The following is a 71,442-nucleotide window of genomic DNA, read 5'->3' as shown; positions in this document are numbered from 1 at the left end:
TAGGATAGTTTAGGTTGCTTGTGCTGTTATTTATTGCATTTATTATTCTGACTGTATATATTTGCATAAATACTTGCATGCATCATACTATCATGTAGCCGTCCTCTGTGCAGGTGGTTCCTCTGTTTTGGGGTGGGTGTTCTGAGTGGGGCTAAAACCCAGGCCCGAGTATACACCTAGGATTAGTGTGGTCTCACGTTCCTCATTTGCTTTATCAGCATATTGTTGCAACGTGACATACCACAAGCCAGACGAGGTTCATTTGATAGTGCTCTTCCTTTGTGGGGTACTCCACTTTGGTTGTGTCACTTCATCTGAACTATTGACTCTGGTGACCGATCATTTCCCGGATCTTCGGTTTAGACGATCTCAGGAGAGCTACAATGGCACACCCGAAAGGGCAAACCCATTGAGTATCTCTGCCCGATTGTCGAGACTATTATCCGCCTTAGGATGACCTGATTAGAATTTACCTGTGAGGGGAGGGTGATTCTTTCAGATGCATGTTCAGATGGTGACTTTCGGTTCCGTGGATCAGAGTCCTATTTATAAGTCGGATTTATGGTCATTTATTTCTGAGAAGCTGAAGTGCTGTCCGAGTTATTTATCAGTGGGGATCCGTTTATTTCAGGATTCCCCGGGCCGATTCAGAGATTATTGGGGTTATCTAATCAGAGATTGTTTGGTGATGATGATGATGGTGTATCTGTCTTCCGTTTATTTCGGAACCCTTGAGTTGGATTTGTGGTTACATTTTCCTTCAGATGGTTGTGATCGGTTCAGAGATCAGGGCTGTGATTCAGAGCAACAGTTGATCAGATGACTTGGAGGATGGCAATGCATTGCATTCATTCATTAGCATCATTAACATTTGCATTTATCTGCATCTAACACATGTTTATCCATATGCAGGGACATTTTTGATCGAGATCCTGGTTGAGAGACCTTCTGCTCATATATGAGGCCCGGTTTGAAAGATGATGTTGCCTACAGTTTCTTCAACCCAGAGATTGACGAGTTGAGAGATATGATAGCATTGATTACACCCGACCATGTGGGGATGTTCAGAGAGGCATACGGTGGTATCCTGAAGATGGTTTTCAGACTCACTGACAGTGACAGAAGCGCCATTCATACTCTTCTCCAGTTCTACGACCCGGGGCTGAGATATTTTGTGTTCCCGGACTATTTGTTGGGACCTCTGATGGAGGATTATGCCAGCATCTTGGGTATTCCGATCCGCGGTCAGATTCCTTTCTGTGCTATTAGGAGAGAGCCTGACGTCCTTGGGATTTCCCGTGCTCTTTATTTGAGTCCGGAAGTGACCAAGGAGGGTTTGAAGGAGAAAGGAAAATTACCGGGTTTTCACTTGAGTTTCTTGGAAGCTAAGGCCAAGGAACATGCTGCTATGGGTAATTGGAAGACGGTTTGTGCTTTGATTGCTGTGAGCGTTTATGGGATCATTCTGTTTCCTAATCAGAAGAGCTTTGTCGACCATAATGCCATCAGATTGTTCATGCAGAGGAACCCTATTCCTACTCTGGTCGGAGACGTCTATTATTCGGTTCATAACAGGAATGAGAAGCGGCGTGGTGGTCTGATTCGATGTTGTGCTCAGATGCTGTTCAGATGGTTTATGGGGTATTTGCCTTCCCGAGGTGCTTTTGCTCATCTCGATCCTACGATCAAGTGGTCGGTCAGATTGATGGGTTTGCGGGCTGCTGATATAGCATGGACTCATAATGGTTTGGCTGGACGGAATTTTATATATAGCTGCGGGGATTTTCCCAATGTGCCTCTTATGGGAGTTCAGGGTTGCATTAATTACAACCCAACGCTTCTTAGGAGGCAGATGGGGTTCGCTATGGAAGTTCCTCCCCTTGAGTGTGAGACTCAGGAGTCCTTTTACTTCCCGGTTGAGGGCAATCAGGCCAAGTTGATGCAGGTGTCTGGGACATGGCGTAACATTCAGCGAAAGGGTAAGGTTCCGTTTGGCAAGGTCAACAGCCGGTATTTTCCTCTATTCGATGATTGGCTTCGAAAGAGGATCGAGCTCACACTTCTACCATTTCCGAGAGGTGATCCTGAGTGTCTTATGATTGAGGGTCCGAGTTCTTCTGTCAGTATGGGAGAATTCCTCGAAATGAAGAGAGCCAGAGATCAGTTGCTTGCAGAGAAAGCGGAATTGGAGATGACTGTTGCTCGGATTCAGACGGCTAATCAAGAAATCAGAGTGAAGATGGAAGATCAAGACAAGCGACATGCCCTGGAAGCAAAGCGCTTTGAGATGGATACTGCCTACTATGGGAAGGTTAGCCAAGCCTTAGTGTCGTCGACAAAAGGAGCACGACATCACTAAGGAGAGATTGGCTAGAGCTGCAGAAGTCATTGAAGATCATAAGAGGAGGCAAATCCTCGTGAGAGATCAGAGAGACGCCAAAGCCAGAGTCCTTGCTGCGGAGTGGGAAGCGGAGAAAGCAAAGATCATCGCCGAGAGAGATCATTATATGTCTGAGAGAGATCATTATTTCAGGCAGATGAAGATTCATCAGAAAGAGGTGGGGAGATTACAGCAGGAGAACACCGAGCTCAGGTTCGCCGCAGAGTTCGCGAAGATGGTCGATGAGATAGGGCCATCTGTGGGACCCTCATCAGGCTAGCTTTTCTTGTTTGTGTGGATTACCGTCAGGCTTGTTGACGGAATTCATTTTGCTTGTATTTCTTTCCCGATTCTGGAGATTTGTATCTGATTTGATGTATGACTATGGCACTTATTGTGCATTTTGCTATGTGATGATTACTTTCATTCCGTGATTGATCTTCAAGCTTTATTTGCTTTACTGTATGCACTCACACAGGCACACACATGGTTGGGGGTATTTTGCTAAATCATATATTTCTGATCTGTATGATGAAATCAAATGCTGAATATCAGAATATTGCTGCCGGGTTATTATTTTGTCTCGATGAAACCAGGATCAAGAGACAAAGTGTTCCTCATGTAGATAAACACTGCATTCATGCATAATCATAATAACTTGTGTTTTATTTTGCAGGTATCGGTTCTAACGTGCTTGATTGTTTCAGGAATCATTGCTCGTGCTCGCAGAACTGTACCTTTGCATTCAACACGTCCTCACAGATACTTCACCAGACGCAATACTCCCAGACTAATGGATCTCCCGAACACAGATATCCTCGAGCTGAAGGATAAGATGACTGAGCTGATCAACATTATGCAAGGGTTTGCAGTTGGTCAGAAAGCTCTAGCTGATAAGGTTGAGAAGCTCGAGCGGGCTTCAGGAGCAAACAGTGGTGTCAACCTGGATGGTGCCTCCAACCAGGGGCTGGGTGGTTCCAGAGATGGTGGCAAGAGGACAACTGTGGGTATAGTGAACAATGCCGCTGGTTTTGGTGCTGCTGGTGGTCAACCGGGGCAGAATATGAAAGACAGTCTGTTCCCGCCTTTCTTCGGGGTTGATGACGACAGAGAGGAGGACAGAGAGGCCGATCAATTCTCGATGCATAATGAACCTTTTGGTCAATACGGTGCCCCACCGTAGAATAAAGAGATTCAGCTGCTGGCTGAGAAAATCAGAGCCTTGGAAAGTTATGCCACTCCAGGTGTGGTAAATATGTCAAATATGGGGCTAGTAGAGGGGATTGTAATCCCGCAGAAGTTCAAAGCGCCCGCGTTTGATCGGTACAATGGGAGTTCCTGCCCCGAGACGCATTTGCAGGCATTTGTCCGTAAGATTTCTGCTTACACCATGGATCAAAAGTTGTGGATGTATTTTTTCCAGGACAGTCTGTCCGGAGGCTCACTGGAATGGTACACCAAGCTCAAATCCTCAGACATTAAGAAGTGGCAAGATCTTGGGGATGCATTCTTTAAACAGTATCAGTTCAATGCTGATATGGCCCCGAGTCGTACCCAGCTGCAGGGTATGTCTCAGAAAAATAATGAGGGGTTTAAAGAATATGCCCAAAGATGGAGGGAGTTGGCTGCCAGAGTGCAACCTCCTCTAGTTGACAGGGAGATGTCTGATCTCTTTATGGGGACCCTGCAGGGGGCTTATGCTGAGAGGATGGTTGGTTGTCCGGTGACCAACTTTTCTGATATAGTTGTGGCTGGAGAGAGGATTGAGAGCTGGCTGAAGCTCGGAAAGATACAGGGTAGCGCCTCTTCTTCAGGGTCGAAGAAGCCTTTCAGCAACGGTCAGAGGAAGAAAGAGGGAGATACCAGTGCTGTCTACGCACAGAGGGGACCCAGTAGGGATCGTTACTTTCAGCACACTGCTGCGGTAACTATTCCTGCTGAGCATCAGCCTGCACCGCAACAGCAACAACAACAACCTCAGCAATAGAGACAACCGTTTCAGCAGAGGCCTCGGAGGGCTGGTTACCAGGTGCGGGGAAGAGCGGTTGACAGGCAGTTCGACAGGCCACCGGTGACTTATTCCTTCCTATTCAAAAAGTTGATGAACTTGGGGCTAGTACAGATCAGAACGTTGGCACCTTTGAGACCTGATCAAAGGCCAGCTAATTATGATGAGAATGCTAAATGCAAATTCCATTCGCGTGCTCCCGGACACAACATAGAGAACTGTAAAGCTTTTAAGCACACGGTTCAAGACCTGGTGGATTCGAAAGCTATCAACTTCGCACCATCTCCCAACGTCAATGCTAATCCCATGCCTGCGCATGGTCAAAGGGGGGTGAATGCTATTTCTGAAGAGAATAAAGTTGGGTTGTCTACTGTTGATCAGTTGAAGACTCCTCTGGCTGAGGTTAAGAGGCAGTTGATGTTGAATGGAGTCTACCCGGGCTGCGGTGTTGATTGTGCTGAGTGCACTGTTGTTCAGAACGGGTGTGAATTATTGAGGAGGACTGTCCAGGGTCTGATGGACGAGGGGAGTATTCTGATTGAGAAGGCTGGTAAGGGGAAAGATGAGGTCTCCACCATAACAATATACTTTGATCTGGTGGATTTGTCTACTCTTGCTGAGGCGGCTCCAGTTACCATCACGGTACCTGGACCAATTCCGTATGACAAAGATGATGCCGTGCCATGGCATTATGGTGGAGAAGTGTACTGTAACGGTGAGAAAGTGGAAGATCAGCTTGCTAGTGAAACCACCGTGTCAAAGGTGGATAATGCCGGTCCCAGTGGTTTCACTCGCAGTGGAAGACTGTTTGCTCCAGATGCCTTGAGAGGAGGAGAAGGAGAAAGAGAGAAAAAAGAAAAGGCCGAGGCTTTAGCCAGGGCAAAAGGAAAAGCAGTGGTGAATAATGGTACTCCTGATGTGACACCGACGCCTGTGGGGTCGGAAGAAAAACTTGATGATGATGCAGAAGAGTTTCTTAGAATCATCAAAAAGTCTGAGTACAAGTTGGTGGACCATCTGCAGCAAACTCCCTCCAAAATATCCATTCTATCTTTGCTGTTAAGCTCTGAGGGGCATAGAGAGGCTCTGTTGAAAATCTTGAAGAAAGCCTATGTTCCTCAAGAGATTACAATTAACCAGTTGGAGACGGTCGTGTCTAATGTGCATGCCAGCCATGGGTTGGGTTTTACAGACATGGACCTGACTGTGGATGGGAGGAATCATAACCGGGCTCTACACATCGCGATGGAATGTAAAGGGGCTGTGCTTTCGCATGTGCTGGTTGATACCGGCTCTTCTTTAAATGTGTTGCCGAAGAAGGCTCTGGCGAAGTTGAATTGTGATGGGCTGATTCTGACTCCGACTGATTTGATTGTGCGGGCATTCGATGGGTCGAAGCGGGCCGTGTTCGGAGAGGTTGAGCTGCCAGTGAAGATAGGCCCAGAGGTGTTTAAGTCAACTTTCTATGTCATGGATATTCAGCCGGCATACAGTTGCTTGTTGGGTAGGCCATGGATTCATGTTGCTGGGGCAGTGACCTCGACTTTACACCAAAAGTTGAAGTATATCTGGGAGGGCCAAGTCGTCACTGTGTGCGGAGAAGAGGACATCTTTGTCAGCCACCTGTCCTCGTTTAAATATGTGGAGATGGACGGCGAAATCTGGAAGACGCCAAGTCAAGCTTTCGAAACCGTTAAGGTGGAGAATGCTCTGTTTGCCAAGGAAGAAGAGAAACCGTCCATTGCTTCATACAAACAGGCCGCCGAGGTGGTAAAGAATGGAGAGGCTCCTGGTTGGGGCAGAATGATGGACATCTCTGCGAAGAAAGATCGCTTCGGAGTGGGGTACCAGCCGAACAGAGGTCGGGACAAGGCAGAGGACGTCGTACGTCAGTGACCTTCACTAGTGCCGGAATGCTTGATCCGAATCACATCTGCATGATGAGTGATGAAGCTGATAGCGACTGTGACATGGACCGGTGGATAAAGCCGTGCGCACCAGGGATGGGAATCCAGAACTGGAAGGCTGAAAAGATCATCCGGGTCACTCTGCTGGAAGAGTAATATTTTTCCTGTTTTGATTTTCTATGCATGAAAGTCGTACGTGTTGCCCGACGCGTAATGGTCCATTGTAAGGGCCACCTCATGTTTAAATTTGCAAATTCGCATCATCAATAAAAGGATGTTTTTCAGTTAAAAGCGGTGTTCCCTGTTTTTCATTTATTTTTGCAGTTTAAAAATAAAAACAAAATAAAAATGGCAATGTTTTCATTTTTCTTTTTCAATTTGTCTCACACCGGTTCTAAAGCAATGCATGAATCAACATTCATGCAGATGCGATCATTCTCCGGATCTCATTGATAACAATCCTGTTACACCCTCGTATGACTTCGACAATCCAATCTATCTTGCTGAAGAAGAAGACGAAGAAGATTGTGAACTGCCAGGGGAATTAGCCAGGTTGTTAAAACAAGAGGAGAAGGTGATTCAGCCGCATGAAGAGCAGATTGAGGTTATGAATTTGGGTACTGACGAGGTCAAGAAAGAGGTGAAAATCGGGGTTGCTTTGGAGGAAAGTGTCAAGAGCAGATTGGTAGTATTGTTGAAAGAGTATGTCGATATCTTTGCCTGGTCTTATCAAGATATGCCAGGGTTGGATACCGATATTGTTGTGCACAAGCTACCGTTGAGAGCAGATTGTCCTCCAGTGAAGCAGAAATTGCGCAGAACTCGGCCAGACATGGCGATGAAGATTAAAGAAGAGGTGTAGAAGCAGTGGGATGCTGGTTTCCTTGTTGTCACTATTATCCGCCATGGGTTGCGAACATCGTGCCAGTCCCGAAGAAGGATGGGAAAGTAAGAATGTGTGTGGACTACCGAGATCTGAACAGAGCTAGTTCGAAGGATGATTTTCCATTACCTCACATTGATGTGTTGGTAGATAATACAGCTCAGTTCTCGGTGTTTTCCTTCATGGATGGCTTTTCTGGCTATAATCAAATCAAAATGTCGCCAGAGGATATGGAGAAAACAACGTTCATTACACCATGGGGCACCTTTTGTTACAAGGTGATGCCATTCGGTCTCAAGAACGCCGGTGCTACTTATCAGAGGGCCATGGTGACTTTGTTTCATGATATGATTCATCATGAAATTGAATGCTATGTTGATGACATGATAGCAAAGTCCCAGACAGAAGAGGGGCATTTGGTAGATTTGGCCAAGTTGTTCGACCGGCTGAGACAGTTCAGACTGAGGTTGAATCCGAACAAGTGCACGTTCGAAGTGCGGTCCGGTAAATTGCTGGGGTTCATTGTAAGTGAAAAAGGAATCGAGGTTGATCCTGCAAAAGTAAAAGCAATAAGAGAAATGCCTGAACCGAGAACGGAGAAGGAGGTTCGTGGTTTCTTAGGTAGATTGAACTACATTTCACGGTTCATATCTCATCTAACAGCCACGTGTGAACCAATATTTAAATTGTTGAGAAAAGATCAAACGGTCAGGTGGAATAATGATTGCCAAGCGGCATTTGAAAAGATAAAAGAGTATTTGCAGGAGCCTCCGATTCTGATGCCTCCTGTGGAGGGAAGACCGTTAATTCTGTACCTGACAGTCCTCGAGGGGTCTATGGGGTGTGTATCGGGGCAGCATGACGAGTCTGGTCGAAAAGAGCATGCCATATACTACCTTAGCAAAAAGTTTACCGACTGTGAAACAAGATATTCACTGCTCGAGAAAACTTGTTGTGCTTTGGTCTGGGCTGCTCGCCGACTAAGGCAGTATATGCTGGTTCATACCACTTTATTGATTTCCAAGATGGATCCAATCAAGTACATTTTTGAGAAGCCAACATTGACCGGACGGGTTGCGAGGTGGCAGATGATTTTGACAGAATATGATATACAGTATACCTCTCAGAAAGCAATCAAGGGGAGTGTATTGTTTGATTACCTCGCCCAGCAACCCATTGATGATTATCAACCGATGAAGTTTGAATTCCCTGATGAGGACATCATGTTTCTCAAATCGAAAGATTGTGAGGAACCAATCCCGGAGGAGGGGCCTGACCCTGAATCCGAATGGATTTTGATGTTTGATGGGGCCGTTAACGTGAATGGTAGCGGTGTTGGTGCTGTTTTGGTTACGCCGAAAGGATCCCACATTCCTTTTGCTGCCTGGCTAACATTTGAGTGCACCAACAACGTGGCTGAATACGAAGCTTGTATATTGGGGATTGAAGAGGCGATTGATTTGAGAATCAAGAACCTTGTCATATATGGAGATTCAGCTCTGGTTGTGAATCAAGTTAACGGAAAATGGTATACGCATCAATCTCATTTAGTTTCGTATCGGGATTATACGAGGAGATTGTTGACGTTTTTCACCAAGGTGAAGTTGCATCATGTGCCTAGAGAGGAGAATCCTTTGGCAGATGCTTTGGCTACTCTAGCCGCCTTGATTAAGGTGCAATGGTGGAATCAGTTCCCCAGTGTGGAAGTAGGTCGTCTGGATAGACCGGCTTATGTGTTTGTTGTTGATACAGCGCCTGATGATGAGAAACCGTGGTATTACGATATCAAGCGCTATTTAGAGACTCAAGAGTATCCTGAGGGAGCATCGGAAAAGGACTGAAAGACTCTGCGGAGGTTGGCCATGGTGTTTTACCTGAATAAGGATGGGGTTCTGTACAAGAGGAATTTTGATTGGGTCTTGCTCAGATGTGTTGATGACAGAGAAGCAAGCCAATTGATGAAAGAGGTTCATGAAGGCTCGTTCGGTACCCATGTCAGTGGGAATGCGATGGTAAAGAAGCTGCTGAGGGCAGGTTATTATTGGATGACAATGGAGGCCCAATGTTTCAATTTCGTGCGGAAGTGTCATAAATGCCAGATTTATGCTGACAAGGTGCACGTGCCTCCAAATCCGTTGAGCTTAATGTCGTCTCCGTGGCCGTTTGCTATGTGGGGCATTGATATGATCGGAAAGATTGAGCCTACGGCTTCGAATGGGCACAGGTTCATATTAGTGGCTATCGACTACTTCACCAAGTGGGTTGAAGCAGCCTCTTATACGAACGTGACGAAACAGGTCGTTGCCAGGTTTCTCAAGAGAGACATCATTTGCAGATATGGGGTTCCCGAGAGAATCATTACTGATAATGGTTCTAATTTGAACAATAAGATAATGGCAGAGCTGTGCCGGGAATTCAAGATTGAGCATCACAATTCTTCTCCTTATCGTCCGAAGATGAATGGGGCGGTTGAGGCAGCCAACAAGAATATCAAGAAGATTGTGCAGAAAATGTTGGTGACCTACAAAGACTGGCATGAGATGTTGCCGTTTGCATTGCAAGGGTATCGGACGTCGGTGCGCACATCTACTGGGGCAACTCCTTTCTCATTGGTATATGGGATGGAGGCCGTGTTACCGGTTGAGGTTCAGATTCCCTCTTTGAGAGTCCTGATGGACGTGAAATTGCAAGAGGCTGAATGGGTAAGGACCCGGTACGAAGAATTGAGCCTGATTGAAGAGAAGAGGCTGGCAGCCATCTGTCATGGGCAGTTGTACCAACAGAGGATGAAGCGTGCTTTTGACAAGAAGGTACGACCTCGGGTATATCACGTAGGTGATATGGTGTTGAAAAGGATCCTTCCTCCTCAAAACGATCGAAGGGGCAAATGGACACCCAATTATGAAGGTCCATTCGTGGTTAAGAAGGTTTTCTCTGGCGGAGCCTTGTTGTTAACGACCATGGATGGTGAGGATTTTCCATCCCCTGTGAATACGGACGTAGTTAAAAAATACTTCGTATAAAGAGACCCGCTGGACGAAAAGAACAAAATAGTCCAGGCAAAAAGGGGCATCCCGGCGAACCAAAAACAGAAAGAAGGTTCGGGCAAAAATTAGGGATAAAATGAAAAATTGTACACCCGGCAAGTCGAAAACCTGAAAAGGCGACTTGGGCAAAAAAGGGTATCCCGGTGGACTGAAAACCCGAAAGGGCGGTCCAGGCAAAAGAGGGATTGAAACGAGCAACTGCGTCTGGCATGATCGTTTGCTTTGGTTAAGGCACATGGATAATACCCGGTAGGGATCAATCGGAATCGTCTTGTTCAGAAGGCAGAAAGCACGGAGAGTCTGAGGACATATGGGGTGTAACCGAGTTGGAACTCGATGAGATCACGGGTTTCACATTGCCATTAGGATAGATTTTTCCTTTTGTGCGCAATTACCTCTTTTCAGGAATTGCTTCCTTTGTATTGCTCATTCATGAGCCACACAATTTTCAATCAATAAAATGCATATTCAGTCAAATAATTTTGTTTTTGTTTTTCATTACCGCTTTGATTGCAAAAACATCCAATTATTGTGATAAAGAATCTTGCATTTTAAGACATACAGGTCCCTTCCAATGCATGTTTATAAGATTGAAAACTGGAAATCTTATTCGGAAGGTTGGGTGACCCAAGTGTTGAAATCTTGACACGCCTGGGGCATGGTTTTATCTAACGATCTGTTTTGCAGGAACTGTTAGGTATTTTCACTCACTTGTAGGTCGTGATGTGGAAGCTGTTGACAAAACAAATCCCCATGGAGTCCAATCAGGGACGAATGAACAGAGGAATGACGAGAAGACGACGAAGGACGTACGACGATCCTTGGAATTAATCAAGAAGACTCTTCAAAGTCAGAAAATTGAAAAGTCTGTATGGTCCCCAGAAGTTCGCTTTCCGTTGAGCGCGGAGCGGTTGGGAGTACAAGATGATGGAGCAGAAAAGGTCCAGACGAGTCGGGATGTATATCCCCAAGCAGAGTCAGGAGGACCAAATCCCCAGCAGATCCAAGGTCTGTGGTTACCCTAGCGGGGTCGGGATCGTTATCCCCAGCAGGTGTCAGATCGATGCTTCCCCAGTCGCCAGGCCTGGAGGTTGCTGCTTCCCCAGCAGAGCTATCTGTGAGCATTTCCCCAGTGAAGTCGCCAGGTATTTGTGAGGGTTCTCCAAGCAGAGTCGGGATTGATATCCCCAGCAAGTCGAAGACTGTTGTATCCCCACAGAGTGTTGGTGGTTCTTATCCCCAGCAGTATCCCAAGCGGATCGGGTGCAAAGGAGGTTTTTCCCCAGCAAGGGTTACCTTTTCCCAGCAGCAGCAGTGCTATTCCCCAGCGGGGTGGAGATCGGAGAATTGACGAGTTCCTCAACGGAGTGTCTCGTGCTCCCCAGCGGAATCCCTTGAGGGGGACGCTTTTTATGCATTCATCATGTAGAATAAACATAGCATGTTGCATAGAAAAATAAATCGCGTAGCATTTCCATAGTTATGGAGCATTACGCAGAAAAATCAATCATGCATCATTACAAGCATAAGCTAGTCTCAAGCCGTGGTTATCGTTTGGGAAGTGGTTTTGCCCGAAGGTGAGGATGTTATTCTGAGGAATTTAGCATCATGATGTTAGATCAGCAATATTCCCCAGTAGTGCGATACTGGAGGAGGTTTCTGTCGTGCGAGACAGTAGTTGGTAGGTGTTACTCCGAGGAGTTTAGCCTCATGATTTAATCAAAGGTATTTCCCAGTAGTGCGATACTGGAGGAATTTGGTTCTGTTGGACAGAGATGGAAATATTATGCGAGCAGTGCAATTCAAGCCGTGGTTACCGCTTGAAGTTTTTGTTTCGCCGGATGGTGAGGGGGTTATTCTGAGGAATTTAGCATCCTGATGTCAGATTAGCAATGTTCTCCAGTAGTGCGATACTGGATGAAATTTTTTCCGTCGGACGGAGATGGAAATGAAATCAAAGGATATTACGCGATTAGCGCGATTTTGGGGTTCAACTGGAGAAGAGGAAATGCTGATGCATTTTCTGGAGAACGGGGTTCAAATGGAGAGAAGGAAGTGTTGAGGCATTTTCTGGAGAGCGGGGTTCAAATGGAGATTGGAGTTGAAGATTATATCCGGGATGAGGTCCTTAGGATTATCTTCTGTTCATGTGTCACCTTAGACTTTGGCGGATGCCAATGGAGGTCGTTATAGGTGTCTTCGGATGAAGAGATGCACATGTTACCTTCCTTTTGTGAAGGTTTACCCTCTGATATGTCGCCCTCAGAGTGGTTTGGTGTTATTTCCGGTATTGCCAGCGGAATTAGCACAAGAGATGGGAGATTGGGGTTCAACTGGGAAAGAGGAAATGTTGCGACATTTTCTGGAGATCGGGGTTCACACGGAGAAAGGGAAGTGTTGAGGCATTTTCTGGAGATTGGAGTTCAAATGGAGAAAAGGAGACACGAGGTGTTTTCTGGAGAACGGGGTTCACAATGACGATCGCGAGTTATCGTCAGGCGACTGGGGTTCAAACTGGAGAATGGGGTTCATTATTTTGGCAAACAGGAGAACGGGGTTCAAATGCAGTGATCTGGGATCATTTGCGCGAAAGAAAATTTCGGGGTTCAAGAAAATGAAAAGAGAGAAAAAGATTAGAAAATTTCGGGGTTCAAGAAAAGCATAAAGAGAAGTAATAATAATCCCCAGCGGATGTGTGGTGTTCAGGCCATGGCTATCCCTGTGTTACCATTTATTTTGGTATACAGGTTGACGGTTCTGTTTCGATATTCAGGCCGGCTTTCTCCGTTCCAGACGGATTTTTCTTTCGAGATTGTGTTTCTTTGCCGATTTTGACAGGCATTGTTAATTATTTTCCCATCAGAGTGCAAATTGTTCGTCTGTTCTTGGTATTCAATCACTCTTCATCCTGCTCATCTGAAAGCCGAGGCTATTCATATCGACAGGTTCACAGTGGATTGAATAGGGGCAACTGTAACACCTCAAAATTTGCCCTCCTCTCTTGGGACTAGTTTAACATTTTGCATTGCATTTCTTAGGGCATTAGGCATGGCATATTGCATATCATGTGGTTACATTGTGCAAGTCATCCCTCAAAAGTCCTGGTCAGAAGATAAGAGGTTGAGATTCAAGCCAGGGTTTCATTGGACTGATCACTAACTATCTGAGGATGTGGTGATTCAAATTAGGGTTTTGATTCTCAAGGAGATTGATCTTCATCTTGGTTGAAGTGATACATCATCATCATGGTCTTGATATCATCCAGGAGATTCAGAAGATTGATCAGACACTTTGATATTAGGGTTTTGACCACTGGTCAACCCTAATCAGTAATCATCTACATTGGGCCAATCAGGGCATGGCAAGGAGATGGGGTCTACAATGGATATGGGGATCATCACATGATTATATTGAGCTTATGGAAGCTAGGGGCTCATCCTTGAGCCATTTCATCAGAGAATTGGGGCTCAACTTGATCAGTGCACAGCCAAATTCATCTATCAATCAGAAAAGTCAACTGTGGTCAACTGTGCTTGATTTTATGGATTTGGAGGTAGGAGAGAGTTGGATACACTTCATTCATGTTGAAACAAGCTTCATTTGACATTTCAAACCTCAAGAATGAAGAAAATAAAGTCAGACAAAAAGTTGCCAAAAATAGAAAGTGACTTGTAATGAAAGTTTCCAAAAATGGAAAGTTTTTCACCACAAAATTACATATCCAAAACTGCTTCAGATGAAATTTTGTTCAACATGAAAGTTGTAGATCTTGCTCTCATCTTTCCAAAAAGTCCAAGAACTTGAAATTCCCATGTATGGTTGACAAGATATGGTCCATTCATTTTCCAAAAATGCCTAAAATCAAAGTGGCATAACTTTCACATGGAATGTCCAATTTGGGTGATCTTTCTTTGAGAAAACCCCATTTCACATGTACTTTCATGATGTATGGTCAAAATTCATCAAAAATGGTCAAGGCAAAAAGTCAAATTTCAAGTGGATTCTTTTGAATTTTTGGTGTGAACATGTGATTTCGAGAAATACAAGGCCAATGCACATGAAACCACTTCCAACACTTCACAAATGCTAAATAGAACTTGTGTGAACTGTCATTTTTCTGTTACATTGCCAATTTGAAAAGGTCATTTTTGGACTTTCACTTAAAGTGGCATTAACACTAATCCAATCAAATTTGGTAATTGAGATTAACAAAGTGGATTAAGGAGATGGTATATATTACTAATTGTAACAGAATTGTAAATCACAATTCCATATTCCAAGATCTGTAACTGAATTTCCCTCCAAAACCACAAATTCTCTCCAAAACTTCATCACATTTTTTCATCAAATCTTCATCAATTTGCTTCGTTCTTGCTTGATCCATGCTCTACATGTGGTATTGATGATCTGTTCCAGCAAATCCGTGCCAAAATATTCAGGAATCACGACTGTTCAAAGTTTGCTCATCAATGGAGTTTTCATCATTCTTGCAATTGGAGCGTCCTTGAGCTGAAGAACTTCTTCCAATCAACTTACAGGACCTTAAGCTTCATCTGTTTTTGGCTTTTGCACCTGGAAAAACACAAATTCGTGTCTGCCATCTCCAAGAGGTAGAGTTTCGAAAATCTCCATTTCTTGAATTATGATATGCGTTTTGTAGTTCATTCATTGTAGATTAGCATGATGCTTATAGTTTTGAATTTGGTTGAGAATTGTGAGAGAAATCTGGATCTAAAGTTTGATGCGCATTTCTTTTTTTTTGTTCGATTTGCTTTGTATGTTAGGAATTAGGTTAAGCCAGTTATATATCCATGATGTACATGATCATACGGTTCCAATGATGTATAGTTTGTTGATTATGGTTGAGATTCGTTGTTCTTCAATTTCTGGATTTTCTGGCCTTGTTCTTGCTGAAGAACAAGATGAAACTCGTGTTTGATCCGTGTAATGCCTTGCCTGAGTTCAAATTGTGTTTGGCGCCATCTTTGGACCAATGAGCGCGCGCCAGGCAATTTAGTGATACGACTGCGTTTTGGCTTCCGTTCCAGAAATTACCAGAATGCCATTTTCAGCATTATTTCTTATTTCATTTCATTTCTTTTTCATTTCAATTTCATTTTTGATTACATGATCTTTAGAAATTCATATCTAATTCATTTCTTGTCCAATTTTTGTGAGATTTTTTGCATTGTTCTCCTTATAATGTGTAGAATTTAATCATGATTTTTGTGCACGTGTAAAAAATTAAAATGCCTAGGGTTTGCTTGGTAGTGTCACATTTGTACATGCTTTGCCATATCTCTCATAAAATGATGATGCTTCCAAATAAATTCATGAAATTTTTTGTACTTATTCTGGACTCTTTGATGGTGATTTTGATATGTGGTTTGCACTTTTTGGATCCCTGGTTGTTGAGATATGAATTTTTGAATTGAGGTGTGACAATTTGTGTCACACCAAGCTTGATGAACTTCATGATTTTATTTGCCATGCCTAGGGATGTTGGATTGAGCTAATTTTTTGCATGAATGAACATATGTATGTTGAGATGACATGTGAATTTTTCTGGATTTATTAATGGCATTTCTTGTTTGATTGGAATTTTTCCCTCTGTTTGGTCATTTTGTTGATTGTTTGTGACACATGTTGGTATTTGCTTTGTGAAATTCTGGTCATTGATTGTATGAGTATGAAATTTGGTATGAGCATTGTAGACACATTATAGGTCATTGTGGTTTTGATCCCATTCATTTATCTTGTTGTGACACTGTTTTATGATTTTTGGAAGTTGATGTTTGTTTGGATACCATGTGTTGGCTTGCTTGAACTTGTCTGAACTTTATGAATTTAAATTCCATACTTACATTGATCCAAATGAGCTGAAATTTTATGTGCTATTCATTGGATAGGTTCTGTTTAGACTGGAATTTTTGTGAAATTTATTGAGCTGTTTTGATAGGGATTTGATTGAGATCTTTCTATTTGGTCTTTTGGTGTTGCAAATAGCATGCTTTGTGATATTTTGTGCATAAAATGATAATGGTGATTGATATGAGCATGGGATCAATTGGATTGGTTTCTAAATTGTTTGATTGTGATTTTGGATAAATTTCACTTGCTGTTTTGGATTTTTCATCTCCTTTGGACCCTAGGCTTGGCCTAGTGGTCTTGTTTCTCACCTTTGGAATTGTGTTTCAGGTTTGAGCTGCAAATGCCTTAAGGAGAACAATGCAAGTTGTAAATTGAGTTTGTTTGATGTTGTAAACTAACATTAACTTTGTGTTGTAAGGTTTGATGCTTGAGTTTGAGCTCATGGCTTGCACTTGTGTGCATTAACTTGTGTTTGGCTGTACAGATTAACATTTGCTGTTTACTGTTGGTTTGTCTGAGTACTGATGATACTTGATTGATTTCAGGTACATTAAGTCACTTTAGTTCTTTAAGAACTTGTTGTGCTGCTGCTTGGTTGTATAAACCAGTTGAGGTAGACTCTCTTGTCTCCATGTAGTCTGGAAGACCTGGCTTGTTATTTAGCCAGGCAACTGTCTGAAGTCCTCCTTAAGAGGCGGTGTTTGTGATTGTTTACTTTTGTCCCCAAGCAGGTAAAGACCTCTATGAGGCAATTGGCGGAATCCAAGGGATATGCAATCTATCCCCCGCTATTCTGTTGAGTCGTCCCTCTGCTCACACCACTGTGTTGATGCATTGGGACATTAACCCAAGATCTTGTGCTGTTGCACAGTCGAGTCAGAGTCTTGAGCGTAGAAGGGTCCCTCCATTCTGGACCCACACTCCTTTGTCTGAAGCTCTCCCTGGCCCGGGATAAGAGCTGTGAAGTCTAATCGTCACTCACATTTCATCTGCTTCACCCTGACTCTCAATGTCAGGGTTAAGAGCGAACACTACCTTGTACAGATGACTTGCTTCGGCAGTCCACCCTTGTTTGAGCCTCACTTGACTGGATATAGTGTGTGCTATGTGAAATGTTTGTTTTATTTTGATTGATGCTTGCATGCTTGTTTTCCTGGTTAGGATTAGCTTGCTGTTGAGCAAGTTAGGATAGAAACCATAACATAGGGCAATGATGCATGATAACACTAGGCTCGAGTGCAGCTCCCTAGTAGTGTGTCTCCCCTTGGTTTCTGGCTAGAATTTCTTTCCCGTTCAGGGGAACTACGTCGCCCTGATCCTAATACCAGATGAGGTACGTAGGCAGGAGACCGTGCGAGGTCTCTCCGGGCACTTTTTTTTTCTTTTTGTGTGTGTGCTTGACGGTTATAGGCTCGAGTTCCCGACTCCCTATTAACTTGTTTGGTTGTTGTGTGCTCGGAAGCTGATGTAAGTCCATCGAGTGGCACTCGGGTTCCAGTGTGCGTGTGTTTGGTTCGGATGCCGATGTAAGTCCAGTGATTGGCGTTCGGGCTCCACGTTTGCCTTTTTGTGTGTGTTTTGGTTCGGATGCTGATGTAAGTCCAGTGGTTGGCATTCAGGCTTCATGTTTGCCTGTGTTTGTGTGTGTCTTGTTTGGCGTGCGTGAGCCGAACTACGGCAGCTCTGATTCTCGTTCCAGACGAGATACGTAGGCATAGGATGCGATATCCTAGCGAGCCCTCTCCTCTTTTCCCCACCTGCGTTGTCTTTATTGTGTGTGTGATGTTTGTTTTAGCAACCTATTCTTTCTTTAGAGCGTGGATCCCGTCGAGTACGACGGACATGAGGGGTGCTAATACCTTCCCCTTGCGTAACCGACTCCCGTACCCTTTCTCTTTGGTCGCGAGACCATGCTTTTCCCAGGTTTACTTCGAGCGTTTCCTTTCCCTCTTTGGGATAAATAACGCACGGTGGCGGCTCTGTGTTGTTTTTGTTTCAGCCCGCCGGTTGTTTTTCGCGGATGCGACAATAGGCACAAGACCGAAGGTCTTGTCAAACACAAAAATATAATCAATGAATTCTTTTCTCATCCCCCCATCCTATTTGTTTGTAAACATCACTTTATACCAAGTACATATGCACACAAAAAGGGCTCCCTAGGAGTACCTAGGACACTTTGGGTGCTAACATCTTCCTTCTGTGTAACCAACCCCCTTACCTATAATCTTTGAAATTTTATTAGTTTTGATTTGAAAACTTCTTACTTTTTGGGTTTTGTTCATAGTTTTTCCCTTTTCCTTTGGAAACAATAAAAGCGTGGTGGCGACTCTTGTTATTTGATGTCTAGCTTATCAATAGCTTGATGATCATGAATTTACCGCTACAATAACCAACATTTATGTATGTCATCAGAAGTGTGAAAGAAGTTATTATGCCTTCGGGTAATAGAATTCTAGGCCCAAAAAGAGAGTGTTAGGCTTAGTTGAACATGTAGTGGATCTCCCTATTGAAGATCCGATTGAATCCTTTTCTCATCCATTTTTCTTTGGCATTCTGAAGAAACAAAAGGCTAGGTGTCGGTCTTCTTCTGTGTTGCATAATTCCTCCGGTTGTGGTTGCTCGGAAGGAGCTAATAACTACTATGCAGGGACTATTTTATGTTGTGAACCTACGTCAGATTCTGATGTTAGGCACTGCAACTTTAGATTCTGAGAGAACTTGGATTCTAATGTAGGAGACAAGGTATGGAAGGCGATCTCTAATCTTGGAGTGGTTGCAACGAATAAAAAGAAGGATTATTCGAAGAAAATATCATACATGAGGGGGGGGCTAAGGATAAGGTTAGAAATCAGGGCAAGAAGACGCTTATAAAAATGTACCATGATTATTGGATCGTTAAACATTAGAGGAAGGGCTAATTTATCCAAGAGAAAGAGAATCAATAATATTATTTCTTAAGGTGATGTTGAGATGTTCTTTATTTAAGAATTTAAATTCAAATCAGTGGATCCTGTTTCTATTAGCAGCTTGTGGATGAATCAGGATGTTGGGTGGTCTAGCAAAATGTGATTGGTCAGTCATGAGGATCATCACTTTGTGGAACATGAATTTTTTAGAGTCTATTTTCTCTTTCAAAGGGGAGTTTTTTTTGGGATTGAAGAATATGTGGAAGAACAACTTGTATTATGTTGTTAATGTTTATTCGGCCTGTAATATCTCTTTAAAGAGGAAAATATGGAGGGGGATCTTGGATCTTAAAAAGAAGTTGGTTGGTGGATTATGAGTTATTAGGGGAGATTTCAACTCTATAACTAAGTCTTGCGAAAGAAAGGGAAATCTGTTTATTAATAGAAGTCTTGGACAAAGGGATTTTAAGGCTTTCATTGAAGATTTGGATTTGGTGAATTTATCTTGTATTGAAAATTCCTTTACTTGGTATAGTGGATATGGGAAATGAATGAGTAGGATTTGCAGGTTTTTAATTTCTAAATCTCTTATGGATATGTGGGTAGTGGTGGGTCAATTTATAGGGAATATGTAAATTGCTGATCATTTCCCTATTTGGTTGAAAATTAATAAGGTCGATTGGGATGTTAAGCCTTTCAAAATCAACAATTGTTGGTTCGATAATAAATATTTCTTGAATTTTATGGAAAAAGAGTAGAATACTATCAAAGTGGAAGGAATGGGTGATTTTGTTATTAAAGAGAAACTCAAGATCCTGAAAGTCAGCCTTAAAAGATGGAACAAAGAGGTGTTTGGGTGGTATAATTTAAAAGTCGATGAGGGAGTGGGAGAGATCAATGTGTTGGATAAACTACTATTTAGCTGTGTGGATGTAGAGGTGAAGGAGCTAGTCGATAGAAGGAGTAAGGTCATTAGTTCTACGTGGAGGAATTTATCCATTAGAGACAATATGTTAATCCAAAAGTCTAGGGCGAAGTGGAAAGATGGGTATTTAAACTCTCAGTATTTTCATAATTTGATTAAGGGAAGGGCGAGGATGAAGTTTATAGGGGATGTCAATATAGTTAGTGGAGTGGTAGATTCGGTTGAAGAGGTCAAGGATGTTATTTGGAACTTCTTCAACCAGAAGTTCAGGAAACCCGACCATGTTAGACATGTTTTAGAAGGTATTTCAACTAGAACTCTCAGTCAGGCCGATGTCCATTGTTTGGAAGCTCATTTTTCATACGAAGAGATCAAATAATTTATTTGGTGTTGTGTTGGAAGATTATGAAGGATGGTATCCTTAATTTCGTGAAGGGTTTTCACAGCAAGGTTGTTCTCTCAAAGGTTATTACATCCTCTTTTCTCACATTAATACCTAAGATCCCTCATCCTCTTAATCTTGAAGACGACATGTCAATTTGTTTAGTTGGATGTCTTTACAAGATTGTGGATAAACTTTTGGCATCGAGGTTAAAGAATTTTCTTGGTGGATTGATTTCGCAATGTCAATCGGCTTTTGTTTTTGGAAGGCAAATCTTAGATGGGGTTTTAGTTGCGAATGAGGTTGTGGATCATGCTACTAGGGAGAAGAAGGAATGTGTTATGTTCAAATTGGGTTTCAAAAAGGCCTACAATTGTGTTATTGGGATTTTTTTAAAGATTTATGATGAAAAGAATGGGTTTTGGTAGTATTTGGATGGGATGGATGGAAGCTTGCATTTTGAATAGCCATTTGTCGATTTTGGTAGACGGGAGTCCGACGAAGGATTTTAAGGCGAAGATAAGCTTAAGGCAGGGAAATACTCTATCTCCCTTCCTATTTGTGATAGTTGTTAAAGGGCTCTCAGAGTTATTCATAATTGCTTCATATATAAGAGATTTTGAAGGATATAATATGCAAGATGGTTTATCGATTGATTTAGTCCAATTTTTGGACGATACTCTTATTATGGGTGCAGGTTGCTGGAAGAATTTATGGAGTATCAAAATCATCTTAATGGGTTTCAAACTAGTTTCAGGACTGGGTGTTAATTATCACAAGAGTAGGTTGATAGGGGTCAATGTCAGTGATCAGTTTATTTTTATTGCTTCCAATTTTTTAGCTTGTAAGGTGGATGATTCAGCTTTTAACTTCCTTGGGATTCCGATTGGCTCAAATCCGAGGAGGATGAAAATGTGGGCTTATGTTATTGAAAAGTTTAAATCTAAGTTAGCTTTGTGGAGAGGGAGATTCCTTTCTTTTGGAGGGAGGATTACTCTTTTCAATGCGGTTTTGAGTAGTCTGTCTATTTTCATTTTCTTTTTTTATAAAGCTCTGGTGAAAGTTTGGAAAGAAATCGATAAAATCCAACAAAGATTTCTTTGGGGAGGAACGAAGGAGAAACCAATGATTCATTGGGTTAATTGGGAACTCGTGTGTAAAGTGAAATAATTTGGAATTCTTGGTATTAAGTGCATTGAGGAGTTCGACTTGGCTCTTTTGTCTAAATGGAAGTGGAGGATTTTAGTTGAGAAGGAGGCCGTGTGGAAGAAGATTATTAAACTGAGATACGGTGATTGCGAACACCAAATTCTATCAAATAATTATTGCAACTGCAAAGTTCCCTCGTCTACTTGGTGGAAGGATGTGACAAAACTAGCAACTTTATCTACTAACTTGGGTTTTAATTTTGCAGGTTCTGTTTTTTACAAAATTGGCGACCAATCCCAAACCCATTTCAGGTCTGCTAATTGGTGTGGTAATACTCCACTGGCATACTTGTTTCTGGATCTGTTTGCTCTCAACAATGTGAAAGGGGCTTTTGTGATTAAAATGGGAAGTTGCTGCAATGTTTTTTGGTGTTGGGGGGATGTGGGATTTAGCATTAGGATATTGACACGACAGGGAGCAGATTGTATCAGTTGCAGGATTTTTTTTAGCACTTATTGTTCCTATTGCATGCACATAGGATGCAACAGTTTCGGGAAAGGTTGATTCCACCCATTATTCTACTTGCCTCGACTATAAATGCTTCATGGAGTCTAAGGTGCAAGTTATCATGGAGGAGGATATGAGTATGGCCTTTCGTACTCTTTGGAATTGGATGGTTCTCGCAAAAATAAAAGCTTTTGGTTGGAGAGTTTTCTTGAATCGCTTGGCCACTAAAGATCAATTGATTAAAAGAGGTTTATGCCTTGTGAATCGTGAAGGTCTTTGTGTTTTGTGCCTCCAATCGGAGGAAGATCTTAACCATCATTTCTTTGATTGTTCGGTGTTGAAAAAAGTTTGGGAGCTTATAGGATTTTGGATTGGTTACTCTTTGAGTTTGATTGGTCCTCCTTGGAAGCAATTCTTATCTTGGAGCAGGTTCTTAAAAACTTTTTTTAATAAGGGTAAATTCGAAATCATTTGGTTAGCGGATGCAGTTTGGAGATGGTAGGTGCTAAGAGATATTTCTTATTCCAAAGTTAATTTTCAAGATATTTGTGTGGCTTCTTTGAATTGCTTATCTTAGTGTTTGTTGGCGGGGAATCTCTCATTGTCTCTTTTGACTTGTAATGGGTTAGAGTACCCCTAGTACTCTATATCAATGAACTTGTTGTTAGAAAAAAATCTAAAGGTTAGTTCGAAACGGAGATATTATCACTCCTTCACCAAATTTAATGGTCATTAGGACAATTGTAACATCTAATCCCTAATTTATATCCAGATTTAAAGATGTTCAAATTCACAATCGAAAGAAACTTAAAATGAGTGGTTTGTGTTAAGGAAAGAAAGTACAAATCCCAGCCCAATGTTAATTCTTCAACAAACTCATAATGGATCTTAAAGTATTCCTTTTGTCTCCTAAAAAATGTTTTATTTGAACAATTCATGGTTCTTAAGGAAATGATTGGATGTGTTAGTTTTGATGATAAAACTAATGCCAATTACTAAAATGCCCCTATTAATTATAGCCAAAAGAATGGTTGAATAAAGTGAAAGTTAATAAACAGAGATATGATTGTGAAAAAATAATAATAAATATTGCAATGATATCGTAAAAGAACAATTATTTTGAAAAAAATAAATACAAATGTAATATTTTTTATGAGACGGAAAAAATAATAAATATAACAATATTTATGGATGACAAACACACATATCTAGACTTTTTTCCCATATGCCCCAAAGTTGAAAATAAATTCCCACTTTGCCCCACTATGAATTTTTTTTTCCCAATCTGCCCCCTTTTTCTTATTGGGCTCGTCCATCCATTGGACGAGGGCATGAACGCCCATTGCGCCTTGTGTGGGCTCGGCCAATCAATGGCCGATGGTATGAAGAACTTTTTTTTTTATAATTTTTTAATATTTTTAATATTTTATTAAATAGTTTTCGAATTATTATTAAATAGTTTTTTAATTAATTCTATATTTAAATAATATAACTGATTTTTTAAAAAATAATAATAATTTTTTTATAAAAATATTTAAAATAAAATGTAAATAATAATAGTTTTTTATGATAATAATTTTTTTTTGATATTATTATTTTTAAAATATTAATAATAAAAATGATTATTTTTTAGAATACTAATAATAGAAATAATAATTTTTTTTAATTCGTAAAAAATATTCCAAATATAGGTTAAAATCTTTTATAATTTAAGACGGATAAAATATTATTTATCAATTTTTTTAAATTATTTGGGACAAAAAAATGTCATTTATTAAAAATATTTGAAAATAATACTTTAGATAAATGAATATACAAGAGACAGAAAAGAAAAGACCATTCGAATTCGAATTCGAATAATAAAAATATCTGATATGAAATAATACGAATATTATTGTCATTATTATAAGTAATAATTTTTTTTAGATATAATAAATAATTAAAATATTTGATATTTGATAATGATTAAATATATTATTTATTCAATAATTTTTTTTAAAAAAAATTCTTATTTATAATAATGACAATTATTTGTTATTTCTAACATTATCTATAATAATTAATAAGTTATGTTTTTAATAATTTGTCATCAATGTCCTAATAATTATTTTTATCACAATTCAATAAATAATAATATGACATTAAAAATAGCATTAAAAGCAAATGAATTGTTCTTTTATATAATATACTTTCTCTTTCCTTAATAATAATAACAATAAATCAACTTTAAAAAAAAATTAATATCATTAATTACGTATCTTTTAATTCGTATGAAATATTCCAAATATAAATGAAAAAAGACTCAAAATCTTTTTTAATTTAAGACGGAGAAAGTATTATTTATTAAAAATATCTTTTATAATTTGAGACATTTCAAATAATTGTCATTATTATAAATAAGGTTTTTTTTTTAAAAAAAATTATTGAATAAATAATGAGATTAATTACTATACACTGTCAGTGTAAAAAGTTTTACACCGTCGGTTCATCACCATCACCCGTTTGTATTACTTTATAGATTTTTAAAATAAAAGTCAAACTGTTTTTAATATCCAACGTCTATAATTAAGTGATGGTGTAAAACTCTTTTACAGTGACAGTGTATTTCAATTAATCTCATAAATAATATATCTAATCATTATTAAATATCAAATACTTTAATTATTTATTATATCTAAAAAAAAGTTATTACTTATAATAATGACAATAATATTCGTATTATTTCATATCAGATATTTTTATTATTCGAATTCGAATGGTCTTTTATTTTCTGTCTCTTGTATACTCATTTATGTAAAGTATTATTTTTAAATATTTTTAATAAATGACATTTTTTTGTCCCAAATAATTTAAAAAAATTGATAAATAATATTTTATCCCTCTTAAATTATAAAAGATTTTGGAATATTTTTTACGAATTAAAAAAAAAATTTATTTCTATTATTAATATTCTAAAAAATAATCATTTTTATTATTAATATTTTAAAAATAATAATATCAAAAAATTATTATTATCATAAAAAACTATTATTATTTACATTTTATTTTAAATATTTTTATAAAAAAATTATTATTATTTTAAAAAAAATCAATTATATTAATTAAGTATAGAATTAATTAAAAAATTATTTAATAATAATTAAAAAACTACTTAATAAAATATTTAAAATATTAAAAAATTAAAAAAAGAAGTTCTTCATACCCTCGGCCATTGATTGGCCGAGCCCATACAAGACGCAATGGGCCTTCATGCACTCGTCCAATAAAAAAAGGATAGATTGGAAAAAAAAATTCAAAATGGGACAAAGTGAGAATTTATTTTTATCTTTGGGACATATGGGAAAAAAGTCCACATATCTACCGCATATCGGTTTCTTAAAAAAAAATCCTCTAAAAACGTGAAAATGGAAGGGAAAAATCATCGTATTAATTAATGTAAAAATAATAATATTTTTAAGAGAATGATAAAATTGGTATTAAAAAAAAAGTAGATGATGCGAAAGTAAGGAAGGAATGAAAAGATAAAAGGACGAGCGGTTGAAATTGAAACTCGATAGAAAGGTGAAACCATAGCGAAACCTTGCTTCTTTGTGCGGTGTGAGATTCAAGAAGAAAAATGGAGATTACAACGCAGCAACTCAGCGCATACAACGGCGCAGATCCATCGAAGCCCATATACGTTGCAGTGAAGGGTCGCGTGTTCGACGTCACCACCGGCAAATCGTTCTACGGTCCCGGCGGAGCCTACGCTATGTTCGCCGGCAGAGACGCGAGCAGAGCACTGGCGAAGATGAGCAAAAACGAAGAAGACATCACCTCGTCACTGGATGGGCTCACCGAGAAAGAGATCGGAGTTCTCAATGATTGGGAAACCAAGTTCGTCGCTAAGTACCCTGTTGTTGCAACCCTAGTTAATTAATTAATTCAACTCTATAATCTCTATCATGAATCATCTTATTCTGGAGTGTGTTTGTATGAATATGTTGTTGAATCCCCTTTGTTTCGATAATAATTAGAACTTTTACTTTCTAGAAAGGGGTTTTGTGTTAATTTAATGCTTCAGGTAATGTAAAATGATGTTATACTTATCGTTTGAATCATTCAATAAATTAACATTGGTGTGATTGATTAGGGTTTATGTATTCAAATATATCGAATTATGCCTTTGGTGTAGTTATTGAATTTGTGCAGGGATGTGAAATTGAGGAATGAAATATTGCTGTGTTTTTGCATCCTTTTGTCATACCTCTCCTTTGATAACAAGTGATAGTGCTCTGAACTGGAACTAGAAAAAGGTGAAGATAGGATAGAGTTCTATAAAATAAGCTTCTGATATTTTTTTTTTGGATAATCAATTTGCACGGATTCAAATATGAGATCTTGAGAGACACTCTCCGAGATCCAAATCTTCACCACTAGGTTGCACACATGCAACCCAATATGATAAAATCTTCACCACTAGGTCGCGCACATGCACCCCAATACGATATTATTAACGGTGGAAAATGTACCGGAGCTAGGAATTACCCGTATGGTGCTTGTTGGGTCTTTTATCGCGGGTTTTGCGACCAGCCCAAATAGAAAATATGTGTTATAATCGAGATTTTTAGAATTCACTAAAAGTTCATACATTTTTAAAAAATTTCACATTGCCACGCGTTTTCTGTGCGATGTTTGTTGGGTCTTTTATCGTGGATTTTGCGATCAGCGCATATAATTCTTGAGAATATATTAAGTGTGAGTAGGGTGAATAATAGTTTTATATTGGTCGTAAATGTGGAGATAAGTAATGTGAGCAATAGTCTTATATTGATTGAAAATGTGGAGACATGAGCATTTCTAATTGAGAGAACTCATCCACCTATCACTTTAAAGTTTAAGGTTTTGCGTGAATATGTAGTGTGTCTCTCACAAAAGTGTTGCTCTAAAATCGAGATTTTTAGAATCCGATAAAAATTCATATATTTTCAAAATTTTAATATATTAAACTAGATTGCTTATGACTAAGATGTGAAGGCCAATTCCATTGAGCATGATGGCCTTATTAGATACGGGCCATGTTTTGCCAACTAATAATGCTGACATGACTCTTGAGTATCTTCAATGCCAACTAAAAAAAATAGAGATGGTGGTATTACATGTGAATCAGTAGCATCCTTGTACACATCAATGTGATCTTCACTGTCACATGATGCAATTTTAAAGATCAAATTGACTTTGTATGAAAATGAATTTGGTGCAGTAAAAAACATGGTTTTATCTCAGCAATTGAATCAACTTATATTAGTATAAGACAATGGTATGACAACTATAGTTTATATCATCTAATAAATATCTCTCTTCTTTCTTTTCTCTTGTATAATGGTCAATGCTTAAAATTAAAGCTATAAATTTTAGCTTTAGCTAGACGCACATCTGTGGCATATTCTGCCATGGAAACAAACATGCAGTAAATTTTCTCCTTATAAAGAAAAGAGATAGATATACTACATATTTTGAAAGAAAGGATCAAAGAAAGACGATGATTAAGGCTATGTTTGGATTGGCTTCTTGAAGCCCCAAACTCACGTTTTATTCCTTTAAATTTAAAAGTGGTCTTATTTTCTTGTTTGGATTTTTTCTCCAAAATCAATTCTACTCTCCTAGAAGCAATTCCAATAGAAGCTACAATTCCTAGCTTTTGAGGTTAGCAAGAATCAATTCTGCATTTATGATATTTTGGTTCTTACAATTTTCCTTCATTGCCCTCTTTAATTTCTTTTCAACTGTTTCTTCTATTTTCAAGCTAAAAACTTAATATTGTTAAAAATTAGTACTATATTTCAATTTAAATTAGTATTGTAATAATATTTTAGTGCTATGTTGCATTTCAAATTTTATTATATATTTGTAATTTTTATTATGTTTAAATATTATTAATTTTGTCTTTTTTATTTATGTGTTTAACCATGTCCATTTTGGTAATTATACATTCAAAATCAATTTTGATAAAAATCATCCAAACAACATTAATTGATAACAATCACTTTTACATAAATGTATCCAAACATAAATCAATTCTGTTAAAATCAATTCTAACAAACTCAATTCTATCAAAATCAATTTTGTTCACCGCCAATCCAAATACACACTAAGCTTTTTTACCTCTTCTTTGTGACTATTTCCTCTCTCTCCCTTCTCCTTCTTTCACATTATATTTCTTTTTATAAATATTGATTTGATCTCATATCTTTATTTTCAAAATATTAAGACATTAATATATGAGTTGTTTGGTTATATGTTGCTAAATATGTTTTTGTTAATTTAATGTAAAATTTCAAATTTACACTAGAATTTTTTTTATTCAATTGAATTTATCTATTTATCTGAATAATATTTTCCTACAAATAAAAGTTATTTTACCACATAACTTGAAATATAGTTGTTGCTTTATCAAATAGATATGTCAGTTTGTTCATCATTGTTAAGAGAACTTTTGACATAAGAGTCTGATACCATACAAGTTATTTTGAAGGCGAATAAAACTGACTATCCCAAAAAACTATATGATAATTAAATATTTGTTAGATAAAATCTCATAAATGTTTATAGCATATAAATTTGGTTAAATATGTCATACATTTATTTTGTTATACCTAAACCCTGATCAATCTAACATATAGTCTACAAAAATTAGAAAAAGTTTTGAATATCATAAAGGAGTTTAAAAACAAGATCATCATCCTATTTTTGAGAAAAAAAATAATCATAGAAAATAACATGTCTTTATCTAAAAACTTTAAGAAATACTAACATGTCTTTATCTAAAACTTTAAGAAATTTAGCGTATGAATAATAATAACATTTATATAATGCTCAACATCTATTTTTTTTATATTTAAAACCTAAAACTTTTAATTGACAATGAACACCTACTTTCTTTCTACTAATGGTAAATCTCTATCATTAATATCCCACCGCTACTATGCCCTGTCCATTGTCACCAAATCTTATTATGAAGTCTCCTCCATGTTCTTCATATTGATTCGATGATGAGTAACAATAATAAACAATCTTTATTTCTGTAAAAAAAACATAATCTTTATAAATTATCAGGATTTTTTAAAATAAAATGGAAAAAAAATATTAAATTGATCATCAAATATATGAGGCTTGAGCTCATTTTACAATAGATTCTGATTATTATATATAAAAAGTTGTAAATACTCCCTCCGTTCCTTTTTAAGTGTCACATTTTGACTTTTTACACATACCAAGAAAGTTAATTATTATTGTTACTTTTTAAACAATAATTCTCATTTTACCTATAATACCCTTAATTATATTCTACATTCATTTTACTTTTTTTTCTCTCTATAATAATTACATAGGGGTAATTTTGACAAAAATGCATTTAATACTACCTTGAATTTTACAAGTGACAATTAAAAAGAAACACAAATTTATCAAGAAAGTGACACTTAAAAAGGAACGGAGGGAGTATTTATAAGAAATCCATACATAACTTTTGAATTTGACTCCATAAGAACGGTACATTCCGGGTAAATTTCCTTTTTTAGAGTAAAAATAGTTATGATCAGACACAAAGTGACATGACATGATATAACTGAATTAACTTTATCAACACACGTTACATAAATAAAATATAAAATCGTATCAAATCTAATCTAATCTAATCTCCTAGAGCTGTACGCACGATACGCTTCAAGATATCACCATCAAATTAATCATGATTAATAACCGAACGAGAATCAATAAATAGATAAGAACAACAGAATCAAAGAGAGAGAGAAAAAAAGAAAGAATTACTAGTACAATTTTGATTTTACAGTCTCTAAAAAGTCATCACATCACCATCTTCTTCTTCTTCAATTTCTCTCTGCTCAGGTACGCATGCTTATTTTGCTTCTTCAATTTCTGTTTTCAGAAACTAGTTGATTATTCTTTTTACCTTGTAGAAATGGGGGTATATCTCAGTACTCCCAAAACTGAGAAATTTTCTGAAGATGGAGAAAGTCACAATCTTAGATATGGTTTATCGTCCATGCAAGGCTGGCGTGCAACAATGGAAGATGCTGTTAGTTGCTAATTTTATCAATTCGTTTTCGTTTTCTTCTATTTCTTCACAAATCTTGAGAAATGTTAATCGTGAGGATTCTAGTGTATTTATTGATTTAGGGCACTGTCTAGTTATCTTTTGTTTCATTGTGATTTCAGGAATGAATGTCATGTTGTTGATTATGTTTTTTAAGTTTGTGTGTTGCAATTCATTCAGTTCATTTTGGCTTGTTTGTTAGTAATATGCTGATGTTTTTCACTCTGTTTTCTTTTGTTAGCATGCTGCATATACTGATCTGGATGGTTCTACTTCGTTTTTTGGTGTTTATGATGGTCATGGAGGTAAGATTTGAAAATATTTGGCTACTTCAATTATGATTCAATAGGTTCTTCTATTAAGTTTTAATTGGGGTTAAGTCATGATGAGAATCCGAACCTGAGAATGACTGTTATTAAATTTAAACCGTCGTGCATATTATTTTTTTATAAAATCATAGTTTGTTAAGGAGAAAATCCAAAAGAAATTGTCTTATTCGTAATCAAAGCTGTGTTATGTATGCTCACTTAATCCCGAAAATTTCAGGTAAGGTGGTTGCAAAGTTTTGTGCTAAGTTTCTTCATCAACAGATGCTCAAAAGTGAAGCATACTTAGTTGGAGATATTGGGACTTCTCTTCAAGAATCATTTTTAAGGTTAGATGAAAACAGGGTCCTATTTATGCTTAATGGAAGTTTCTCTGTATTCTATAACTGAGTGACAAATTGGGTTCGTGCTTGCCCGAGTTTGAGCTGTTATACTATTCAAGACCTTCCATTTGAATCATCAGCTAAAATCTTTGTTTGGTATTTCTTATTATACATCATTTTTTTCTTTAACATAGAGAGACACACTGTTGATAATGGTCTCAATTATATTTACATAGGTGTGTTTCATGCATGGACTAATTGAAGGAAGTATGAAGAAACAATGTATCTTTTTTCATTGACCAGTTGTAGCCCGCATGTTAGTTACTAATCATGGCATTGCATTGCATTGCATCGCATAGTCTTCAACTTATTCTGTTCCATAACTTACATTATAGAGTAGACATGATGTGCGACATTATATCTTACGTCTCTCCTGTTGTGATTTATATAGCAGAAAAAGTTCCACTGGTTCCTAGTGTGTAATTCTCTGTCTCCCCCCTCTAAACTAAAATATGAACTGGTATTTTCATGACTATGCAGAATGGATGAGATGATGCGTGGTCAAAGAGGATGGAGGGAGCTATCAATCTTGGGAGATAAGATAAACAAATTTAGTGGGATGATAGAAGGGTTGATTTGGTCTCCACGAAGCAGCAATGGTATTAGCAGAGCTGATGATTGGGCTTTTGAGGAGGTAGGTCTGACATTTGAGGATAGTTTAATACACATCAGCACAGATTAATTGGATATACTTGGTAGTTGCTGATTCGCCTATAGCTTTAACTTTGAGCAAGGAACTATCATGTTCTTGGATAATAGTATTATGTTTCTCTCGACATGCTTGTTTTATGTGAGCCTGTTATGTTATGTCACACATTCTATGGATCTCCCTGATTTAAATTTATTTATTGGAATCAGGGGCCTCATTCTGATTTTGCTGGACCAACTTCAGGAAGCACAGCGTGTGTTGCAGTTATCAGAAACAACCAGCTTCTTGTTGGAAATGCTGGTGATTCACGTTGTGTGATATCTCGAAAGGGACAGGTAACTCTAGAATGGAAGTTCTTTAATGTTTATTATGCTTACTGCTAACATTGATGTATACAGACAAGTAGTACACAAATGCATATACAGATAAATATAAAATGCTGTTTTCATATGCTTTGAGTCTGCACATTGGAAAAATTGTGTACCTCTCAATTTTATGAGTCAAATTGGTTTGGGGACTGTTTTCTAGCTATTGAAAACGGTTTGTCTCTCTGGCAGACTGCATTTCTCAGTTCTATCGAAGTTATAGATCTCGCGCATGATTACACACATTGTATAACTACTGATCTTTTCTACAGGCATACAATTTGTCCAGAGACCACAAACCTGATCTTGAGATTGAGAAGGAAAGAATTTCGAAAGCTGGTGGTTTTATTCATGCAGGAAGAGTCAATGGCAGTTTAAACCTTACAAGAGCTATTGGTAACTTACCTATGTGATTGTTGTTAACTTTTTTGAAGATTAGTTTAAGCTTCCTTTTTGTTCCCCCTCTTTTTCCAATTTTAACCCAAGTGAACAACCTGGGCCGGGCCTTTGTGTCTTTAGTTCAAGATAATCCATAACTTCTACGAATAGAATGAACAGCTCTGTACTCCTTTTTCTTTATATCTTGTATGCTATATTTTGGTTCTTCACAAGACATGAGGAGTGGTTTCAAAACACATTTGAATTTATGTAGCTGTCTGTTCTTAACAATGATTTTTTCATAAACATTTTTTATGGGATTTTGAGGGGTGAGATTGGGTTTAATCTTTCCATTCTTTAATAAATTTCAATTTACTGCAGGTGACATGGAATTTAAACAGAACAAATTTCTTCCTGCTGAAAAACAAGTTGTAACTGCCAATCCAGATATAAACACCGTAAGTTTGTCAATGTGATGCAATTCAACTAACAGCCTCAGTTATACACATACATGCCATATTTCCCATTTTCTCTATGGTATGTATAACCCATAATTAATTTCATATGTTATGACTTATGATTGATATATTATTTTTGCTTTGATATTATAGGTTGAGCTTTGTGATGAAGATGAATTTATGGTTCTAGCTTGTGATGGCATATGGTACTCTTCTTATGCTTTCATATGTCCATTTTATTCTGAACATTATGATCCATTTGAGAGAGATATCAATAATTTGCTCAATAAAATGTAAAAGTTGATGGTATTTTCAATTTTTAATCACAGATAGAATTTTCATTCTAGGCACACTTTTTAGGCATACAATGTTGTGTTTATACTTTATCATGGGAAAAGTGCATTGTTTCGTGCATGTATACTAGGAAATTACACTCATCTGTTTTAAAGTTTAAACACTGATGTAAACACTCTGGTTTTGGAAATCACTTAGAACTATCCCGTTCTCATATTTCAATAAACTAATACCTTATGTTTGATTTTAGCATATCCAGGTGTTATCTGCTAAAATATTGTGAACACTTGGTTTGATTTTGAAATAGTGTAGGTTGCACATGCCCCTACGTACATCCTATTTTAAAATAATCGTTGATTTCATCTGATTATTTCAGGGACTGCTTGTCAAGTCAACAATTGGTAGATTTTGTTCATGAACAATTGTGTTCGGTGAGATCTAAGTTTTAATTTATTTCCTATTGTTGATCATAGCTGTCATAATTATTCAAAGATTGGGTATACTGATAAATGATATTGAATGCAGTACCTGGTACTTTCATGGACCATCATTCTGCTATTTTTCCTAGCATTTAGTTTGAGAGAATAAATAAATCATTCTGCTAGTGCTCAGTAACATATCATGTTTCTTTGCCATGGACAGCTTACACTAATATTTAATGAACATTTTCTTTTACCGAACCTCAAGTATATCACTTAATGCATTAGAATTTATGGTAAAATCTGCATGGTCGGTAAAAGAGTATTTGAATGATCTAACTATAATTATCTTTCAGGAAACAAAACTTTCCACTGTGTGCGAAAGAGTATTTGACCGGTGTTTGGCTCCATCAACTGCTGGTGGCGAAGGATGTGATAACATGACCATGATCTTGGTTCAGTTCAAAAAACCTGCTCAGTCCAGTGCACCAGCAGAAGAGCAATCTTCATCAAACGAACTAGCTGATTCACAAGTTGAACTGAAGCTTGAAAGAAGTGATGTTTAGTACTGTATTCCATAGCAACTGTTCAAATATGCATTCTATATAATACCTAATAGACACAGTTCAAATTTGCATTCTACATATATAATAGGCACACACACTCACCCCCTATGTATAGTAGTAGTGTACACAAGTGCATATTTTGTTTTCTGAATGTCCATTCCCATTTCATCTGAAATTATATGCAGTAGTTATTTTGATCACTATAAATAATATCAGAGTTGTTCTAGTTTCACTCCATAAATCTGTTCTGCTTGATCTACCATGTGGCTTCAAATAAGAAGCTGATTGTCTGTTATGCCTATTATGTTGTTAGTGAAGTCTGGAGGAAAAAGAACAAATATATAAGAGCAGATATTATTTGAAAGAGTGCCTCAAGAAAGTTTAACCGACCCCATTTAATGGGATTTCCTGGGATTGGTTATGTTGTAGTGTCTCAAGAAAAGTTATAAAACTGTTATAAATAAGTTCCTTTCCTTTACCTAAACATATCTCAACTTTGGTCGAACAATCAAATAAATTGTAATGTATCGCAGTTTATTGGCATCTAAGCAACAACATTCTATCATTTTACATAAACTGATATAATGAATTATATAAAGATTGAATTTATATAAAAAAATCAAAACAGAATTTTTAACATTTCCGTTTTAAGATAATCTTAGTAAAATAATATTTTATCAGTTAAGCTATTTTTTGACGGTAAATTTTTAGAGCCCTTTTTATACAAAACTTAGTATGATAGATATACATAGCCAGTGACAGTGTTATGAACTTATGGACAGGGTTGGTCCTCAAAATATTATACAATTGGCACCATTTATCAGCAAGGAAATCTTGGTTGAAGTGCATAATTTGCACAAAACCACATACTAGATACATGCCATTGAAATTGTTTAGGCAAACAAAACAAAGTATATCCTTGAACAAAAAACCAATGATCAAAAGTCAATATAAGAATATACTATCTAATAGTAAAAAATTTACAATAATTACCTCTATACCACCCTTTTGAGATCAATAACTTACACAACAAAATGGTTAAATATGCACTTGCATGAGGTAACAACAAAATCAACATTTATTAGGGAGTTGAGCGAATGTTCCCGCGTTAGGGCTACACCCGACAACCATCATCTTCTTGAAGATGGAGAAGGCTTGATCTTTATTTCCCGACAAACTATGACCGCGGATGAGAGCATTATACGTGAAAACACTCGGTTCTAGACCCACAAGTTGAAGTTCCTCATACATCTTTACAGCTATGTCTACCTTTCCAGCAATTCCAAGATGTAAAATCAATGCATTGTAAGTGTAAAGATCAGGAGAAACTCCTCTATTCTTCATTTCACTAAAAAGAGAAAGAGCTCCTTCAAATCTATGCGATCTTGCGAGCCCGTTGATAATAAAGTTGTACGAAACTGTATCAGGATCAAGGCCAGTCAACTTTAGTTCCTCAAAGTACTGGAAAGCTTCCTCAACCCTACCACTCATGCACAAACTTTCTACAAGAATGGAGTAAGATTTCAAGTCTGGCCTTATTCCTTCTTTAACCATCTTTTTGAACAAGTCACAAGCAATATCGATTTCGCCTGATTTCCCAAATCCGTTGATAAGAATATTGTAGATAACGCTGTTGGGCTTGCATTGATAATCTAACATCTCCTCGAAAATCTTCATTGCTTGCTCGGGTCTTCCAACTTTTAAAAGACCATCTATAAGAGGACCATATGTACTAGGAGTCGGAGAGAAATTACCACTCACGAGTTCATAGTATAAATCCAAAGCCTTATTCAAGTTGTTAGATTTCACAAGCGCGGAGATGATAATATTATGAGTTATCACATTAGGCCCGCATCCCTTACAACGCATCTCATTGTACAGATCATAGAGTTCACTGATCCTCTTAGATTTACCGTGAATATCAAGAAACAAATTGTAAGTGAAATTATTCGGGTGACAACCTGCGTTCTTCATCTCTTCGAAAAGTTCTAGAGCTTTTTCAGTGAGATTAGAGCCAAGAAGCCCATCTATCAAACAATTATACGATTCTAGGGTTGGCTGAATTCCCAACTTTTTGGTGAATTTGTCGAACAAATTTTGAGCATCAAGGGCCTTCTTCCGCTTACACAGAATTCTAATTAGAGGTAGCATTACATGATCATCTTGGCAAACAGAATTGCAAACCAATATTTCAGCAAATGAAATGGCGTCCTCTATTTCCGTTTCGGTTAAAATGCACTCCATTAGTTCTCCCCAGAATTGTGAATTTGTCTGTAAACCTTCCTGGTGTACAAATTCCACTACAACCTTGATTGCATCGTCAACCCTTCCATGGCGCACAACACCGGGAAGGAAGGTGCATAAAGTTACATAATCAGGGGAAATAAATTTCTTCATCTGATGGAAAAACCAAAATGCGTAATCGGTTCTGCCTTCTCTGATCAAGCCATAGATGATAGAATTGTATGTGAAAACATCAGGTTTACAGTTCATTGTTGTCATTCTACAGAACATCTTCAATGCCAAATCAACTGCATCATTCTTTGAAAGACAATCAAGGAGTGAGTTAAAAGATATCGTGTTTGGAGGGCATCCAGACTCGGTCATACTCCTGAACAATTCAAGGGCATTTACGATATTTCCCTCTCTACCAAGACCGCTAAGTAAAATGTTGTACGTCACAACTGTAGGAGCTAGCCTCAAACTCTTCAGCCTCCCGAACATCTTCCACGCCTCATCAACACGGCCAGCCTTGTAAAGTGTGTCGATTAAAGAATTAATTATCATTACATCTGGTTCACACCCTTTGCTTATCATCTCAGACAAAATATTTGTGGCTTTGTCTACTTTCCCTGCTTTGCTATAGCACTTCATCATCATATTATATGTTACTGAATCCGGTGAAAGCCCGCAGTTGTGAAGTTCGTTGAATATATCTTCTGCCTCTTTGATCCGACCCGTCTCTGCAAGAGTATATAAGGAGGCATTGCACGCTGCTATGCTTGGCATAATGCCTCTCTCTTTCATCTTTTCAAATGTGTCGAGAGCTTTTCCAGGATCTCCTGATTTTCCATAATAATCAATGAAAAGAACATAAGAAAAAGCAGTTGGTTTAAAACCCAAAGATTCCATATTTTCAAAAAGTTCTAATGCCTCGTCTAATCTTCTAGCCTTCAAAAATCCGCATATCAATGTGTTGTAAGTATGAAGATTTGGTAAAATTCCTTTCATTGTCATCACATCTAACATAGAAAATGCCCGATCAACATCCCCAGATTTGCATAAAGCCTCAATAAGTATAGTGTAGGTGACCACATCAGGGGCATAATCATTAGCCTCCATCTCATTCCAGAATCTTTTCACTTTTTCCAAGTCACCAACATTACCAAACTTGTCCATCAGTGTAATGTATGTTACCCGATCCGGACTATGATTGTTCGCTCTCATCTTCATATATAACTCTTCAGCCTTGTCAAGTTTCCCTGCGGCACAAAGAGCATCAATAAGAACCGTATACGTGACAACATCAGGCCCACATCCTTCATCGTCCATTACTTTAAAAATTCCCCATGCATCATCGATCCTCCCCGCCCTCCCAAGAGCTCTAATGCATATCGTATACGTGTATATATTCGGCCTCAAACCTATACTTTTCATTTCTTCCAACAAATTCATAATGCTTCCTGTGTCCCTTCTCCTCCCCAACGCAACCATCAACACCGAATATGTCTTCATGCTAGGCTTCATCCCTTCTGAGATCATTCTCTTGTAAACCTTCAAAGCCTCTTTACAAAAATGAGGCAACATTAAATAAATCAAACCATTATACGAATACGCATTCAAGATAAACCCAGCTTGCTTCATCTTACGAAGTGCAAAATTCGCTCTTCCAATCCCACCTTTAACCAAAAGAGCCTTGAAAATAGTCATGTAAGTATCCAAACTCCTGTAAATAACTTGCTTTTGCATCAAATTAAATACAAAAACCATATCCTCAATCCTCCCTTGTTCTCTCAAAAACTCAAGCATGTAATTGCAAGCATCAGTGGTATGCACAAAATTCGGTAACTGAGAAACTAACTTAAAGTATGAAAAAACAGAATTTGGATCAGAAATAGACTTCAAAACTGTCATAACTTCTTCAGAAGACACTTTAGTTTTCTTCTTCTTACGATTTACCACAACTAAATCACTATCATGAGTACATCTAGTTCTAAATGCACGATGACCCACATATCTCCTTCCATTTTTGTTCCAATTTAACAAAGACCCATTGGAAAAAGTTTTCATTTTGACGAAATTGGTTCCACCTCTGAATAGCCCATGATTGGTGAGAACATAGAAAGTAGCATCCGTTAAAGTATAGCAAAACGACATACTGTTAGAACATGTGGTTGTTGAGGAACAGAGAAGTAAGCCAGTCATGGAAACTCAAAAAATGTGTATGATATAAAGGATTGAAATTCAGAATAACGACATTGAAGGAGAAATTGGAAGTGATTAACCTGTGTTCCTGAAATTGAGGTATGAAAAAGAGGGTGGAACTGGAAAATCTGGAGGTGCTAATAGTTAACAAAAGACGCGGTCAGAGACAGTGGAGAGATTTTGAAGTTTTGGGTTCGGATATTTTTGATAGAGCTTTGAACGATGGAAGTGGCACTATCACGTTATCAATAACTTCTTTGCTCTTTTTTTTTTCCTCTTCAGTAGTAACACCGAAATTATTTCTTAAATTAATATATCAAAATAACCGCATTTAATATTGTATTTTAAATAAAATTTGTTTATTTAATTATTATTATTATTATTATTATTATTATTATTATTATTATTATTATTATTGTTATTATTTTTTTATTATTATTATTATTATTATATTATTATTATTATTATTATTATTATTATTAACGTATCTCGAAAAATTCGATCTTTCGTGGGACGTTCGCAGAAAAAATTATTCGAACAGAGTCTTAATCGAAATTTATTTATTCAAAAAGAGGAAAGAAAAAATATCGATAAAATTCTTAAAGAAAAAAAAATGATCTTTGCAACCAAATTTAGGTTCGGGTGTCGATTATGTAAGGGAAAAGTATTAACACCATTCACGTCTATTGTATTCAACGGGAATCTTTTAGCAAAACTTGTGATTGAATGTTAACTTATGTTAATTGTTTTTTTTCAAGTAATCAAAAGTGAAAAAGGAAAAAGAAAAAGATCGTAAAAGTTTTTATTATGGTGATTGACAAGATTGTGAGTCTTGCTCATATGTATCCTCAGGTATAATGAGGAATTCAAAGTTTTGTAGTTCAGGACAAAACAAAAAATATTTTTTGTGTTTTTGGTTACAGTACTTGACGAGACGATGAATCTCGCTCCTACGTATCTCCATGTGCGATAGAGAATTCAAAGTTACGTAGTTCTTGGTGAAGACTATTGTTTTTTGGTTTGTTTTATTAAACAAGTGTTTAGATCGCATCGGGGGCTTAAGCGCTAGTTTGTATACGCGTTAAGAAGGACTAAGTAATGTCCTTTTGTAAAAGAGTTGTTGATCACACGGGGGGCGAGAAGTTAGGTTTGATGTATTTGAGTGTGTTTATGATTGAAAGACGAGTATTTATGACTTACGAGAGAGTACCACTTGAGCCTAATACTCGGGACTATGACTGGACATTTCACCAAAGTAGTCTTTTTCTTTCAATTATTGCGGAAAAGTTTGAATAGTTATAAGTGTTTTTATGCGAAAAACAAATATTTGAGCTTATTACAAACTTAGGCTTAGTGTTCGGGACTATGACTGGACCTTTCACACAGGTAGTCTTTTTCTTTCGATTTATTGCAAAAAGGAGACGCATTTGTATTTTAGCGAAAGACGAGTATTTATGGCTTACAAGAGATTACCACTTAGGCCTAACACTCGGGACTATGACTGGACATTTCACCTAAGTAGAGGTTGATGTTGGATCAAACGTTTAATTTGTGTTTGTGGAATGAATTGGGAAAATGATTTTGAAATGATTATGAAACGACACTGAAAATGATTTGAAGTGTATTAAGTTTAAGAATTCACTTGACATTTGACCAATGTTTTTGAAAAACACACTTGACGTTGAATTAAAGGTCTTTACTATTGAAAAGTTCAATTACATTATCAATTACTCACTCACTTTAATTATTATTTAAGAAAATAAACAAAATAATAATAAAACAAATATGATTCTAAGCAAGCAAAAGATGTGATGTATGGTTATGAGAAATATATGGTGAAGCAAATGATGTAACCAATTTATCTTAATTAATTAATCTTTATTTCAATTAGTTAATTAGGTTTGTTAGAATTAAATATGTTAATTAATTCATTGAGTGAACTACTCCAATTATTAATTAATATTTAGTAAATCCAATTAACCTAAGTAATTTAATTAAGATAAATTTTAATTAATCAATTGTAATAATAATAAAAGATGGTAGAGAAGTAATAAAAGATGAGAAAAAAATAAAAAATAAAAATAAAGATGGGTTGCAAAACAATGGGCTCAAAGGGGAAACCCAACAGGCTGAGGGTGTGAAGCTTATGGAGGTGCAGTAAGGCTGAAGAAAGAAAAAAAAGGTGTACAGTCAGGTTGGGCCCAACAAGAGGGAACTCGAAGCCGGTCACACTTCAGAAACCCTAATAATGGGAAGCCAGTTGCCCCATTATTCCCTCTCTGACACGCGTGGCCGCCCATCATCTCATGGGGCACATTAAAGAACACATGTTCTTTATTGGACTTAATGGGGAAAAGAAAAAGGAAAGACAGGTTGACACATCTTTTCCTTATGATTCACGCTGACTTATCCCTCTCCCACATGGCAACAATTAAAGTTTTTTAAAAAGTGACATTAAATGAAAACAAATATAAAAAAAGGCATCTACAATGAAGAGAACAAACATTGCATACTCTCTCGTAATCGGATGTGTCTCTTTCCTCTATACCTCTCTCTCTCCCACTTGCTTTCATTGTTTAAACAACATGAACAAAAGATATATCACCAGACAAATATTTACATGATGTTTCATGCAACAACCCTAATGAACAATCAACATGTTCATCCGGGCAAAAACCCAAATGCTCAAAAATAACCTCAAACATCCAAACTTCAAACATACACCCCTTAGATTATGCTCTTAAACCCAAATTCATCATCAAAAGCAAAAAAATAATACACCCAACATCCAGATTAAAACCTACAGAAGTAAAAAGAAACAAAGGTTCACACCCAACAATTCAAGCCTAAATCGAAGAAATTAACAAGGGGAAATGGGTAAACACGTGTTGTGAAGCTTAAATGCGAACGAAAACAACGTAAAGAGGGTTGGAATATACTAAATTGGACCTCCTCCAATGGGTCTTTCTCTGGCGAGCCTTGAATCTCCCATGTAATGCTTTCTCTATTTTCCTGTTTCTTCTTATTCTCTTTTCGTTCCCTTTTTTTGAACCATTTCTTCTACTTCTTCTTGTGTTGTTTCTGATTGTTGACTTCTTGAGTAAAGTTGAAGGTCTGAGCTCTAAGCAAAACTCAGGTTCTGATATTGAACTTGAGTAACTCTTTCTGTGAACGAGCTATGAGTGTGGGATGGACAAGTGATTTCAGCATCAATTTCTTTGTATTCATTTTTCTTCCTTCTTAAGAGTGTAATGAGAGTGTTACTTATAGGAAAAGATTGAGGGTTGAGGTGCGTGTGATGGTGAGATATTCCTGAGTTTGTGAATAAAAAATTCTATTAGCAATTTGATTGTAATCCCTGAATTCATGGTATTTTTAGAATGGTTCTATGAATTTTGTTTTTGCAAATCAAGCGTGTATTGGTGAGCTAGTGTGACTGTGGCGTGATTTCATTGTTGTCCTAAAAAATAGGATGTATGGATATATGTGTGTATTATCATGTATGTATATTGCAGAGTAAATTTTTTGTTGCTTTCATCTTGTATGTGATTAGTCTATTTGATGCTCAATCCTCATGATATGTCCGTTTGTTGATTTTGATATATGATTTCATCATGTTTGCAGAGTGTTGATGATGTCCATGAGGAGGTAGTGATGGTCATGAAGCAGATGATGTGAAGTTGTGTGATCCTTGTTGTAGAAAGATAACCTTTTTTTTCATTCCTTTTTTCTTATATTTTATATGCAATCAAAATAAACTTTTTATTGTTGTACTTTTCTCCTCTTTTCTTTCTTTCTTTCTTTCTTTCTGTATTACTATTATTATTAATGTAAAGCATAATATAGGTGTCAATGAACAAACTTTTATTTCTAATCTATTATTATTATTTTACTATTTTTTATTATGTAAAATATAATATTAATAAAAAAAATCTCTTTCTAAAATCTCTTTTTATTATCTAATGAAAATGCAACAAAACTAATTGTAGCAAAAAAGTGATTAAGTGTAAAAAAAAATAAAAACCAACTTCTAATTTTTTTTACGCACTAAGAGAAATATAAAACTAATATGATTAAAAATAACTCTTTTTTTTTATCATGGATGCAACATGTATAAATGTGAAAGCAATTTTAGATTTAAAAAGAAATGGTTATCATGGATGTATTTAAAATAAAGCTAAAAATCAAGTAAAGTAACCTAATTTGCTTAAAGTGACAAAATGCTATATGTTCTTAAAATGCTAAAAGATTAAATAAAAATAAATGGAAAAACCACATACATATATGAAATATGAAGTAATACTTACATGAATAAAGTCAAAAGTCAAACATTGACTTTGACCTTTCTTCAGATGCAAGTCAATGGTCAATACATGATGCAGATGAAAATAGTGAACTAGTGTAGACAAACATGAAAATGGGTAAACAAAGTCAACAACTCAAACTTATGCAAATGAATGATTTTTGAACTGATGATCAGATGAATTGGTTATGTTGATACAGATGGAAATGAACTGAAAAAGAAATATGCAACGTAAAATAAAGATAAGACAAATTTGGGGTATGACAACTGCCCATATCTAATTGTCTTAAGCCCGGTAAGGTGAACCTACCGCAGTGTTCATACTTTCAGGTAGAAGTCAATTAGATTCGAAAAGACCCCAAATTTTGTCCTAAAAAGCAAAGATGAAATGTAGAGACTGAATGCATATGTGAAATGCAGAGAAATGCAATGAAGTTAGGAAAACGAGTTTATTGGGATAAGATACTAGATCAATATCAACCATTGAGTTGATACTATTAAAACAACAAAGACCTCCATCACTAAACGGATGATGGTTAAACAGACGACGAAGAACGCCATCGATCAAATAACGATGTTTAGATCAACATATCAAAGATCCCCACCACCAAAAGGATGATAGTTAAATAAAACTAACAACATCGCTATTACCAAACGGATAATGATTAAACATAACAATGACAAAGATTTCCATCACCAAAAAGGATGTTGGTTAAATCAAACTGCATAGGTCACAGACATCAAAAGGATGACGGTAAGATCAACTACAAAGCTCGCTATCACCAAAAGGATGATAGTAAGACCATAATTTGCAAAGATCGTCATCGACAAAAGGACGATGGTGAGATCATAAATGCAAAGATCGTCGACACCAAAAGGATGACAGTAAGATCAACAACAAAACCCGCTATCACCAAGAGAATGATAATAATACCACAATTTTCAAAGATCACCATCGACAAAAAAGACAATAGTGAGATCATACCTGCAAAGATACCGACACCAAAAGAATGACGGTAAGATCAATAAAAAAGCTTGATATCACCAAAAGGATGATAATTAACTCATGATTTTAAAGATTACCACCACCAAAAGGACAATGGTTAATTACAATAACCAAGATTACCATCACCAAAAGGATTATGGTTATACCAATTCTTAAATATCACCATCACCAAAAGGATGATCGATATCACCAAAAGGATGATGATTAATTTACAACTTCAAAGATCACATTACTAAAAGGATGATGGTTATCACAATAAAGCTCGCCATTACCAAAAGTGTAATAGTAAGATCAACGAAAAGCTTTCTATCACCAAAAGGATGATAATTACTCATCAACTTCAACGATCACCATCTCCAAAAGGATGAAGGTTAAATCACAATGACAAAGATTGGCATCACCAAAAGGATGACAATTAGATCACAATGACAAACATCGTTATCACTAAAAGGATTATGGTTAGATCAAACATACCTTGTTATCACCAAAATGATGATAATAAGTCATAATGATTTCAAAGCTTGACATCACTAAAAGGATGATGGTTGGATCAAACTAATTTCAAATATCGCTGACACCAAAAGGATGACGGTAAGATCAACAACAGAGATTTGCCATCACAAAAAGGATGATGGGTCATCACCAAAAGGATGATTGTAGTATAATAATGACTAAGATCTTCATCACCAAAAGGATGATGGTTAGATCATAATGACTTTAAAGATCACCGATACCAAAAGCTTCATTAATTTGAAATGACATTGATTTCGAGAACTCAAAAGCTTCATTTATAAGACCATATCTTCCTAGAAGGTTAACAAGGCAAGTGTAATGTTTTATATCGGGAAAAATTTGATACACATTGGTCATTAATTTGAAGTTGTGAAGTTCCTTTGTCACAAGTCTGCGATGAGCACAAGCAGTGAGAACACTGAGAAAAGCGATTCTAAAATATGAAAAACACAACTATATATGATCCGATTCATTTTCAATGTCATGTGGTCCAATAATGTCGTGAAATCATAATATTCCATTACACCAAATTTCTCACAAGAAATTCATCAAACAATTTCTTTGCATCTTTGATTTCTTTACATTTAAGATAAACACCCAAAATCTGATTGTAATGAAAGAAATTGACAAAATTAAAACTTTATTAAATGAGAATGTAATTGTTTTCCTTCAGGAAAATAACCTTTTTGTCTAAGAATTTGAGGGAATTGGAACAAAACAAATGAGCAATGTCATGATCTTTGAAATGGCTTTGATTAAGAATTAATAAAGAAACTCCGAGTCTACTTATGGAGCTATATGGATGATGGGGTTGACATGAAGAGAAACATAATCATTGTGTGAAAAATAAGATAGAGAACAAAGGAAAAGTTAGCTACTTTTTGAAATGGAGCTTGTAGAACATAAGATGAAGGAATTGAAATTTTGAAATGGAGGTTATTGAGTAAAAAATGAAGTCGTGTTTTGACTATTCAATGTGCTAAAATGGAGAAAAGAAGAAGATAAGTTTGAACAATTTGAAATGAGGAAGAAGAAGATGAATTTGAAATATCATTTTTTTTTTATTTCATCCTTTTTTTAAAACCATCTCACTATAGAATCCACGTCACAATCTGATTTAACAATTGAAATATGGAACAATAAAGTCTCATCAACATCGTTTGCCATATTACATTTTTTATAAAGGAATATTGACACCTGAGATGAAAATCAAATGAATCTCAACATTCAAAGACTATTTAAAAAATACAGAGGCGAAAACAAAAATATTGCCAATTTACATAGACGAGTAACATATTTAAGTCTATTTTCTTTAATGGTTTTGTTTTGGTGTCGTGTACCTCTAATGTAAACAATTGCTCTCTCTCTCTCTCTCTTCTCTTATCTCTTCTCTCTCGAGCTCTCTCTAGCTCTCTTCTTCTCTCTCTCCTCGCTCTCTCTCTCTCTCTCTCGCTCTCTCTCTCTCTCTTCTCTCTATCTTCTCTCTTCTCTCTCTCTCTCTTCTCTCGCTCTCTCTCTCTCTCTCTCTCTCTCTCTCTATCTCTCTTCTCTATCTTCTCTCTCTCTCTCTCTCTCTCCTCTCTCTCTCTATCTCTCTCTCTCTCTCTCTCTCTCTCTCTCTCTCTCTCTCTCTCTCTCTCTCTCTCTCTCTCTCTCTCTCTCTCTCTCTCTCTCTCTCTCTCTCTCTCTCTTCTCTTCTCTCTCTCTCTCTCTCTCTCTCTCTCTCTCTCTCTCTCCTCTCTCTCTCTCAACCGCCACTAAAAGGTTGAAGGAAAAAACTAAAATATTACGTCAATTTAAAACCGCAGCTAAATACTATAAAATGGAGAGAGAAAAATTGACATTTAATAGCGGTTTGAAACTGCCACTAAATATTCATAAATGAAATATCCTCTTTCATTCAATTTTACTCTTTCATTATTTTCAGTTTATGTGATGCAAATTTAAAAATTATGAAGTTTTGGATCATTTGATGAAAAGTGATATCTCAAACCCTAATTTATATCGGTTATCACTCATCAACTATTAATTATTAATTATCAGTGGACAAATAGTGCATTATAAGGGAGTATATAATAAAATAGATTAATTACTTTTCATGTAAAAAAATTTAAAATATCAATTCATCATTCATTTCTATTACTTTGTAGATTGTTAAAATAAAAATCAATTTTTTTATAATATTAGAGTGATGGTGATGGTGTAAAATCTTTAATCAAATTTTAATAATAATTTAATTAAAAGGAAATAGTTTAAGAGATTAATTGACATGAGTGTAAAAAGTATAATAAATATTTGATTTTATCATTAAATAAAACATAAAAAATTATTAAGTAATCCTCATCAATGTTAACTTGAAAGCCCTAGCTTTTAACTTCTTGTTCCACCGTCCACCCTCCACCCTCCACCGCCGTCGTTACAGTCATCAGTGTTGAACCTAGTTACTTCCATTCCGATCAATTCACCTCAAAATGGTTAAACCAACTGAACACGATTCTGAAAGCATTGCAGTACCTGAATCGGTGATGGATTCCGTCAACACCACTCTCTCTAACCTTCACGAATTACGTTCACATTTTGAACAATTCTTACCTCTTATGAACCCTCAAATTCTCTCACAAATTCCACCTCTTCAACGTGCTCACTCTCTCTTCCTCCTCTCCAAAATCACTTCCACCCTCCTCGCATGTAAGTGTAACCATTTTCCCTTTATCTTCATCATCTAATTCATCTAATTGCGACTACAATTTCAAGTATTGTTCTTTTGTTACTTAATTTTGCATTTCTCGGGTTTTTCAGTGAAATTGAGGTGTACTGGAGTCCAACCTGATAATCACTCTGTCAAATCGGAGTTTGTGAGCTATTCTTACTCTGCTAATTCTGTTTTTTACTTTACCCTAATTTCTTACACTGTTTTTGTTGTTGTTGTTGTTGTTGTTGTTGTATTCTCAGGATAGATTAGACATTTACCAAGACAAACTTGAACGTCTGTTAGATTTGAATAAAGGTAAGTTCTTTTCTGATTAATGCTGTTTTGTTCCATCTTCAAGTAAATTTTACAACATGGTGATTATTTGAATTGGGAACACATCTTATTCGAGCTATGGCACGTAGAAATCGGACATGATACTGACCTGACACGTAGCCACCGATAGTAATTTTGAAAATTGAAGTAATTGAATGTAAGTATATAGGTTAGTATTGTGTCGGACATCGATGCATGTTAGACAATAGACATAACTTCAATATGAGGGACTGGTGCTGCGTAAAAGTGTTCACTGTTTCATTAGATTAACAAAATTGATTACATTTTATTGATTTTGTTTTTGTTTGTGAAGCTCCACTGCGACCGTCTACTACCTTGAATTATCGAGCAGCTACACGCTTCATCGAACACTCTCTGCCTGACCTTACCCCCTGGTGGGTAGTGATTTTGGTTTATTACTTCTAAGGGTCATTCAGCATCTATGTGTTTTCATTTTGATTTCATGTATGTGATGAAGTGGTTGTTATTTCATGCAGAGCAAAGGCAGAAAATGAGGAACTTAAGTAGAGGGGAGGGACAGAAGAGAAAACATGGGGAGCGTGCGGGTCAAAAGAGGAAGTATCAATCCTCTGAAAGGCCATCTGTTCAAACTGCTGCCAAGGAGTTTCTAGAGAAAGCAACCAGGGAGCTTCTCGGCGGTAATAATGGGGGTATTAAGGGACCGCTTCAAATTGACAACATGTCAGAAGACGATGACGATCAAGTTGACAACTTTTCAGAAGACGATGACGATAAACTACTTGTGCCCTGATTTTCCATGTACTCTGGTAGAGTTTCTTTCTTATAACAACCTTATCTGCTTTATGAGTTTAATGCTCTTTTGTTCTAGTAGCTGCAGCATAAATTTATAATTTAGAGTGCCAAGAATTTTTGCCGTATCAAACTTATAATAAATTATGATCCGATAATGCATTTTAGGGGATCCCCAAAATTTTCAATTAGATATATATGAATCCAATGTTTTCAAACTTGAGACTCTGCGGATCTGCCATGGATTGTTGTGGATGATCAATCCTACATTTTAAGATCTTGTCTGTGACCCCAACCTGATCCTACAGCTCCGCGGTCCTTCTCACTAGTCAGCATGCTTGAGACTTTAAAACTCTTAGTATTTTCTCGTACGGTCGTGTAGACGTTAGATAGTATGTTGTATTGCATTTGATGATTAAAGTGACTAGATTCAAAAGTATTTTACTAATTCTACAGCTTAGTGTTATTTAGTAATCAGCATTAGAGCCACATAATTCAGAAACTCCAAAATTGTTAAAGTATTGAGGGTTGTACTATAATCTAATGCTGATACGCCCATGGAACTCCTAGATACATATCCATGAAAATATTGATTGACGTGTCTGGGATACAACTCTATAAAAATTCGTCTTGAAGATCCTTGTGCAGCCTTGTTCTCCATCATGTAATTAGGGGAGTAGATGTACGCAGTCAACTTGATTTTGTTGGACTTTTTGAATGGCAGAGCTGTTGCTTGATGAAAGCCATGTTTTTTAGGAAAGATAATAAGAATGAGAGAGATGAGAATGATATGTTAATAATAGTGAAAACAATTGACTAGAATCAATACTTTTAAATAGAACTGATCATCACATATAGCCTATTCTTTTGTGATTTAACATACTAAGTGGCACTTACCATCTAAAGTGTTCAGTTTAATTGAGCCACAATTGAGTTCTGAACTAGACTTTTTATGACATTTATGAAACGTTGACTGTGAAGAATGTTGAGCTAAATTGTTGGAAAAAAACAATTTAGGGACCATGTTTTGCTCTTCAAATGTCTCTGGAGATGTTAATTTTAAGGAGGATCTCTTAAGTTTTCTGATGAAATACACATTCTTTTTACACTTCAACTGTGAAAAATATAGCAAGCCAGTAAATTTGTCAATTTTTTTGTCTAAAACTTTATTTGGAATTTCTTTTTTGCAGTGTCAGCAGCTAAATGGAGCATGTGTCGAGGGATAGTTTAGTTTTGCCTACTTTCCCATGCTTTTTGGGATGACTTTGTATTTAAGGTTGGATTTGATGTGCAGTGTTTTTTTGCTTTAATTTGTGTAGTTCTTCTGGATGTCAATGTAAAAAAACTTAACATGCCTCATCCATGTACGGAACCGTATGGAATTCTAAAAAACGAATCTTGATGAAGATATTTTGAGCCAGAACATGAGTATTTTTCACCCTCAGAACATGAATCAAATATAAGATTTTTATTTATAAGTTCAGGAAAAATAAATATAATGAATAGCTACATACATACTATAACAAAAAGACTAATAAGATGATGTTACGGTTCACATGAGAAAAGCAACAGAAATAGTAGCTAATAGTCCCAGAGCAGTCGCAAAACCAGTTTGCAGAACTGGTGCACTGCTAGTTGGAGCAACAGCTGGACTTTCTTCTAACTCTGCTGAAGAAGGTGCTGGAGAAGGTGCAGGGGAAACTGCACTGTATCTTCTCCTTGGAGTAATAACCACCACAACTAGCTTTTGTCCCTTCTCACAATGACCCTTTGCTCCACTGATGAAGTAGAATGGTCCAGGACGGTCTAGCTTCACCTTAGTGTTCCCATCACTGTACTTTTCAATAGGGTTTGAGCTGTTGCAGTTAGCATAATCTTGTCTGTTCACTTGCAAAACTGAGTCTTTCCCACCATCATATTTCCATACTGTAAAACAGACATGAAAGAAAGAATGGGTCAGTGATGAAAATTCTGATAGTAAAAATCAGTTTCGAAACTGAATAAATAATGGAGAAGAAAATTACCAAGATGATCGCCGACATTGAAACGAGACTTCTCAGCCCAATTATTGAGTGAATCTGCTTCAGAAGATGGAATCTTCCATGCGTTTACATTGCCTCCAACCAAGAGTTCTTTAGCTGCAGAGAAGCCAAAGAGAAAGAACATGAAGAGTAGAGAAGCAGAAACAGTTCTTGAGGAAGCAGCCATGGTAATTTTTCTGATAGCTGAGTGTGGTGTGTTAGAATCAGAGAGGGGTGGTTTGCATTGATGGGATTGCTTGGGTTATTGTATGTTATTTATATATGGTGATGATGAAGAGGGTAGAAACTAGCCGTTGAGGTTGGAAGACAGCACAACGTTTGGGGTTATTGATTCCTGTGTTGCGTGTCGACCTCGTACCACTGGGGTTATTGATTCCTGTGTTGCGTGTCAATATCGTACCATTATAACGTTAGGAAACCTTGAAGGGGGTAAACGGTAATAATGAATATGTCAGGGAGGTTGAACTTTATCGCTACAAACTGTAAATGCACAACCTGTAGAAACGGCCAATTGTCCAATTAAGCATCAATTTTGGAAATATTCAAAAAATTAATTAATTGAGGGGTCTCCTCCTTTCTTACTTAAAAAAGTAGGTGAAATTTATTTTAAACGAACTGATCTTGTATTGATTTCAGTTTAAAGTTGGATGAGAGTAAAATTGTTTGCAATATAATAGTTTTAAATATGAGATTGATTATTATGCTTTATTATCATTATTTTTTATTTCATGTAGTAAAAATAAAAGTAAATTTTTTAAAACAGCTACTCATTATGTCTCGTAATAAAAATGTCTTATTTGATCTTGTGTGATTTTTAAAAAAATATTAGAAGACTTGATTTTAATGATAAAATTTAATCTTATTTATTAAAATATTCTTATTTATTACTCCCTCCGTTCTATATATTAAGTGACTCAATTGATCATTTTACATCTATTAAAAAAAATAATTTAAAAAGAGATAATGATATTTTTACAAAAGTATCCTTATCATGTAGTCCCTCTGTTTTTTATTATAAGTCATTTTTGATTTTTCACATGTTTTAAGAATATGAAAAAGATAAATTATGAAGGATTTTATAAAATTATCCTTTATTATTGGTATTGAAAAAACAAATTGACATAATTGAAAAAAGAGGGAATAATAAATATTTAAGGGTATAATAAGAAAAATAACATTAATCATTCATTAGTATTATAAAACGACTTATATTGTGTACACAATATTTTTTCAAAGTGACCTATAACAAAAAAACGGAGGTAGTATTAAGAATGATAAATGTAATATTAATTAAGGATTAAATTTAAAAAAATGCATTGAAAATTGAAATTGATCATTTATTTTTGGATAGTCTTTTATTCCAAATGAGTCACTCATTGTGGGACGAAGCGAGTATAGTTAATAAATTACGTTAATCATTATTGTTATTTTTCAAATAATAATTATTCTTTTACTTATAATATCCTTAATTATTTATTTTACTTTTTTCTTCTATGTAGGAAGTATTTAGGGATAATTTTGACAAAAGTGTAATTAATATTATCTTGAATTTTGAAAAGAAATAATTTATTTTCAAGGAAATGACACTTATAAAAGAACGGAGAGATTAATTGAAAAGAGTGAAAAAAATTTCCTCCCTCTCAATACAAATATCTTATTTTATGATACAATTAATAATATTTACTAAAATATCCCTATTAATTATAGTTAAAAGAGTATTTGAATAAATTGAGTAACTTTTTAGTAGCTAAAATTAAATACGGATATAATAGTGGAAAAATAATAAATACATCATTAATATTTTAAAAGAATAATTATTTTGAGACAAAGAAAAAATGAAAATGAGACATTTTTTATAGGAAGGATAAAGTAATAAATAGAAGTATAATAGTAGAAAAAAATAATAAATATTGTATTGATATTTTAAAAAAATATTTATTTGAGATATTGAAAAAATGCAAATGAAACAATTATTATGAGATAGATTAACCAATATTTTAATAAAAAAATTAGATATTTAATTTATTAAAAAAATGTTTTTATTTGTTTTGTATTTGAGTGAGTTTTAGAAAAATCGTAATAAGTAGCTTTATTTATTGATTTAGTAAAATATTTAGGGTGATATGAAAAAAAGACAATACTAATTTGTGTCTAAAACACAATTTAAAAAATATATAAAATTTTTATTTTAGAAATTATGCATTATTGATTTTATTAAATTAAAAAAATATATTTGATTTTTAATTGAAAGTTTTTATTTATGATTTTTTATTTATTTTCTCTTTCACCTTACATTTATTTTGTGTAAAGGTGAATGAAGGAGAGGATCCAAATACATACATTTAGAGCAGAAGTAATGCTTTAATTTAGAATTAATCATTATAAAACGAAAACAGTATTAAAAATGTTAAAAACAAGACGGCCATTACAAATTTAAGTTGGAGAATTTCACGAACCAAGTGTATCTTTATTAAATAATAGTTTAATTATATGTTAAATAACTTAATTATATGTCTACTAGATAATTTAATCTCATAACTATTTTCATAAGATATCCGAAAGACATCCCAACCTCTAGGTAGAAGATAAAACCTATAAAGTGATATTATTTATTTTACAAGTCAATTTTTTAAATATGAGTTATATCAAACTCTAATATAATATCACAACTTATCGATCAGATCTCGGACTATTCACTAGTTAAATTCTTATACCAAGTTCAAAAGAGTATTGAGATAGAACTTATAAAGAGTTTATATATAGTGATACACCTCACTTTACAACCCGATTTCATAAAAATGAGTTAGTGTTGAATTCTAATTTCTTGTGTTGAAGCATGTTGCTCAAGAGAAGTAAGGAAGTGTTGAATTGTGTAAATGTCGAAATGTCAAAGTAGTGTACCTCAAAAGGAATTTCGACCTAGATCTAATTTTATAGTGTTAGCAGAATTATGTATTTTGGACTTTTCTTAAGAAGCAAGCATATCCAAATCTATAAATAGAGAGCAACCCATATCATTGTAAGAACTTGCAGTTACAAATAATAAAACTTCAGTTTGGAAGCAGAAAGAAGCTTTGCAGAAAATCTTTTTTTCCTCCTATATTTTGCCTAAACCTTAATTTTTCTTTTTCATTATCAATTATGCAGCGAAATTGTGTAACCAAAGCGCTGTTGATTCAGTCGAGTGAAGAGTAAAGAACAAGAGGAGTAATCAATCATAAAGATTGATTTTTGTTCAAGATTTGACTTGAAATTCATCAAGTTTGGTGGAATTCTTGAGGGGAAATTGGCGAATTTCCAACATCTAATATCAGAGCACTGACTAAGTGATTCTTGGAAGCATAACATGATGGATCATCCGAACGAGAATTTTTTGGCGAGTCTCTCAATTATGAAGAATCAGAATTACGAGAATTGGTGCAATCAGATAAAGGTTGCCCTTTGCTATCAAGATCTCTGAGATCTTGTGAAAGAGGGAGTGGTGTCTCTTGCAACAAACGTGAAGGATGAAGAAAAAGATGCACATAAAGAATTAAAAAAGAAAGATTATCTTTATGATCCATCAATGCGTTGATGAAGACAATTTCGAAAAGGTTAGTGATGTTGAATCAACGAAAGAAGCATGAGAAATTCTAGAAAAGTTGTCTAGAGGCGCAGAAAAGGTGAAAGAGGTGAATTTACAAACTAACAAAAGAACGTATGAATTGCTTCAGATGGAAGACAATGAAAGCATAGTTGATTTTTTCACTAGGGTTACAAAACTGGTGAATCAAATCAATGTACATGGAGAAGTGTTGACATCAAGATCAGTTGTTGCAAAGATCTTGAGGTCATTGGCTCCAAAGTTCGACCACGTGGTAATAGTCATAGAAGAGTCGAAATATTTGTCAATATTAACAAAGGAAGAGCTTCAAGGGACACTTGAATCTCATAAACAAAGAATGACTGAAAGAGTTGTAGGCAAGTCGAAAAGTGATGTGGCTTTGCAGACGCAATCAGTAAGGGAAAAGAAAGGTAGAGGAAAGTGGCTCGACAACAAAGGTAGAGGAGGCTACAATAATTCGACTGGTCAAAATCATCAAGAAGGAGGTTTGTCGAATCAAAGAAAGTCCTCATACCAAAGCAACCAAAGAGGTGGTGATGCAAGTAGAAGAAGAGGTGGTGGTCAAAAACTTGACAAAAGTCACATTCAGTGTTTCAATTGTTAGAGGTATGGTCACTACTCTAGTGATTGTCCTGAAAAACACAAGAATCAAGAAAATGATGCAAAGTTTGCAACGCATGAAGAAGAAGAGATGTTGCTAATGGTCATAACAAGAGATGAAGAAAGATTCCAAGACCAATGGTACTTGGACCCAGGATGCTCATCACACATGACTGGTAGGAAAGATTGGTTTGTCAACATAAAATTCTCAATGAAGAACATGGTAAAATTTTCAAATGAAAATACTCTAGCAGCTGAAGGTATTTGTGATGTTCTAATTATGAGGAAAGATGGAAAAAGATCGGTAATTTCCAATGTATTATACATATTAGGCATGAGAATTAATTTGCTCAACATATAGCAGTTGATCGAAAAGAACTATAAAATATCGATCGAAGACAAGATGATGAGACTTCTCGACTCAGGTGGAAGGTTAATCTTGAAGACACATGTGTCTTAGAATAAAACCTTTAGGATTGAACTTAATGTGATGTAACACAAGTTCCTTGCAACTACAGCTAGCCGATATGAATGGTTATGGAACTATAGACTTGAACATCTTAATTTCAAAGACATCAGAGATCTGAAAAGAAGAAATATGGTTTCAGAGCTACCAGAAATGGACATTCCAAATGAAGTGTGTGAGGAATGTGTGTAGGCGAAGCAGCACAAGAACAACTTCATCAAGGATGCAGGAAGCAAGTCGAGGGCAATTCTTGAAGTCATATACTCTGATGTGGACTTACCTGATCAAGAAGAAAAGTGAAGTGATTTAGGTATTTGCCAAGTTTAAATCTATGGTGGAAAGACAAAGTGGTCGAAAGCTCAAGATTCTGAGAATTGATGGTGGTGGAGAATATGTGTTGAAATACTTTGACATGTTATATGAGAAAGAAGGGATTATGCATGAGGTGGTGCCACCTTACACTTCATAATAGAATGGAATTACGGAAAGTTAGAATAAAACCATCATGAATATGGTGAGAATTATGTTGAAAGACAAGCATCTACCAAAAGAGTTATGGGGAGAAGTTATGTCGACAACAACATATATTTTGAATAGATGTTCGACGAAAAAGCTAGATGCAATCAGGCCAGATGAATGTTGGTCTGGTGTCAAGCCTAGCTTAAGTCATTTGAAACTATTTGGACCTATAGCATATAGATATGTGCCATATCAGTTGAGAAGAAAACTTCATGACAAGTCGAGTCAAATGATTCTAATAGGATATCATTCGACTGGAGGTTACAAGTTGTCTGACCCAGTGAACAAGCAAGTAGTGATCAGCAGGGACGTGATCATATATGAGCTTAAGGAATGAGATTGGACTCAAAATGTCAAGGATTCGGTAAGAATCTTATGTAAAGAACCAATAAGTGAAGTGAAAAGAGAAGTTCTACAAGAAGAAGTCAGAGTTCAAGCAAGCACAACCATACCTCAAAGGACAAGACACATGCCTGCAAGGTTGCAAGAATGTGTGATTACATCAGATAATATGGTCGATGATGAAGGTTAACTAGTACATTATGCTTTCTATGTAGATATTGAACCAGTCAATGCAGCTGAAGCATTGAAGGATTCGAAGTGGGTGAAAGAAATGGATGAGGAACTGGAGTCCACCGAAATCAATAACACTTGGTCACTTGTTGAATTTCCTCAAGGCAAGAAGACAATTGATGTGAATTGGATATACAAGATAAAGTTGAATCCCAAAGGTGAAATAAATCGACACAAGGCAAGACTTGTGGCGAAAGGATGTCTTCATAAAGAAGGAATCAACTTCGATGAAGTTTTTGCATTTGTTGCTAGGATCGAAACAATCAGGTTGGTTGTTGGTCTAAGAAACATGAACAACTGACACATATGTCAGATGAATGTGAAATGTGCATTCTTGAATGGTCCCTTAGATGTAAAAGTGTATGTTGCACAGCCAGCTGGGTTTATGAAACATGGCGAAGAAAGCAAGGTATACATGATTCCTAAAGTCATGTATGAACTTAAGGAATATGAAGATAGATAGCTTCCTAAGAAAGAAGGAATTTATGAAGTGCATAACTGAGCATGAACTATATGTAAGAAGAAGTAATAGTGAGTTGCTTATACTATGTCTCTATGTCGATTACCTATTGATAACAAGAAGTTGCAAGAAGGAGATCGAATACTTCAAACATGACCTAAGTGAGGAGTTTGAAATGTCTGACTTGGGAAATATCTCATACTTCCTTGGTATCGAATTCTACAAGAGTAGTGGAGGATTAATGATGCACCAAATAATATATGTGGGCAACATACTCAAGAGATTTGAGATGCAAGATTGCAACCCAACTTCGACTCTAACTGAGTCCAGATTGCAACTATCGAAAGACACATATGAAGATGATGTCGATCCAATGCAGTACAAAAGACTCATTGGATCACTTTGATACATTTGTCACACAAGGTCTTATCTAGCATACAGTGTAGGTATGATGAGTAGATTCATGCAGAAGCCAAAGCTATCACACCTAACAAAGACGAAGAAGATACTAAGATTTCTGAAAGGAACTCTCAACTATGGCATTTTGTTTTCTGCGACTGATGAAGGAAAAGCATGCAAGTTAGAGGGATACACCGACTCAAGTTGGTGTAGTGATGTTGAGGATAGAAAATCCACAGTTGACTGTGTGTTTATGCTAGGTGGTGTAGCAGTTGCTTGGAGTTAAAGAAAGGAACCAATAGTAACATTGTTGTTGTGTGAAGTATGTTAGACGAGAGTACCGATCTAGGAGGGGGGTTAAATAGATTAGTATTTAAAATTTAGAACTTTTTAAAAATATTTTCAAAGGTTGCGAAATCTCCCTAGACCACAATCGTTTAAACAATCCGTTAATGGAAAGATCGGATATGCATGAAACCAAATGGAATAACTAAGATAGAGGTAATCAACTACTATCTTAACCAATCGATTAATTACCCAGATCCTTGATATAGTTACCACTAATGATGAGTTAACACAATAAGAGAACAAGTAAAATATTGATAGACTTGTGTGAGGTTAATTTTATCAAACACTTGGTGTGCACTTCACACCAAGTCTCAATTTCACTCAAATTGAATGTGAAAATTTTTACTTAGTTGCAATCAAAGTGATTGCACCAATTTATCGAAGAGCTTTTATGCACAATAATTAAACGAGATTAATTTTACAGTTAAATTCACACAAGACTCAATTAATGCAGAATTTATAGAGTTAAGAGAAAGAGAGAACAACACCAGATTTGTTTAGGCAGTTCCCCTTTCTTCCTCACTAAGGGTACGTCTGCCCCCAATTCTAAAACTAGAATTGAGATATTTATTATCAAATTGCAAAGTTAATACAAGAGAAGAAATGATCACCACCAACCAACCCCAAGTGTTGTTGCAGATACTAGTCACTTCTCTCCCCTTGATTCGAGTTGAACCAAGTCCTTCAAGCGTTCCGAACAAACCTCCGGTTGTAGCTACCTTATTGCAAGAACTCCACGTTCTCCAAAACTCTAGCTCGATTGATTTCGATCAGATTTGCGTGAAACCTCCGATTGTAGCTACCTTATTGCAAGAACTCTACGTTCTCCAAAATTCTAGCTCGGATGACTTCAATCGCAAGGCGCTTAAACCCTAACCTTCCTTCATAATCCTCCGGTTACCGTTGAACGAACCCACCTTTCTTCAAACTTTTCACTTGACTGAATCTATGAAGCAAAGATTAGTGCAAAAAACCCCAATTCTTGGAGGACAAAACCCCAATGGTTTTATTCAAGAAAAACTCACTCAAAGCCTCTACCCAAACTAAGATTACACCATCCTACTTGGACGTTATCACCACAGCAATGCACAATGATCAACAAAAATTGTTTTGTATAGTTGTTGAAAAATGCAATGAAGAATGAAGATGAAGAGCACTTTAGTGTATATCTTTCACTTTTCTTGTTATTTGTTGAAGGAGAGACTCTAGAATATATATATGATGCATGGACCAAGTAACAGACATAACAGAATTATTTTGCAAAATTACATAGCAGAAAATTGAGTCCAAACAGCGACCACTCGACCTGTTCACACAGGTCACTCGACCTATTCAGATCCGAGGCAAAACTACTCAAGTGAAACATGCGATGGGTCGACTCAAACAGGGGATGAGTTGACTCAAACAGGATTTTTCCATAGTTGAGTCGACCTATGGCTCGACCTGTTCATACCCGTGGCAACATGGTTTAAATGAAACAGGCAATGAGTCGACTCAAACAGGGGATGAGTCGACTCAAACAGGTTTTTCCAGAGTTGAGTCGACCTATGACTTGACCTGTTCAGACTCGAGAGTTACGCTCCAAGTCATGAGTCGACTCACAGACTCGACCTATTCAGACTCGAGAGTTACTTTCTAAGTCATGAGTCGACTCACAGTTCTACCGCTCCAAGTCATGAGTCAACTCAAAGTTCTTAAACTGTCAAAAAGGAGTTTTTGAGATGTATTTGTTCATTTGAAACCATTCTTTTATGAACCTAAGATACTAACGATGATCAAGTGCATTATTCAAGTCAATGAGATGCTCCTATATGCATGGACACATTTCACTTATACTTTGAGCATGTTGGAGAATGAAGGTTGCTCCAACAGAAGTAAGGAAGTGTCGAACTGTGTAAATGTCGAAATGTTGAAGTAGTGTACCTCGACAGGAATTTCGACTTAGGTCTAATTTTATAGTGTTAGCATAATTAAGTATTTTTGGCTTTGCTTAAGGAGCAAGCAAACTCAAATCTATAAATAGGAAGTAACCCATATCATTGTAAGAACTTTCAGTTACAAAGAATAAAACTCCAGTTTGGAAGTAGAGAGAAGCTCTACATAAAATCTTTTTTTATTCCCTTATTTTGTCTAAACCCTAATTTTTCTTTCTTCTTTCATTATCAATTATGCAGCGAAATTTTGCAAGAAAAGTGTGGTTGATTCACTCGAAGTGAAGAACTAGAGGAGTAATCAATCAAAAACATTTATTCTTGATCATAAAGATTTAGTTCAGAATTCATCAAGTTTTGGTGAAATTCTTGAGGAGAAATTGGTGAATTTTCAACGGTTAGGTCAAACTCTAATATAATAATAATCTTTATTGAGCTTATTAAAACAATTTATTTCAATGTTGAATAAAGACAACCCACAGCAACTCAGACACGAGTTTGAATTCACAAATATCTCATCTATTTACCTTTAACAACAAGTGAAATTTCATTCAATAAAATATTAAATAAATAAAAAGACGCGCTTGTAAATTTTTTGACTGACTCGCATAATGCAAGATTGACACTTAAGTTAATTGATATTCTAATGTATGAATGGATAAGAAGCAAACATACATGTGTAGACTTAATTAAAATCTCCTCACTGGTGTAACAATGTTCTAGTATATTCTAAATCAATAAACGATTAATTTTTAAGAAGGTTGATTTTATCATTAAAAAAGAAATAGCGATGTTTATTGCTTGTTTATCTTTTATTTATGTCATTATTAATTAAATTCGAATTTAAGAAAAAATAAAGCTTATTTGTGTCAAAAATACCTTCATTCATTAGACATTTTTTCTTAGCTGCTTATAAGTTGGGTGCGACTTGAATAGATGTTTTATGGACTATAATTTTTTTTATTAGATTTACTTGTTCCACATTAATATAATAGATCATCATTCTCTATAATTTATGGGGATTTCTTAATGCATCATGTATATTTCTTAGTCACCACACAAAAAAAACTTAAATGCTCACAGATTTCAAAGATACACCCAATCCTAAATTAACGTTAAAAGTATTCTGAAGATGCATCTTCGGAACGATTTGGAGCTTATATCACGCCAAACTCCTCCCTCGTTTCTCATATTTCTAAAAAAAATGCTCCAAACTCTCTCAAATTTGTCCTTATTGACAAGTCCAAAATCAAACAACCAAGGTCAAATGAACTTCAATCAACATCAGAAATATCATCCAACACTAAAGTAAAGTGAAAAATTGTAAGTTTTTTTGATGTTTTGAATAATTTTTGAGTTTTTGTGTAAATGAGTAGAAATTGATGTATAAGTTAGGAAATGAGTAGAAATTGCATGATTGATAATTTAGACATTGTGTAAAACATGATAGTTGGATGAAAACGATGATCAATGCTATTTTTTGTTTTCATGTCTGCATTGCCACCATTGACGTAGCTTCTGAGTTGCAGAAAATTCCGAAGATGCATCTCCGAAATTTTTCAACATTTATTTCCCAACAATCCAAAATTTTCTCTGTTATTTTGTTATTTGTTTTTGTTGCTTGTGGTGTTGTATGCTTGCACTAATTGTCTGCTTTACTTTAACTTATATGCATAATATATGATAGACACGATCAACTGAGACACAGGAAGTTTGCATAACACACATTAGTGCGACGAAAGTAGAATCAACAAGTTTATGAGGCTTTTGGTCTCTCTGACCATGCATAACCATCCATAGGACTATAGGTGGAAGACGAAGTAGATCACAAATAACATCACACTACTGACAATACTATTTATTAGACTATTAATCTTTCTGTGTCATTTTCATTTCATCGTTATAACGTCATTACTTATGATTCTTGTGTTCCAAACCTTTCAGGCTTGAATCCTACAACACTTCCCGCGCATCTCCGGTTAGATGTGTGAACCGACTCACACTGATGATATGTTGTGTGCAACTGCATTTCCCCGTTTAGAAGAAACCAGACGACTGAGTCGTTCATAGTGTATCTTGACTGCTTGGTTGCTGAGGACATACACTTTAACAACTATGTCGATCACCATGAGACGCGACTATTTGACAAGATATTGTTATACTTTGGATGGTTGGCTTGCGGATCACGTCTCACTTCTCTTCATCTGCTCGAACGCGTCATGCGGCAGTTCAGCTACACTCAGATCATTCTCAGACACCTTGTTGTCTCTTCTCCTCTTACTTTGACATGTAGACAGATGGATGGCATATTTGACGATTATGAGAGTCATTTGATACCGAAGGAGGCATGAAGTATTATAGCCCTGAACGACTGGAGCTACGTGGACGGTTGCATCAGGTGGTTCTTCAGAGTGTCACATCCGTATATGGGGCAGGCTGTTCCAGGAGACCCGCGTAGACCAGTTCATCAAGAGATACTAGAGAAGGAACATGCATAATTAGATCATGTTAAGGATGTGTTGTCTAGATGCCGTCTCATTGTGAAGATTGTGCAGACAGACATTGACAGAGATATCTTCCCTGATGGATCTGATGTAAGACATGTCCTAGATGCCATCATGATGGAGGCATAAGGGGCATTGATATACCGAAGATAACGTAGATGGACGGGGGGATTGATGACCGAGAAGACAGAGTAGGCAAAGGCGGCGTAGTCTGACATACACAGTAGTTCATTAGTATATAGTAATATTAATATGGATTGAATTCTATTTTAACATCATGCTACTTTATATTGTTGTTCTCGACTTTTTTTTTGTCATTTATTGATCTTTTATTTATATATAATATTTTTGAATCATTTGGATTTATATACTTTATTCTTTATATATCGATTGTATGATTTAAATTTCGTCACATAACATGGTACATAATGCTTATAAATATTCATCTGAATACGCATAAACAAACCATAACATGAAACATGTTGTTCTGATACATTACAAAAAATAAACGGAGATAACTCCGGAAAATAAACGGAGATGCATCTCTGAAATATTTTAACGATCAAATCACAAATTGGTATGTCGAAAGATGCATCTCCAAAATCTGAGAACATTTAAGTATTTTCACGTGACAACTAAGAAACATATATGATGCATTTAAAAATTCTATAATTTATATTATCTCCAAATTTCAAGTCCACCATTATAGTCAAATTTCAAACATTAGCCTCTCATGCTCTTTCTTCAACCTGGACATCCAATTGACACATTCTCCATCTAATAAAAAGTGGCAACCCGTGACCACCACAATGAGTCTCTGCTCATTCTTCAACCTTGGATATTCAATTGACACAAATCTTCTTAAGCATAAGTTCATAATCTTTTCTCTGCCATCACACTCCAGAAACCACCACGTTGATAGCTCCTCCACCATTTCGCTCACATTCATGATCAAATCTGTTAGTCATAGGGAGGCTAAGGAGCGAAGAAGAGGGAGAGGAGATAGATATGATATTAGCACATGTATGATAAATAGTCTTCGTTATAGGTCAAAAGCACATGAATGGTCAAAACTGTGAGTTTTTCTGACCTCTGTAAAAATTTGGCTTTATTTTATATCTCCTACGTGTGCATCAAACTTGATCATCGTGTAGTGTCTAACCAATATAGACAAATAATATATGAATAATTGAATTTTGTTTTGTCCAACTACAAACGTGTAATTAACTAACACCACAGCTACTCTGGTTAAATTATGAGAAATCATATCTGCTTATTGAAGAATAAAAATACCATATAATGGAGACAATCGACAATTAAAATGACACTGAAACAAAAGAATAGAAGTCATCATAATTCAAAATTGTATATAATAGGTTACACGTGATCATGACAGTACTTGAATTTTGAAATCCTTACACAAACTTACTTCATCCTCTAAAATAACTATAGGAGATTTAACACAAACCATTGACTGCTATAACTAATCAATTTTGACTGAAGAGTAGATGAGCCTTGTGAACCAAAAGCATGCATAGAATCCAATAGTACCGGTTACCACAAAAAACGCATAAGAAGCTATAAGCATGTATCCAAAGTAAAATATTGCAGACACCAACTTTGTGATTTCAAGCTTGGTGAAGAAGTAGAATGTTGCATAAAGAAAGAGGTATAGTGCAGATGAGCCAGAAGTAAGGTATGAACGCCACCACCACAAGTAATCCTCACTGCACAACTGGAAGTAGCAGAGCACAATGGTTATTTCAGCGCAAGTGACAACAAGGATGATGAAGACCAAAAAGAGGAACCCAAAGATGTAGTAGAACTGATTCAACCAGATTGAGGTAAGGATAAAGAAAAGTTCAATGAAAACAGCTCCAAATGGAAGTATTCCTCCAATCAAAACGGAGAAGGCTGGGTTCATGTACCAGGCCTGCTCAGGGATCTGCCTTGGGATTTTGTTTGTCTTCACAGGATTCTCAATTGCTGGTTTTCTGAAACCAATATAGCTACCCACGAAAACAAGTGGAACAGAGATCCCGAACCATAAGAAGATCAGGGCAAACATTGTTCCAAATGGCACAGCTCCAGATGATTTTTGGCCCCATATGAGAGCATTTAATATAAAGAAAATGACAGAGACAATTGCAGGGAACAAGGTTGCAGTCTTGAGGGCAATTTTTTTCCATTCTGATCCTTTGAACATTTTGTACAAGCGAGTTGAAGAATAACCAGCAAATAATCCCATGAAAACCCAAACCAAGAGCATGGCTGTCATGAGCCCACCTCGGTTTGAAGGAGAAAGGAAACCAAGGATGGCAAATATCATGGTTACTAGTATCATCCCAAAAAACTGAACACCAGTTCCAACATAAACACACAGCAAATCTGAGTTGACAGGAGGCCTAAATACATCCCCATGGACAAGTTTCCAACCAGTCTCCTCTTGGGCTTCTTCCTGGGTCTCAAGCTCGTTATACTTTGCAATGTCACGGTATAGTGTCCGCAGCATTATCATTGCCACCATGCCCGAAAGGAATAGAACAATCATTAATGAGTTAACAATAGAGAACCAGTGAATTTGGTCATCATTCATTAGCAGATAGGCATCCCATCTTGAAGCCCACTTCACATCACTCTCCTGAAGGTAGCAACCAAAGGTAAAAGAGGATATTAAAATATAAAACTAGTATTCATATTTCATCATAACAAAAAAAGGAGGAGGATGAGGATGATAATGATTAAGATTCCAGTTGGATAGAAAAAAGAAAAGAAAATCTGGATATAAGAAAACAAAACTCTAAAATGCCCATCAATGCAAGAGGGTATTGAATATTTTGTCACCCAAGCCACAGACCAGCTTCTACCCTCAACCCAAATGCCTGACTGCTGCCCTATAACTCATGCATGCCACTAACCATTCTAAGACACAAGGTATAGCTGCACTGCTATATCAGATCATAATCTCACCTGAAAATCAACATCATATGTGAAGATAATTTCCTTGTTCTCTTCAACTTCTTGAGGAGAGTTGTTGTTCATAACTGTGTGCTTAGCATGAGGGTCACATGTTGTCAAACGAGTCTTTTGCTCATCCCATTTACCATCAAGCTCGTGTTTAACACTGCACATAGACCATTTGAAAAATCACCACTAACCACTAAAAAAAGATAAGCAATTAAAAGGGCAACACTGTGCACAAAACCCCTTCCCCTACAAATGTGGAAAACAAAAAGGGAAAAATTGATAGAACAATTAGAGCATACAAATAATTACCTGAACGGCTTAACCTCAAAGCCCACGATTCTAGCAGATTCAGTTTGCACGTCTCTATGAAACTTGACGGTAAATGCCAAATGATTGTGGATAAAATATTTTTCCTCCTTGCTCTGTACATTTAAATAAAGTAAGAAACTACTTGGTATTCAATAAAATTAGCCACTGTGCTATAAAACAATGTGCATACCCCACTATACTGCCCCTTGAGTCCAACATGGAAACCGAGCTGATAGACGGTAGAATCCTGATCGTTCCTTTTAATGGGAACAACTAGAGGAAGGTTATCTAGGATCCTGCAAATGAGAGGCAGAACCGATATAAAATATAACAACCAATATGATTCTAGAAACTGGCAGAAAATAGTATAGCAAATATCAGCATAACATACATGTTGACCCGATACTCGTCATTGATCTTCTCTTTGAACTCCTTGGCATTTTTAGCATCAAGTTTAACTTTACCCACAATATTACACATTTGTGGCTCGCGCATTTTAAACTGAAAAACACTACCAAGTCAGAATCAAACAATAAACAGAGATTACTAATTACCAAAGGTTACAAAATGCTAAAAATTGATTGGAAGAAGAAGAAAACCTAGGGTAGCTAACCAAGTTAAAGAGTGATTACCCATTAACTAACTACCCTTCCAACATGGTGGCTAACCAATTCAGAGGTTAAATGTTTCCAAAGTTATATATTTCATTAAGAATTCCTTTCTTATAAATTGATAAAGATTCAAGAATTAACATGTGAAACTGACCACATAGAGTGAATTTTCAATGCGGTCACCACGAAGCACTTCCCCAAGATTTTCTGCACTATCTTGTATTTTTTTGGGTGCAGGATAAGGAAGTGAATAATATGAGTATGGGAGCTGGGTCTTTATTGATGTTAATTTGTTTACTTTCACTTCCAAAACTTCTCCCTGCAACAGGTAAATATTGAGCAAGTCAGTTAAGGACATAAGAAATAGACCCAATATGAATCCTTATAGTTATAATCAGATCAAGATTATGACAAAAAGATATATCACATTTTACACAATCCATGACATTTTTTTGCAACAAAATATCCATAGTATAGCTTCAGTCCTTATGAAAAGCTACATGAATATTAAATTGATTTCTACGTCTTTCACAAGTACCATTAATTAAGTCAAAAATTCAACCATGGAAGTTGATCTGATGACATATCCTTCATATTTAGAAATACATCACGGCGTTTCACCTTAGACAATAATAACAACTATCTCTAACCTCACACATCTTACTATAACACCCATCACTCAATCCATCCATTCAAACAGACACTGCAATCAGTTTTAGGCCAAATTAAGTAAGTGATAAAACACAGAAAAAGAGCAATAGAAATCAAAACCTAAACCGCATAATCCTCCATATATCAAAAGGTTAAATCAGTGAACAATTTTCTTCGAAGCGATCCACTGAAATTAAGATTCAATTCATTTCAAACACACTCGTACGTCTTATTTCAAAAGTCAAAATATCAAAACAGAAAAACCTAGCATCAATCACATCACATAACCTCGAATCGGATTCAATACAACACAGATCTAACTTCTCAGATTCAAATACAGATCAAAGAGATAACGAAATGAAACAGTACTATCAATTAAGTCACTACCTTAACGAAGTCCTGTGGAGCGACACCAGGAAGGTAGAAGCAGAAAGCGGAGTGAAGGAGACAGAGAAGAACTGTGGAGAAAACGATAGATCTCAAAAACGCCATGGCGTTCGAGATCGAGATCTAGAAGCTCGTTCGAATGGTTCCTCGACGGTGGTTGAGTTATGAGAAGTGAATTATACGGTGGAGGTAGTGTCGGTGTCACCACCAGATTGAGAGGAATTTGGCTGGCTAATTTTCTCCGGTTGCAAACTGGTGCAGTTACTGCTTTCTAGTGTATATATACCATCTTTTCACGTTAGTGCTTCCGGTTGATTTTTTTTTGACAAAACCGGTTGATTTGTTGAAACGCGTTTTTTTTTATTTTAAATATTTTCTATTGATATAAGGTTAAAATCGGAACGAATTAGACCAAACTTCTTCTTATGTGCTACGGATGGGATAGAAGATTTTTACTCTTATATTATTTTATTATTATAATATTATATAATATTATAATTGTCGGAAACATAACTTTATAAGCGTAAATTTCTTTCTTTATATAAATATGATATGATTAAATAATCATAAAATAAGAAAAATAAAAAAGAATGGTATTTCCCAATTAATTTTTTTATTGTTTTGAAAAATCATAGATAATATAATCAACCATCAATATAAATTATAAATTAGTAAGTGAAGCAAAAATTAGTTTGTAGTACTAATTTCTATTGGTGTTTCTAAAAATTATTTACAACTCTCCAAATATAATTACTACTTACTTTTTAAAAAAGTGATTGATATAGGAATAAGTTTGAAAATATTACTATATTAAAAGAAAACAAATATATAAATGAGATCCTATAATTAAAGATAGAGAAAGTATATTTAAATCTTATTTTTATAAATAAAAATGTGATAATATAAATAAGTTATTAATATTTAAAAATCAATCATTCATAAATAAATACCTTTAGTGTTTAATAAATGTATTGTGTAATTTTTTTTATATACTTTCAATCAGATTACACTTTTATGTTATTTTTTACATATAATTTGATTGAATATATAAAAAATTACATTATTGATGTATACAAATTAAATTTTTGATGAATATTTATTCATTTATTTTTAAAAATTGATTTATTTTGTTTAAAACAACTATGCAAAACTTTTTTCCACTTTGTTGTGTTGATTTCTAAAATATTTTTACAAATGTAGCGTAATAATTTGATTAAATATAAGTGTACCCTTGATTTCTAAATATTGATTTATTAAGTGGTAATGAAATTTTATTATTTAAATTTGAAAATAAAGATGGAATCCATTCCATTCAATTTTATTTAAATTTTTAATTTTTTTCATTCAATTTGAGATGTATGTGGTGGAATGAAATATTTTAAATAAAATATTTAAATAATAGAATGAGATCTATATTTTATTCCGCTACGATGTTTTATTTCATTTTATTCTATTATATTCAATCAATTCAAACATTGTCTTAGAATTATTTTTTATATTGATTTACTTTAAATATAAAGAAATAAAATTTATATTAACACCAACAGTAGCGGCGATATATAAGAATTATTCACATGAAAAGGTGTAGTAATTTTCTTATACAAAAATGGTTTTCTTATGTATAAAACTTACACATGTTTGCTTGTAAGTGTTATAAATTTTAAATATTTTCAAAAATCCTAAATCATATTTTATATATTTGTAGGATTATAGAATTATACATTATATTCAATATTCAAAAATTAGATTGGTTACTATTTTAAATTTGGTTTGGATCCAATCCATATTAAATTATGAAGTTTCGGGACAAAGTTTGTGTGACAAACGTATCGGAGTTTAAAAAGAGAATTTTGGAAGAAGGTCGTAGGAGTAGTTTGAGCATTCATCCAGGAGCCACAGAGATGTATCAAGAGCTTAAGAAAATATTTTGGTTGTCAGGTGGGAAGAAGGATGTTGCAAAGTTTGTGTATTCTTGCTTAACTTGTCAAAAACCAAAGATCAAACATCAAAAGTCGTTTGAATTGATGCAACATTTGAGTATTCATGAGTGGAAGTGGGATAATATCTCTATAGATTTTGTAGTGGGGTTTCCAAAAACCACTAAATTGAGTTATTCAATTTGGGTTGTCGTGGATATATTAACTAACGACTCATTTTATTCTGATAAAGATCAATTATCCATTGACGAAGCTAGCAAAGATTTACATCAGTGTGATAGTGAGACTACATGGAATTCCTTCGAGCATTATTTTGGGTAGAGATCCAAGGTTCACGTCAAGGTTTTGGAAAAGTTTACAAGTAGCCATGGGAACCAAGCTAAGGTTGAGTTTTGCTTACCATTCGTAGATGGACAATCAAACAGAAAAAACCATTCAGTCGTTGAAAGATTTGTTGAGGGCTTGTGTTTTGGAGCAAAGAGGTAATTGTGATAGTTATTTGTCGCTGATTGAATTTATCTATAACAATAATTTTCATTCTAGTATCAAAACGATACCTTTTAAAGCTTTGTTTGGTAGGAGGTGTAGAACAATGTTATGTTGGCATAGAGTTTGGGGAAGGTGGTGTGCTTGGACCAAAGATCGTTCAACAAACTACCGAGGAGATTAAGATGATTCAAGAAAAGATGAAGGCATCACATAGTGGACAAAAGAGTTATCATGATAAGTGTGGGAAGGCACTCAAATTTCATGAAAGAGATTATGTATTCTTGAGAGTCACTTCAATGACCGAAGTTGGTCGAGCATTGAAGTCTCAAAAGCTTACACCTCATTTTATTAGTCCTTATCAAATCCTTAAAAGAGTCGGTGAAGTTACCTATCGATTTATCTTACTACCATCTCTCTCAAATCTTCACAATATCTTTCATGTTTCTTAACTCTATAAGTATGTTCTTGATCTATCCCATGTGATTCAATTAGATGATGAGCAAGTGAGAGATAATCTGACTTAGCAAGCGTCACCCTTGCGAATTGAAGATCCTGAGGTAAAACACTTAAGGGGTAAAGAAATCCCTTTGGTGAAAGTTGTGTGGGGAGAATTTGTTGCAGTGAGCATGAAGTGCGAACTAGAGAGCCAGATGAGGGTATCTTACCCAGAGTTGTTCATTTCAGAAGAATTTCCAAGGGCGGAAATTATTTAAGTGGGGGAAGGTTGTAACACCCTGATTTTTACGCTAATTTTTATTTAATTTTTATTTGAGTTTTTGGGGTGTATTTTATTTAATTATTTATCATTATTTAAGTTAATGAGGATTGAGAGAATTGAATTATAGTTTAATATGTAAAATTATTTAAAAATATGAGAAATTATGGTTTTGGGGCAATAAACTAGAATTAATTAAGTATGGGGAGGTGAATAGAATTAGTGAGAATTGGGAGCATTACTGGAATTATTAAAAATAAAATAAATTAGGTTTTTATTTAAATAGAGGAGAGTGGTTTTGGGGCAATAAACTATAATTAATTAAGTATGGGGAGGTGAGTAGAATTAGTGAGAATTTGGAGCATTACTGGAATTATTAAAAATAAAATAAATTAGGTTTTTATTTAAATAGAGGAGAGAATTGATACCACGTAAAATTTGGTGGAATAGAGAATAAGAAGATGAGAGAGCAAACCCTAGCATAGAAAGTGAAAGAGGAGAGCCTCCATAGGCAAAGTTTCAAGTTTTTTGTCATAATCGAGGTAAGGGGGAATTGTTCAATATATTGGTGTCTAAATATATGGGATATTGGGGATTCCTTAACCCCTCCTTATTTCCTTTTTTCTTCCATTGATGTGGAACTTGAATCTTTAGATGGTTTGTGCAAAACCTCTCTAGATTGTTGCTATATAATTCTAAGTTGTGATTTAATGATGTTGCTTATTTTTCTACTGTTATGTGAAATTCGTATGGGTTTATGCTATGAAAAATATATGCTTGTGTTCATACGATATGTTATAATTTTATGAAGAATTCATGATGAATTGATGTGATAAAAGTTAAATGGATGTTTGTTGTGAAATATGTTGTTATGATGTCTAAATTGAATGTTGAGTGTTTGACTAGTATAAAATCGGTTGAAGAAATTGAAATTTGGAGCAATTCAATGGTGAAAACACATAAATCGTGTTATGCACAACTGTGGTGGGCATCACCAGCATGACGGACCAATCATCATTGCGTTAGGGAAAAGACGCCAAATCGTTAGCAATGGCGGGCGTCAGCCGAGTGACAGTCCAACCGTCAACGCCCCAAAATGAGCGCACGATCCCAAATCATCAGCGATTAACATATGACAATCCCCAGAGGGTGAAAATCGTTATGGATGAGACGGTCCAACCGTCAGCCCTACAAAATGGTCGTAGTGAGGTGTTTGACTCGATTTTTCAAATTGTTTCTGATTTTGTGATTTTTTTCCTTGTTGTTTGATGTTGATTGATCATTAGAGTGTTTGAGTTGTTATAATCGAGTTAATCGATGAATACCTCATGAGGAGGAATTATTGATGTTGAGATAATTAGGTTCGATGGAACCAATGACGTGGCCATAGAATGAAAATAATTATTTGATAATGATATTTTTATGTTCGAAATAACTAGTGATGTGTAGGACTTATGTCCAGTGACGAGGATTAGAGTTGGAGGATTGTGGATGTCGATTTTCATATTAGTTGTAGCATTCATGAATCATGTATATCATAGATAGGTAAGACTTATTTCCAGTGAAGAGTAGGACTTCGGTCCAGTGATGAGTAGGACTTCGGTCTAATGACGAGTTGGATACCTAAAAAACATACCTTTGAATATCCGTGAGATTAATATCATATGCATTGGAGTAGAAGAGATGAACATTGAATACATAATTTCATTTTGTTGTTGCTGTTATATTAAGTCTGTAATTGTGATTATTGAATTATAATGATTAAGAATATCCTTGCTAATTTATGCACCATTTATATATGGAATGTATTTCTCACCCCTTTATGTTTCTATGTTGTTTCATATGGATACTATGCAGATACTCATGTAGAGACTAAAGAGCGTTAGACATTACTTGTTTTGGAGTATGGCATAGTTGACCTACTCGATGATTTACTTTCTTATTTTGTTCGTCGTACCTTATCGGCTGTTTAGTTTTCCACAGTGTCGC

At 35.8% G+C, this 71,442-nt stretch overlaps 7 protein-coding genes across 7 annotated transcripts; 4 read left to right on the top strand and 3 right to left on the bottom strand.

Annotated features, from left to right (window-relative positions):
- The first annotated feature begins 20,332 nt into the window (after positions 1-20,332).
- Positions 20,333-22,467, top strand: LOC127078915 (uncharacterized). Its single transcript, XM_051019329.1, has 5 exons — positions 20,333-20,652; positions 20,738-21,317; positions 21,501-21,600; positions 21,724-21,878; positions 21,997-22,467. The coding sequence occupies exons 1-5, from the start codon at positions 20,333-20,335 to the stop codon at positions 22,465-22,467; spliced, it is 1,626 nt and encodes a 541-aa protein (XP_050875286.1).
- Positions 22,468-25,433: 2,966 nt separating this feature from the next.
- On the top strand, positions 25,434-26,089 carry LOC127087794 (probable steroid-binding protein 3). Its single transcript, XM_051028723.1, has one exon. It carries the CDS (start codon positions 25,582-25,584, stop codon positions 25,882-25,884), a length of 303 nt encoding a protein of 100 aa, XP_050884680.1. The 5' UTR covers positions 25,434-25,581; the 3' UTR covers positions 25,885-26,089.
- A 3,540-nt stretch (positions 26,090-29,629) lies between these two features.
- On the top strand, positions 29,630-34,130 carry LOC127087793 (probable protein phosphatase 2C 60). The gene is made up of 11 exons (XM_051028722.1): positions 29,630-29,852; positions 29,924-30,042; positions 30,302-30,365; positions 30,607-30,715; positions 31,250-31,403; positions 31,628-31,753; positions 32,056-32,179; positions 32,543-32,619; positions 32,773-32,825; positions 33,290-33,344; positions 33,689-34,130. Exons 2-11 carry the CDS (start codon positions 29,926-29,928, stop codon positions 33,896-33,898), a joined length of 1,089 nt encoding a protein of 362 aa, XP_050884679.1. The 5' UTR covers positions 29,630-29,852; positions 29,924-29,925; the 3' UTR covers positions 33,899-34,130.
- A 684-nt stretch (positions 34,131-34,814) lies between these two features.
- On the bottom strand, positions 34,815-38,589 carry LOC127087792 (pentatricopeptide repeat-containing protein At4g31850, chloroplastic). Its single transcript, XM_051028721.1, has one exon. The coding sequence runs from the start codon at positions 38,321-38,323 to the stop codon at positions 34,970-34,972; it is 3,354 nt and encodes a 1,117-aa protein (XP_050884678.1). The 5' UTR covers positions 38,324-38,589; the 3' UTR covers positions 34,815-34,969.
- Positions 38,590-46,436: 7,847 nt separating this feature from the next.
- On the top strand, positions 46,437-49,364 carry LOC127087790 (uncharacterized). The gene is made up of 6 exons (XM_051028719.1): positions 46,437-46,833; positions 46,945-47,000; positions 47,098-47,152; positions 47,484-47,562; positions 47,666-47,958; positions 49,132-49,364. Exons 1-5 carry the CDS (start codon positions 46,617-46,619, stop codon positions 47,940-47,942), a joined length of 684 nt encoding a protein of 227 aa, XP_050884676.1. The 5' UTR covers positions 46,437-46,616; the 3' UTR covers positions 47,943-47,958; positions 49,132-49,364.
- A 26-nt stretch (positions 49,365-49,390) lies between these two features.
- LOC127087791 (early nodulin-like protein 1) lies at positions 49,391-50,316 on the bottom strand. Its single transcript, XM_051028720.1, has 2 exons — positions 49,966-50,316; positions 49,391-49,867 (listed from the first exon to the last, which is right to left on the bottom strand). Exons 1-2 carry the CDS (start codon positions 50,147-50,149, stop codon positions 49,494-49,496), a joined length of 558 nt encoding a protein of 185 aa, XP_050884677.1. The 5' UTR covers positions 50,150-50,316; the 3' UTR covers positions 49,391-49,493.
- A 12,393-nt stretch (positions 50,317-62,709) lies between these two features.
- On the bottom strand, positions 62,710-66,644 carry LOC127087789 (transmembrane 9 superfamily member 9). Its single transcript, XM_051028718.1, has 7 exons — positions 66,313-66,644; positions 65,429-65,593; positions 65,055-65,164; positions 64,854-64,959; positions 64,664-64,776; positions 64,358-64,511; positions 62,710-64,028 (listed from the first exon to the last, which is right to left on the bottom strand). The coding sequence occupies exons 1-7, from the start codon at positions 66,415-66,417 to the stop codon at positions 62,871-62,873; spliced, it is 1,911 nt and encodes a 636-aa protein (XP_050884675.1). The 5' UTR covers positions 66,418-66,644; the 3' UTR covers positions 62,710-62,870.
- Between the last annotated feature and the right edge of the window lie 4,798 nt (positions 66,645-71,442).

The sequence above is a fragment of the Lathyrus oleraceus genome, chromosome 5 (genome assembly GCF_024323335.1).
Source record: "Lathyrus oleraceus cultivar Zhongwan6 chromosome 5, CAAS_Psat_ZW6_1.0, whole genome shotgun sequence".
NCBI classification, from domain to species: domain Eukaryota; kingdom Viridiplantae; phylum Streptophyta; class Magnoliopsida; order Fabales; family Fabaceae; genus Lathyrus; species Lathyrus oleraceus.
Note: the sequence above shows the minus strand (reverse complement) of the source record. Positions and strands in the feature narration are given on the sequence as shown.

Coding starts and splice junctions, on each gene's coding strand:
- LOC127087789 (XM_051028718.1), bottom strand. CDS start 66,417: ATGGCGTTTTTGAGATCTATCGTTTTCTCCACAGTTCTTCTCTGTCTC. Junction 64,960..65,054: donor GACGAGTATCGGGTCAACAT/GTATGTTATGCT, acceptor TCTCATTTGCAG/GATCCTAGATAACCTTCCTC. Junction 64,777..64,853: donor TCAAGGGGCAGTATAGTGGG/GTATGCACATTG, acceptor TTAAATGTACAG/AGCAAGGAGGAAAAATATTT.
- LOC127087791 (XM_051028720.1), bottom strand. CDS start 50,149: ATGGCTGCTTCCTCAAGAACTGTTTCTGCTTCTCTACTCTTCATGTTC. Junction 49,868..49,965: donor CAATGTCGGCGATCATCTTG/GTAATTTTCTTC, acceptor TCTGTTTTACAG/TATGGAAATATGATGGTGGG.
- LOC127087793 (XM_051028722.1), top strand. CDS start 29,926: ATGGGGGTATATCTCAGTACTCCCAAAACTGAGAAATTTTCTGAAGAT. Junction 32,620..32,772: donor CCAATCCAGATATAAACACC/GTAAGTTTGTCA, acceptor TTGATATTATAG/GTTGAGCTTTGTGATGAAGA. Junction 33,345..33,688: donor TTCATGAACAATTGTGTTCG/GTGAGATCTAAG, acceptor ATTATCTTTCAG/GAAACAAAACTTTCCACTGT.
- LOC127078915 (XM_051019329.1), top strand. CDS start 20,333: ATGAAGGATGGTATCCTTAATTTCGTGAAGGGTTTTCACAGCAAGGTT. Junction 20,653..20,737: donor GAGAAGAAGGAATGTGTTAT/GTTCAAATTGGG, acceptor GGGTTTTGGTAG/TATTTGGATGGGATGGATGG. Junction 21,601..21,723: donor GATTATTAAACTGAGATACG/GTGATTGCGAAC, acceptor TTAATTTTGCAG/GTTCTGTTTTTTACAAAATT.
- LOC127087794 (XM_051028723.1), top strand. CDS start 25,582: ATGGAGATTACAACGCAGCAACTCAGCGCATACAACGGCGCAGATCCA.
- LOC127087792 (XM_051028721.1), bottom strand. CDS start 38,323: ATGACTGGCTTACTTCTCTGTTCCTCAACAACCACATGTTCTAACAGT.
- LOC127087790 (XM_051028719.1), top strand. CDS start 46,617: ATGGTTAAACCAACTGAACACGATTCTGAAAGCATTGCAGTACCTGAA. Junction 47,001..47,097: donor ACTCTGTCAAATCGGAGTTT/GTGAGCTATTCT, acceptor TTGTATTCTCAG/GATAGATTAGACATTTACCA. Junction 47,153..47,483: donor TCTGTTAGATTTGAATAAAG/GTAAGTTCTTTT, acceptor TTGTTTGTGAAG/CTCCACTGCGACCGTCTACT.